At 46.3% G+C, this 72,089-nt stretch overlaps 1 protein-coding gene across 1 annotated transcript; it reads right to left on the bottom strand.

Moving 5' to 3' along the window:
• Positions 1-28,349: 28,349 nt before the first annotated feature.
• On the bottom strand, positions 28,350-55,695 carry LOC138364639 (peptidyl-prolyl cis-trans isomerase-like). Its single transcript, XM_069324608.1, has 2 exons — positions 52,434-55,695; positions 28,350-52,317 (listed from the first exon to the last, which is right to left on the bottom strand). The coding sequence occupies exons 1-2, from the start codon at positions 52,701-52,703 to the stop codon at positions 51,799-51,801; spliced, it is 789 nt and encodes a 262-aa protein (XP_069180709.1). The 5' UTR covers positions 52,704-55,695; the 3' UTR covers positions 28,350-51,798.
• Between the last annotated feature and the right edge of the window lie 16,394 nt (positions 55,696-72,089).

Here is a 72,089-nt window from a genome sequence, read left to right as displayed (position 1 = left end):
TGGGTCGAGGCCTTGTGTCACTACACACCTGTCAGGTGGTGGGTCAAGGACACCTGCTACAACAGTGGGACGAGGCCTTGTGTCACTACACACCTGTCAGGTGGTGGGTCAAGGACACCTTCTACAACAGTGGGTCGAGGCCTTGTGTCACTACACACCTGTCAGGTGGTGGGTCAAGGACACCTGCTACAACAGTGGGTCGAGGCCTTGTGTCACTACACACCTGTCAGGTGGTGGGTCAAGGTCACCTGCTACAACAGTGGGTCGAGGCCTTGTGTCACTACACACCTGTCAGGTGGTGGGTCAAGGTCACCTGCTACAACAGTGGGTCGAGGCCTTGTGTCACTACACACCTGTCAGGTGGTGGGTCAAGGTCACCTGCTACAACAGTGGGTCGAGGCCTTGTGTCACTACACACCTGTCAGGTGGTGGGTCAAGGTCACCTGCTACAACAGTGGGTCGAGGCCTTGTGTCACTACACACCTGTCAGGTGGTGGGTCAAGGACACCTGCTACAACAGTGGGTCGAGGCCTTGTGTCACTACACACCTGTCAGGTGGTGTGTCAAGGTCACCTGCTACAACAGTGGGTCGAGGCCTTGTGTCACTACACACCTGTCAGGTGGTGGGTCAAGGTCACCTGCTACAACAGTGGGTCGAGGCCTTGTGTCACTACACACCTGTCAGGTGGTGGGTCAAGGTCACCTGCTACAACAGTGGGTCGAGGCCTTGTGTCACTACACACCTGTCAGGTGGTGGGTCAAGGTCACCTGCTACAACAGTGGGTCGAGGCCTTGTGTCTGTATACACCTGTCAGGTGGTGGGTCAAGGACACCTGCTACAACAGTGGGTCGAGGCCTTGTGTCTGTATACATCTGTCAGGTGGTGGGTCAAGGTCACCTGCTACAACAGTGGGTCGAGGCCTTGTGTCACTACACACCTGTCAGGTGGTGGGTCAAGGTCACCTGCTACAACAGTGGGTCGAGGCCTTGTGTCACTACACACCTGTCAGGTGGTGGGTCAAGGACACCTGCTGCAACAGTGGGTCGAGGCCTTGTGTCTGTATACACCTGTCAGGTGGTGGGTCAAGGACACCTGCTACAACAGTGGGTCGAGGCCTAGTGTCACTACACACCTGTCAGGTGGTGGGTCAAGGACACCTGCTGCAACAGTGGGTCGAGGCCTTGTGTCACTACACACCTGTCAGGTGGTGGGTCAAGGACACCTGCTACAACAGTGGGTCGAGGCCTTGTGTCACTACACACCTGTCAGGTGGTGGGTCAAGGTCACCTGCTACAACAGTGGGTCGAGGCCTTGTGTCACTACACACCTGTCAGGTGGTGGGTCAAGGACACCTGCTACAACAGTGGGTCGAGGCCTTGTGTCACTACACACCTGTCAGGTGGTGGGTCAAGGTCACCTGCTACAACAGTGGGTCGAGGCCTTGTGTCACTACACACCTGTCAGGTGGTGGGTCAAGGACACCTGCTACAACAGTTGGTCGAGGCCTTGTGTCACTACACACCTGTCAGGTGGTGGGTCAAGGACACCTGCTACAACAGTGGGTCGAGGCCTTGTGTCACTACACATCTGTCAGGTGGTGGGTCAAGGACACCTGCTGTGGGGGGGGGTGTTAAATGATTGCTATATTGTTTTGACGTGCTATATTGAGGCTTAAATAGGGATCCAACTTGTACATACCGGGGCTCACATTAAGGCTGTTGTTACAATGTTTGATCAGAGCAGACTCGATCACGTTTCGTTCAACAAAATCCTTACTTTTAACAATACATTTTGCCCCTGCGAAGTCGATAGAATGATTACATAAACTGGAATGTAAATACAATGCACTGGATTGCTGGGCTGTACGAATAGCATATGAATGCTGTTTTAAACGCGAGGAAAGAGATTTACCTGTCTGGCCGATGTAAACACATGCACACTCATTACAAGGGATGGAATACACACAACCTGCTACAGACGAGGGCGAGTTCTTAATTAACATGGACTTAACTGTATTATCATTTTTGAACACTAGATTAATATTAAGGTTCTTCAGGGCTGGGGCAAGATTTACTAGACCCTCAGAATACGGTAATACCAACGGATTTTTCAGTTCTGGTTTAGACTTAGTAGTCTGTTTGTAGAAAGCCCTTTTTGCTTGACCAAACGCAAGATCCAAGATCGATTTTGGGTATTTTAACTTCTTCCCAATTTCAAATATATTTGCTATTTCTTCATCGAAAAATTCCGGACTGCAAACTCTCAGTGCTCTGAGAAACATACCAGAAAAAACTGCCCGCTTGACCTGAACATGATGATTTGAATAGAAATGTACATACGAGCACACATTGGTAGGTTTCCTATACACATTGAATTTGAAACTCCTACCAATTCTATGAATCATGATGTCTAAAAAAGGCAGAACACCATTCACTTCGTTCTCAATTGTGAATTTAATTGACGGAACCTGCGAATTAATTTGATTGAGAAAATCAGTTTCGTCATGATTAACCGGCCACAGGCATTAACTATCGTCAACGTACCTGTACCAAAGCAAATTTGAGGGTAAAATCCTGGGAAGGATATTTGTTTCCAAACATTCCATGTACAGATTGCTCAAAACAGGGGAGAGGGGATTACCCATCGCCATGCCAAATGTTTGTTTATTAAATGAATCATTAAACCTGAAATAATTATCTTTAGTGCACAATTTTATAAGTTCAATAATGGTGTTAGTAGGCAAAATTAAATTATACCTTGGGAGTAGATCCCGTAAGAATGACAACAGATCATCAACAGGAACCCTAGTGAACAGAGCCGTCACATCAAAACTCACAAGTTTAAAATCATAATTTAATTTCAAACTAGACAACTTGTTAACCAAGTCCAAGTCCAACAACTTGGATTATGTGGATTATTATCACATGTGGTTATTCTGCATACATACATATATATATATATATATATATATATATATATATATATATATATATATATATATATATATATATATATATATATATATATATATATATATTATTAAATATGACCGAAAAAGTAAGATTAATAATTCTAACACGAATTTTCTCAATCTTTCGTACATTACGCTTCACTGTTGGAGGTAAATCAAAAATCACTTCTCCAAAATTCATTTTTATTTCTAGTCTGACGCGACACGGGCGCGTTTCGTAAAACTTATTACATTTTCAAAGACTTCACAAATACACAACTGATTAGAACTTGCGTTTCCCTGATTTTATATCTACATTCGAGTGAGGTGGGAAGGGTGATGTGGCATTACATTTGAGTGAGGTGGGAAGGGTGATGTGGCATTACATTTGAGTGAGGTGGGAAGGGTGATGTGGCATTAACACAAGACAGAACACTTGGGGATATTAATAGGGTATTAAAAGTATCAACACAAGACAGAACAGAAACAATGGGTATTGAATAGAAGTGTTTGTAGAAAGCCTATTGGTCCATATTTCTTGATGCTTCTATATTGGAGCGGAGTCTTGAGGTGGGTAGAATATAGTTGTGCAATAATTGACTGTTGATTGCTGGTGTTGACTTCTTGATGTGTAGTGCCTCGCAAACGTCAAGCCGCCTGCTATCGCTGTATCTATCGATGATTTCTGTGTTGTTTACTAGGATTTCTCTGGCGATGGTTTGGTTATAGGAAGAGATTATATGTTCCTTAATGGAGCCCTGTTGTTTATGCATCGTTAAACGCCTAGAAAGAGATGTTGTTGTCTTGCCTATATACTGGGTTTTTTGGAGCTTACAGTCCCCAAGTGGGCATTTGAAGGCATAGACGACGTTAGTCTCTTTTAAAGCGTTCTGTTTTGTGTCTGGAGAGTTTCTCATGAGTAGGCTGGCCGTTTTTCTGGTTTTATAGTAAATCGTCAGTTGTATCCTCTGACTTTTGTCTGTAGGGATAACGTTTCTATTAACAATATCTTTCAGGACCCTTTCCTCTGTTTTATGAGCTGTGGAAAAGAAGTTCCTGTAAAATAGTCTAATAGGGGGTATAGGTGTTGTGTTAGTTGTCTCTTCGGAGGTTGCATGGCTTTTCACTTTCCTTCTTATGATGTCTTCGATGAAACCATTGGAGAAGCCGTTATTGACTAGGACCTGCCTTACCCTACAGAGTTCTTCGTCGACTTGCTTCCATTCTGAGCTGTGGCTGAGAGCACGGTCGACGTATGCGTTGACAACACTCCTCTTGTACCTGTCAGGGCAGTCGCTGTTGGCATTTAGGCACATTCCTATGTTTGTTTCCTTTGTGTAGACTGCAGTGTGGAAACCTCCGCCCTTTTCCATGACTGTTACATCTAGAAAAGGCAGCTTCCCATCCTTTTCCGTCTCGTAAGTGAAACGCAGCACGGAACTCTGCTCAAATGCCTCCTTCAGCTCCTGCAGATGTCTGACATCAGGTACCTGTGTAAAAATGTCGTCAACATACCTGCAGTATATGGCCGGTTTCAAGTTCATGTCGACTAAGATTTTTTGCTCGATGGTACCCATGTAGAAGTTTGCAAACAGGACACCTAGGGGAGAACCCATGGCGACCCCATCTACTTGCTTATACATGTGCCCATCCGGGGTCAAGAAGGGTGCCTCTTTAGTACAAGCTTGGAGTAGTTTCCTCAGAATACTTTCTGGCATGTCAAGAGGAGTACAGGCTGGATCACGATACACTCTGTCGGCTATCATTCCGATTGTCTCGTCCACAGGTACGTTGGTAAACAGCGATTCTACGTCCAACGAGGCTCTTATCCCTGTGGCCCGTGTGCCCCGCAGTAAGTCCACAAATTCCTTTGGAGACTTCAGGCTGAAGGCGCAAGGAACATAAGGAGTCAGCAGGCCGTTGAGTCGCTTCGCCAGTCTGTACGTGGGTGTGGGTATCTGGCTAATGATTGGCCGAAGTGGGTTTCCAGGCTTGTGCGTCTTGACATTTCCATACGCATATCCAGGTTTATATTCCCCAATGATCTTTGGCAGGTGGAGTCCGGATTTCTTGGCGTTCACAGTTTCGATCAGTTTGTTGACCTTTGCTTTTAATTCGGCTGTAGACCTCGAGACACAAAAGAAGGTCACTACCAAAGATACCTTACAAGCAGAACTTATTGCAGAAGGAGGAAAGAATCGAGGCAACTACAGAAGCACCATACTGTCCCCCGAGCTTAAAGCGGCAGCTAAAAGCCTTCGTGAGAACAAGGAGATAGTTGTCAGGAGAGGTGACAAGTCGCCAATATATGTCATTCTTAAAAAAGACGAATATCTGGCGAAAATGAACATCATACTCTCTGACCAAACTAAGTTCCAAAGGGTAACGAAGGACACTACAGCCGAATTAAAAGCAAAGGTCAACAAACTGATCGAAACTGTGAACGCCAAGAAATCCGGACTCCACCTGCCAAAGATCATTGGGGAATATAAACCTGGATATGCGTATGGAAATGTCAAGACGCACAAGCCTGGAAACCCACTTCGGCCAATCATTAGCCAGATACCCACACCCACGTACAGACTGGCGAAGCGACTCAACGGCCTGCTGACTCCTTATGTTCCTTGCGCCTTCAGCCTGAAGTCTCCAAAGGAATTTGTGGACTTACTGCGGGGCACACGGGCCACAGGGATAAGAGCCTCGTTGGACGTAGAATCGCTGTTTACCAACGTACCTGTGGACGAGACAATCGGAATGATAGCCGACAGAGTGTATCGTGATCCAGCCTGTACTCCTCTTGACATGCCAGAAAGTATTCTGAGGAAACTACTCCAAGCTTGTACTAAAGAGGCACCCTTCTTGAGCCCGGATGGGCACATGTATAAGCAAGTAGATGGGGTCGCCATGGGTTCTCCCCTAGGTGTCCTGTTTGCAAACTTCTACATGGGTACCATCGAGCAAAAAATCTTAGTCGACATGAACTTGAAACCGGCCATATACTGCAGGTATGTTGACGACATTTTTACACAGGTACCTGATGTCAGACATCTGCAGGAGCTGAAGGAGGCATTTGAGCAGAGTTCCGTGCTGCGTTTCACTTACGAGACGGAAAAGGATGGGAAGCTGCCTTTTCTAGATGTAACAGTCATGGAAAAGGGCGGAGGTTTCCACACTGCAGTCTACACAAAGGAAACAAACATAGGAATGTGCCTAAATGCCAACAGCGACTGCCCTGACAGGTACAAGAGGAGTGTTGTCAACGCATACGTCGACCGTGCTCTCAGCCACAGCTCAGAATGGAAGCAAGTCGACGAAGAACTCTGTAGGGTAAGGCAGGTCCTAGTCAATAACGGCTTCTCCAATGGTTTCATCGAAGACATCATAAGAAGGAAAGTGAAAAGCCATGCAACCTCCGAAGAGACAACTAACACAACACCTATACCCCCTATTAGACTATTTTACAGGAACTTCTTTTCCACAGCTCATAAAACAGAGGAAAGGGTCCTGAAAGATATTGTTAATAGAAACGTTATCCCTACAGACAAAAGTCAGAGGATACAACTGACGATTTACTATAAAACCAGAAAAACGGCCAGCCTACTCATGAGAAACTCTCCAGACACAAAACAGAACGCTTTAAAAGAGACTAACGTCGTCTATGCCTTCAAATGCCCACTTGGGGACTGTAAGCTCCAAAAAACCCAGTATATAGGCAAGACAACAACATCTCTTTCTAGGTGTTTAACGATGCATAAACAACAGGGCTCCATTAAGGAACATATAATCTCTTCCCATAACCAAACCATCGCCAGAGAAATCCTAGTAAACAACACAGAAATCATCGATAGATACAGCGATAGCAGGCGGCTTGACGTTTGCGAGGCACTACACATCAAGAAGTCAACACCAGCAATCAACAGTCAATTATTGCACAACTATATTCTACCCACCTCAAGACTCCGCTCCAATATAAAAGCATCAAGAAATATGGACCAATAGGCTTTCTACAAACACTTCTATTCAATACCCATTGTTTCTGTTCTGTCTTGTGTTGATACTTTTAATACCCTATTAATATCCCCAAGTGTTCTGTCTTGTGTTAATGCCACATCACCCTTCCCACCTCACTCAAATGTAATGCCACATCACCCTTCCCACCTCACTCAAATGTAATGCCACATCACCCTTCCCACCTCACTCGAATGTAGATATAAAATCAGGGAAACGCAAGTTCTAATCAGTTGTGTATTTGTGAAGTCTTTGAAAATGTAATAAGTTTTACGAAACGCGCCCGTGTCGCGTCAGACTAGAAATAAAAATGAATTTTGGAGAAGTGATTTTTGATTTACCTCCAACAGTGAAGCGTAATGTACGAAAGATTGAGAAAATTCGTGTTAGAATTATTAATCTTACTTTTTCGGTCATATTTAATAATATATGTCTACAGGAAAGACTGCTACCAAAATATACTAATATATATATATATATATATATATATATATATATATATATATATATATATATAACTGAAAACTCACACCCCAGAAGTGACTCGAACCCATACTCCCAGAAGCAACGCATCTGGTATGTACAAGACGCCTTAATCCACTTGACCATCACGACCGGACATAATGAGGTGATAGCCGAGGCTATTTGAACCACCCCACCGCCGGCACTCGGATAGTTATCTTGGGCATAGCATTTTACCAAATCACCTCATTCTTTGGGGCAACACGTGAGGAACACAAATGCGAACAAGCCTGAATGGTCCCCAGGACATATGCAACTGAAAACTCACACCCCAGAAGTGACTCGAACCCATACTCCCAGAAGCAACGCATCTGGTATGTACAAGACGCCTTAATCCACTTGACCATCACGACCGGACATCACCTCATTATGTCCGGTCGTGATGGTCAAGTGGATTAAGGCGTCTTGTACATACCAGATGCGTTGCTTCTGGGAGTATGGGTTCGAGTCACTTCTGGGGTGTGAGTTTTCAGTTGCATATGTCCTGGGGACCATTCAGGCTTGTTCGCATTTGTGTTCCTCACGTGTTGCCCCAAAGAATGAGGTGATTTGGTAAAATGCTATGCCCAAGATAACTATCCGAGTGCCGGCGGTGGGGTGGTTCAAATAGCCTCGGCTATCACCTCATTATGTCCGGTCGTGATGGTCAAGTGGATTAAGGCGTCTTGTACATACCAGATGCGTTGCTTCTGGGAGTATGGGTTCGAGTCACTTCTGGGGTGTGAGTTTTCAGTTGCATATGTCCTGGGGACCATTCAGGCTTGTTCGCATATATATATATATATATATATATATATATATATATACATATATATATATATATATGTATATATATATATATATATATATATATATATATATATATATATATATATATATATATATATATATATATGTATTAGTATATTTTGGTAGCAGTCTTTCCTGTAGACATATATTATTAAATATGACCGAAAAAGTAAGATTAATAATTCTAACACGAATTTTCTCAATCTTTCGTACATTACGCTTCACTGTTGGAGGTAAATCAAAAATTAATTCTCCAAAATTCATTTTTATTTCTAGTCTGACGCGACACAGGCGCGTTTCGTAAAACTTATTACATTTTCAAAGACTTTAGTTCACAAATACACAACTGAATAGAACTTACGTATCTCAGATTTTATATCTACATTTGAGTGAGGTGGGAGGGGTGATGTGGCATTAACACAAGACAGAACAAGAGGGGATATTAATAGGGTATTAAAAGTATCAACACAAGACAGAACACAAACAATGGGTATTGAATAGAAGTGTTTGTAGAAAGCCTATTGGTCCATATTTCTTGATGCTTCTATATTGGAGCGGAGTCTTGAGGTGGGTAGAATATAGTTGTGCAATAATTGGCTGTTGATTGCTGGTGTTGACTTCTTGATGTGTAGTGCCTCGCAAACGTTAAGCCGCCTGCTATCGCTGTATCTATCGATGATTTCTGTGTTGTTTACTAGGATTTCTCTGGCGATGGTTTAGTTGTGGGAAGAGATTATATGTTCCTTAATGGAGCCCTGTTGCTTATGCATCGTTAAACGCCTAGAAAGAGATGTTGTTGTCTTGCCTATATACTGGGTTTTTTGGAGCTTACAGTCCCCAAGTGGGCATTTGAAGGCATAGACGACGTTAGTCTCTTTTAAAGCGTTCTGTTTTGTGTCTGGAGAGTTTCTCATGAGTAGGCTGGCCGTTTTTCTGGTTTTATAGTAAATCGTCAGTTGTATCCTCTGATTTTTGTCTGTAGGGATAACGTTTCTATTAACAATATCTTTCAGGACCCTTTCCTCCGTTTTATGAGCTGTGGAAAAGAAGTTCCTGTAAAATAGTCTAATAGGGGGTATAGGTGTTGTGTTAGTTGTCTCTTCAGAGGTTGCATGGCTTTTCACTTTCCTTCTTATGATGTCTTCGACGAAACCATTGGAGAAGCCGTTATTGACTAGGACCTGCCTTACCCTACAGAGTTCTTCGTCGACTTGCTTCCATTCTGAGCTGTGGCTGAGAGCACGGTCGACATATGCGTTAACAACACTCCTCTTGTACCTGTCAGGGCAGTCGCTGCTGGCATTTAGGCACATTCCTATGTTTGTTTCCTTAGTGTAGACTGCAGTGTGGAAACCTCCGCCCTTTTCCATGACTGTTACATCTAGAAAGGGCAGCTTCCCATCCTTTTCCATCTCGTAAGTGAAACGCAGCACGGAACTCTGCTCAAATGCCTCCTTCAGCTCCTGCAGATGTCTGACATCAGGTACCTGTGTAAAAATGTCGTCAACATACCTGCAGTATATGGCCGGTTTCAAGTTCATGTCGACTAAGACTTTTTGCTCGATGGTACCCATATAGAAGTTTGCAAACAGGACACCTAGGGGAGAACCCATGGCGACCCCATCTACTTGCTTATACATGTGCCCATCCGGGCTCAAGAAGGGTGCCTCTTTAGTACAAGCTTGGAGTAGTTTCCTCAGAATATTTTCTGGTATGTCAAGAGGAGTACAGGCTGGATCACGATACACTCTGTCGGCTATCATTCCGATTGTCTCGTCCACAGGTACGTTGGTAAACAGCGATTCTACGTCCAACGAGGCTCTTATCCCTGTGACAAAAATCCCTTATCCCTTAGACAAAAATCAGAGGATACAACTGACGATTTACTATAAAACCAGAAAAACGGCCAGCCTACTCATGAGAAACCCTCCAGACACAAAACAGAACGCTTTAAAAGAGACTAACGTCGTCTATGCCTTCAAATGCCCACTTGGGGACTGTAAGCTCCAAAAAACCCAGTATATAGGCAAGACAACAACATCTCTTTCTAGGCGTTTAACGATGCATAAGCAACAGGGCTCCATTAAGGAACATATAATCTCTTCCCACAACCAAACCATCGCCAGAGAAATCCTAGTAAACAACACAGAAATCATCGATAGATACAGCGATAGCAGGCGGCTTGACGTTTGCGAGGCACTACACATCAAGAAGTCAACACCAGCAATCAACAGCCAATTATTGCACAACTATATTCTACCCACCTCAAGACTCCGCTCCAATATAGAAGCATCAAGAAATATGGACCAATAGGCTTTCTACAAACACTTCTATTCAATACCCATTGTTTGTGTTCTGTCTTGTGTTGATACTTTTAATACCCTATTAATATCCCCTCTTGTTCTGTCTTGTGTTAATGCCACATCACCCCTCCCACCTCACTCAAATGTAGATATAAAATCTGAGATACGTAAGTTCTATTCAGTTGTGTATTTGTGAACTAAAGTCTTTGAAAATGTAATAAGTTTTACGAAACGCGCCCGTGTCGCGTCAGACTAGAAATAAAAATGAATTTTGGAGAATTAATTTTTGATTTACCTCCAACAGTGAAGCGTAATGTACGAAAGATTGAGAAAATTCGTGTTAGAATTATTAATCTTACTTTTTCGGTCATATTTAATAGTATATATATGTATATATATATATATATATATATATATATATATATATATATATATATACATATATACATCTTCCAGTAGCTGCCATAACTAGTATGCTTTAACCCACTACACCATCAGACCCTACAAAAGAAGTAGCATGTCGTGATGGTCAAGTGGATTAAGGCGTCTTGTACATACCAGTTGCGTTGCTTCTGGGAGTATGGGTTCGAGTCACTTCTGGGGTGTGAGTTTTCAGTTGCATATGTCCTGGGGACCATTCAGGCTTGTTCGCATTTGTGTTCCTCACGTGTGCCCCAAAGAATGAGGTGATTTGGTAAAATGCTATGCCCAAGATAACTATCCGAGTGCCGGCGGTGGGGTGGTTCAAATAGCCTCGGCTATCACCTCATTATGTCCGGTCGTGATGGTCAAGTGGATTAAGGCGTCTTGTACATACCAGTTGCGTTGTTTCTGGGAGTATGGGTTCGAGTCACTTCTGGGGTGTGAGTTTTCAGTTGCATATGTCCTGGGGACCATTCAGGCTTGTTCGCATTTGTGTTCCTCACGTGTGCCCCAAAGAATGAGGTGATTTGGTAAAATGCTATGCCCAAGATAACTATCCGAGTGCCGGCGGTGGGGTGGTTCAAATAGCCTCGGCTATCACCTCATTATGTCCGGTCGTGATGGTCAAGTGGATTAAGGCGTCTTGTACATACCAGTTGCGTTGCTTCTGGGAGTATGGGTTCGAGTCACTTCTGGGGTGTGAGTTTTCAGTTGCATATGTCCTGGGGACCATTCAGGCTTGTTCGCATTTGTGTTCCTCACGTGTGCCCCAAAGAATGAGGTGATTTGGTAAAATGCTATGCCCAAGATAACTATCCGAGTGCCGGCGGTGGGGTGGTTCAAATAGCCTCGGCTATCACCTCATTATGTCCGGTCGTGATGGTCAAGTGGATTAAGGCGTCTTGTACATACCAGTTGCGTTGCTTCTGGGAGTATGGGTTCGAGTCACTTCTGGGGTGTGAGTTTTCAGTTGCATATGTCCTGGGGACCATTCAGGCTTGTTCGCATATATATATATATATATATATATATATATATATATATATATATATATATATATATATATATATATATATATATATATATATATATATATATATATATATATATATTAGTATATTTTGGTAGCAGTCTTTCCTGTAGACATATATTATTAAATATGACCGAAAAAGTAAGATTAATAATTCTAACACGAATTTTCTCAATCTTTCGTACATTTCTTTTCACTGTTGGTGGTAATTCAAAAATCGATGCAGACGTGAGATTATATAACATGTTTAATTCTCTCTCTCACCAACAGATAGACAGCATTCTAACAGATTCTGCCAATTCTTCTCCCGACAAGAAACATGATTTTTGAATTACCACCAACAGTGAAAAGAAATGTACGAAAGATTGAGAAAATTCGTGTTAGAATTATTAATCTTACTTTTTCGGTCATATTTAATAATATATATATATGTATATATATATATATATATATATATATATATATATATATATATATATATATATATATATATATATATATATATATATACATATATATATATATATATATATATATATATATATATATATATATATATACATATATATATATATATATTAGTTTTCCCCTCTCATTTATTTATTTATTTATTTATTTATTTATTTATTTATATATATACAAGAAGGTACATTGGGTTTGTGGGAATACATTGGATAGTACAGTATTTACATTCTTGTAAAGCCACTAGTACGCGCAGCGTTTCGGGCAGGTCCTTAATCTAGCAGATAATTTTAAGTAGGTAATTTCAATCAGAATTGATAAATGATAAAGATACATTACAAGAGAAAAATGAGATGAGAGAGATAAGTAAGTATATTAAAGCACATTGTTATATTAAAGCTCTGATTAATTACATTGACAGCTTGATTAGTAATTTAAACAAGATTAATAGACACCATACAGCAGATTGACAGCACATATAAGACAGCAATGATCACAATGGTAAACATGTTCAGATTGGGTACATAAAGATTGGGAGACTGGGTAGCAAAAGATACAGATAAACAAGATTTATAAACACCATACAACAGATTGGCAGCACATATAAGAAAACAGCAATGATCACAATGGTAAAGATGTTTAAATTGGGAACATAAAGGTTGGGAGATTGGGTAGCAATTGATACAGTGCAATTTTAAGGCAAAAAGTGAAAAACTATGAAGATGAAATTAGGTACTTTTTAGTATTGATTTTGAATGATGTAAAAGTTGGACAGCTTTTCAAATCAGTAGGGAGTGAGTTCCATAAACTGGGTCCCTTTATTTGCATAGAGTGTTTACACAGATTAAGTTTAACTCTGGGGATATCAAAGAGATATTTATTTCTGGTGTGGTGATAATGGGTCCTATTACATCTGTCCAGGAAGAGTTTCAGACAAGGATTTGCATTTAAGAACAGGGTTTTGTAAATGTAGTTGACACAAGAGAATTTGTGGAGTGAGATTATGTTTAGCATGTTTAGGGAGTTAAACAAGGGGGCTGTGTGTTGTATGAAAGCAGAATTTGATATTATTCTGATAGCAGATTTTTGCTGGGTGATGATGGACTTGAGGTGGTTTGAACCCCATGCACAGATACCATAATTGAGATAGGGATAGATTAGTGCATAATATAGAGAGATGAGAGCAGAGTTAGGAACATAATATCTGATTTTGGAGAGTATACCAACTGTTTTAGAGACTTTCTTAGTTATGTGTTGTATGTGGGTACTGAAGTTGAGTCTCTTGTCTAGGAATATGCCAAGAAACTTTCCATCATTTTTATTGCTAATGTTTACATTGTCAATCTGAAGCTGAATTGCATTTGCTTCCAAATAGGATGTAGTAGGTCTTTTCTATGTTAAGTGTTAGTTTGTTGGTTGACAAACCTGGAATCTCATTGGAGAGGGAAAACCACTGCGGTTTTCATACTTCTCCTGTAATACGGGATCTTAGGCGGTTGATCTCGCCTCTCTTCTTTCGGATTGCTCATTCCACATCTGGCCTCCCAGCATGGTGCCTGGGTGTGTCCACATCTGGCCTCCCAGCATGGTGCCTGGGGTGTGTCAACATCTGGCCTCCCAGCGTGGTGCCTGGGTGTGTCCACATCTGGCCTCCCAGCATGGTGCCTGGGTGTGTCCACATCTGGCCTCCCAGCATGGTGCCTGGGGTGTGTCCACATCTGGCCTCCCAGCATGGTGCCTGGGTTTGTCCACATCTGGCCTCCCTGCATGGTGCCTGGGTGTGTCCACATCTGGCCTCCCAGCATGGTGCCTGGGGTGTGTCCACATCTGGCCTCCCAGCATGGTGCCTGGGTGTGTCCACATCTGGCCTCCCAGCATGGTGCCTGGGTGTGTCCACATCTGGCCTCCCAGCATGGTGCCTGGGTGTGTCCACATCTGGCCTCCCAGCATGGAGCCTGGGTGTGTCCACATCTGGCCTCCCAGCATGGTGCCTGGGTGTGTCCACATCTGGCCTCCCAGCATGGTGCCTGGGTGTGTCCACATCTGGCCTCCGAGCATGGTGCCTGGGGTGTGTCCACATCTGGCCTCCCAGCATGGTGCCTGGGTGTGTCCACATCTGGCCTCCCTGCATGGTGCCTGGGTGTGTCCACATCTGGCCTCCCAGCATGGTGCCTGGGTGTGTCCACATCTGGCCTCCCTGCATGGTGCCTGGGTGTGTCCACATCTGGCCTCCCAGCATGGTGCCTGGGTGTGTCCACATCTGGCCTCCCAGCATGGTGCCTGGGGTGTGTCCACATCTGGCCTCCCAGCATGGTGCCTGGGTGTGTCCACATCTGGCCTCCCAGCATGGTGCCTGGGGTGTGTCCACATCTGGCCTCCCAGCATGGTGCCTGGGTGTGTCCACATCTGGCCTCCCAGCATGGTGCCTGGGTGTGTCCACATCTGGCCTCCCAGCATGGTGCCTGGGTGTGTTAACATCTGGCCTCCCAGCATGGTGCCTGGGTGTGTCCACATTGTCGGAAAATCCGACACCATTTAATAATCAGACAGATAATAATTGCTGCTGTATTACCAACAAGTAACCTATAGAAAACGTAACTTGTAGTGGAATTACCGTCTAAAGAAAATGGGATATCATCACCACATACTATTATAATTCACCAGCTATTCTGCTGGGAATTATTCTTAAATACATTAGTCTTTGGACTTTACCATCATAAAACATCTCATATAAATTAACTTAATTATCAATATTAAAGTAGAGTAAATGTGACCCTTCTATCACTTTCTGTCATGTGGACAATGTAAGCCAGGCGTCAGGGTGAGGAAGGGGCAGCCATTGTTGATACTAGACCAGAGGCGCAGGGAGCAATTCGGCTCCTGTTAATTTTACTTGGACGAAGTGTTATGGAAACCAAAGGTGTACCATTATCACACGCTGTCAACAAATTCAAGTTAAGTGTCTTTCCGAAACCCGTTTATCTATCATTAGTGGCCATTAATGTCATTGGGTAGGGTGAGCCGTTTTTTTTTTTTTTTTTTTTTTTGAGATATATACAAGAGTTGTTACATTCTTGTACAGCCACTAGTACGCGTAGCGTTTCGGGCAAGTCCTTAATCCTATGGTCCCTGGAATACGATCCCCTGCCGCGAAGAATCGTTTTTTTTCATCCAAGTACACATTTTACTGTTGCGTTAAACAGAGGCTACAGTTAAGGAATGCGCCCAGTAAATCCTCCCCGGCCAGGATACGAACCCATGACATAGCGCTCGCGGAACGCCAGGCGAGTGTCTTACCACTACACCACGGAGACTGTTAGATCACGAAATCACCTCATACTAAAGGTAATTAAGCCAGGTCTTTATTGTTTCATGTATAGTGTTTTCTCTGATATACTTGTCATATATAGGATTCTGGCTTTACAGCTAGCGCCCTTTTAACAGGTCAAGACGAGGAAGGCTTTGTGCATCAGTTACTGGGTGATGGAAGCTACCTCAAAGAGGATAATTTGGTGTCTACACCCTAGTTATACCTGGTGGACTAACCTGCTGTACTATAAGATAAGGAACCTTTTCAATGTATGTAGTTAATACTGTAGTTTGATTGGCTGCATATATATTTAATTAATATAAACCCCCCTAATGTGTAGAGGATCGATTTGTGAGATTAAGAGATTATTGCAGAAATACAGTCCACTTATCATTATACAAATTGCTATCGAAGTATATAAATTAACGTAAATATAAATTCATATAAATTAAATAAATATAAATCTCACAGGTCGGTTCCCACATTATTTGGACCTTCGGAACCGGAATATTCGGTCCTTTGAACCCACATTTGGTCATCTTCGAACCGGATGACGGATTATTTGATTCTTTGAACCCACATTTGGTCATCTTAGTACCGGATGAACCAGTTAACCAGTGGATTCATTAAATATACTAGTGCAGTGTTATTTAAACAAGGCCAGCCAGTCAAAGACGGCGGCGTTACCTCGTGAGAGTTCACGAGCCCCGCTCAGTTCAGATCAGCTTCGTCAGCGGTTTCATGTACACCCACAGATTTGGTGGCGTGTTATTCTGTGAAATGACAGCCCTAATATTGAAGCCAGCCAAATTAGTGGCTGTGTCCTCGCGAAATTGTTCACGGATTTCGTGGTGTTAAATTTCGCGAGAGATTATCTACGAATTTTGTGGAGTTTATTTCGCGAGGTCACTAATAATATTTAATACTTCTAGATAATATTAGAAGTTTCATAGAGGTAATTAAGAGGCTATTATCAATAATTGTGTATATTATTTCTCCAAAATAGAGAATCATTTAATATATACTGCACTAGTGTTCTCAATATAATATTTACTAATTGCCAACCCACAACAGGGTAGGATATTACCACTGACTAGATGAACTATTATCGTTTATCCTAGTCCCATTATTACCATAGTCAGTTGTACTATATTGAACAACCTAACACCATTAATGAATGGTCCAGACCCTATTTTGGGTGTAATTTTTATCAACTCGAGTTGAGTTGTATATATAATAATTTACTTATGATCATTACACCTTTGAGTGATTAATTAGTGTCTCTACCATCCTAGGGTGATATAGAAGAGCTAACCTAAAGGTACTTCCAGTGACACTGGTTTATCACTCAAATCATTAGTGTGTATGATTGTATATATATAATGTGTATTAATTTTAAGTGCTAACCTCTAGTAGAGGTAGGATTATTGCCTAGTGAGTGCATTTTACCCTAGGCTACCATTAGAGCTTGTTCAGTATTATGAGCGACCCAAATACAAGTCCCACAAGGCTTCTCCAACTAGCCAGTATGGATAATGCAGGGAGAATGAAAAGAACCCTTGCAGGTCTTAAAGGCCACTTAACAAGACAGATCAAGAAATGTGAAGATTTGTCACAACAATCTCAAGTTGATTATGCTGACCTGGAAAGCTATTATCAAGCAGCTGCAGGTAAATTTGAGCAAATCAAATGCCAAATAGCAACATATGTGGCTGAACTTGCCAACACCAATTTATCAGAAACAGAAATAGACGACATTATGGTTGATCTTGCGAATTATGAAGATCACACTCTGGCCACGTTACAGCCTTATGTCAAATTAATTGCCCAGAACAAGGCAACAGCAACAACAACAACAGTTGCATCTAATACGAGTCAAGCAGAAGCTCGACTCCCTCCAATTAATTTACCCACTTTCTCAGGAAAAGATGAGGAAGATTGGGACGAATTTTGGAACAAATTCGTTGACCTTGTAGACTCAAAACAATCTTTACCAAAGAGTAGTAAATTCTCTTATTTGCAAGGCCAATTATCAGGTGAGGCTAAAACAGTAGTATCCCATCTGAGATTAACTAATGACGGCTATGATCTGGCAGTAAAACTCCTCAAGGATAATTATGCTGATCCAGAAGTAAGAACATCACATTTAGTTCATGAGCTGTTGCATTTACCCCCACCGGAGGCTTCAGCTGATTCACTCCAAGTCTTCAAGCTGGAGGTAGAATCATTGATCAATGCCCTCAGCCTGACAGCAGATACAAACGGGGCTGAGTGGGTCTTGAAAATAATTATCCAGGAGAAAATACCTAGGGACATATTGAGACAAATGAGTGCTCATTACAATAAAAGTATCTTATCCATGAATGAAATATCTGAAGGTTTAAAGTCAGTAGTTCATCAATTACGAACACATGACAAATTAAAACCACCAAGTAAACCCTCAGAAACTAATAATAGTAAACCACAGAGTACCAAAGGTACTCCAAATCAATCTAGACAATATAATTCAACACCAAAGTGGAACAGTGGCAGTGTGGGCGTATATGCACTGGGACCCTCCAAGCCTATAGTTACTGTGTCACCCAAGAACGTGACACCAAAGGGTACTGGAAGCTATAGAACATGTTTGTTCTGCAATGAGAAACATTCAATGTACCACTGCTCTAATTATCCTGATAGTGACGCCCGTGTTGAGCGACTCAAAGATTTGCAACATTGCACGAGGTGCCTCAGGAAACATAACATCAAGGATTGTGATACCCAATTACACCCTTGTAATAGGTGTAACAAAGGTCAGCACCATGCAGCATTGTGCAGAGACACCAAAACAACGTCTCCAAACCCCAAGGTGGAAGATAGCATTCCCACCACAGTACAGTACTGCAAGGTGCAACAAACAAAGAGTGTCCAATCAGCAAAGTCTAAAGGTAATACGACTTTGCCTACTGCCCAAATTACCATCCTGAATAAGAGGGCCAAGGTCCATACCCGTGGGTTGTTTGACCAAGGATCCCAGAGAACATATATCACTAAAAAGTTGGCAGATGAACTACAATTAAGGCCTGTAGCCCAGATGTCATTCAACATCTCAGGGTTTGTAACAGATGCAGGACCTCAAGTCTACCAGGTGGTACAACCATCAGTACGCTTAGGCAGGTACGTCTGTCGAGTACAAGCCATTGTGGTGGACAAAATACCAGTAGATCTACAAGTTCAAGGTCTGAGAGCAACAGCCAAATTCCTGAGAAATAGAGGAATAAAATTGGCAGATAATATTAAGTCTGATCACCTCACCGACTTCGGTCTCCTTGTAGGGACAGACTATTGTCATCGATTCATCGGTAGCCCTACTAAATATCAGGGTATAACCATGTTAAACTCTGCAGGAGGTAAATTACTCTCAGGCCCAGTATCAAGCCTGAGGAGACCTATGACTGCAGATAAACAATACCAGTAGAAATCTAAATTTGTCAGCTGATTATATTTCTCCAGTAGCATTATACTAAGGAGATTACAGCTGACTATAGTAACAGAAGTTGATGTTAGTATCATCATTTAAAGCTGAAGATGAGTTCATGAGGCCTCAGTGGCAAATCAGTGAACAGTAGCCTAAAACAGCTACAAGTCACTGCGACCAATGTCACTGAACCCACTGCAGTCTCAGAACCATACTTTACTTTAATGATGAGCTATTCAATCTTCTGAATCAATTAACTAAATTAAACCCCAATAAATCTGATGACTGATTTGATACATTTATTATTTAATCAAGATGTATTCCATGGGCCTCAGTGTTTATATATCAGTGACCAGTTACCTGAACAAACTTCAAGTTATATCTAATGTCACTGATCTCACTGCAGTCCCTGAATCATACTTGACTGTAGTACTTGATCACATTCAGTCTTCTGGGTTAAATAATATGTAATTAGGCTTGAATATTAGCCTTTCAAGAGTTGACAGGGAAATGAAATCGCATTAGACTTCTAACCCCTGCAACTCTAGTACGGGACATCCGTCCTTTACGAACAGACGCACAAATGTGTGATTACTAACTACTAACATCAAATTTATCAAATAATTCGAAGGAGGAGTATCGGTGTTCGTCTGTTCTAAATAGGACTTCGACCCGTGAGCAGCCCCTGGGGAATTATGTCGGAAAATCCAACACCATTTAATAATCAGACAGATAATAATTGCTGCTGTATTACCAACAAGTAACCTATAGAAAACGTAACTTGTAGTGGAATTACCGTCTAAAGAAAATGGGATATCATCACCACATACTATTATAATTCACCAGCTATTCTGCTGGGAATTATTCTTAAATACATTAGTCTTTGGACTTTACCATCATAAAACATCTCATATAAATTAACTTAATTATCAATATTAAAGTAGAGTAAATGTGACCCTTCTATCACTTTCTGTCATGTGGACAATGTAAGCCAGGCGTCAGGGTGAGGAAGGGGCAGCCATTGTTGATACTAGACCAGAGGCGCAGGGAGCAATTCGGCTCCTGTTAATTTTACTTGGACGAAGTGTTATGGAAACCAAAGGTGTACCATTATCACACGCTGTCAACAAATTCAAGTTAAGTGTCTTTCCGAAACCCGTTTATCTATCATTAGTGGCCATTAATGTCATTGGGTAGGGTGACCCAGTTAGATCACGAAATCGCCTCATACGAAAGGTAATTAAGCCAGGTCTTTATTGTTCCATGTATAGTGTTTTCTCTGATATACTTGCCATATATAGGATTCTGGCTTTACAGCTAGCGCCCTTTTAACAGGTCAAGACGAGGAAGGCTTTGTGCATCAGTTACTGGGTGATGGAAGCTACCTCAAAGAGGATAATTTGGTGTCTACACCCTAGTTATACCTGGTGGACTAACCTGCTGTACTATAAGATAAGGAACCTTTTCAATGTATGTAGTTAATACTGTAGTTTGATTGGCTGCATATATATTTAATTAATATAAACCCCCCTAATGTGTAGAGGATCGATTTGTGAGATTAAGAGATTATTGCAGAAATACAGTCCACTTATCATTATACAAATTGCTATCGAAGTATATAAATTAACGTAAATATAAATTCATATAAATTAAATAAATATAAATCTCACAGGTCGGTTCCCACACACATCAAGCCTCCCAGCATGGTGCCTGGGTGTGTCCACATCTGGCCTCCCAGCATGGTGCCTGGGTGTGTCCACATCTGGCCTCCCTGCATGGTGCCTGGGTGTGTCCACATCTGGCCTCCCAGCATGGTGCCTGGGTGTGTCCACATCTGGCCTCCCAGCATGGTGCCTGGGTGTGTCCACATCTGGCCTCCCAGCATGGAGCCTGGGGTGTGTCCACATCTGGCCTCCCAGCATGGTGCCTGGGTGTGTCCACATCTGGCCTCCCAGCATGGTGCCTGGGTGTGTCAACATCTGACCTCCCAGCATGGTGCCTGGGGTGTGTCCACATCTGGCCTCCCTGCATGGTGCCTGGGTGTGTCAACATCTGACCTCCCAGCATGGTGCCTGGGGTGTGTCCACATCTGACCTCCCAGCATGGTGCCTGGGGTGTGTCCACATCTGGCCTCCCAGCATGGTGCCTGGGGTGTGTCCACATCTGACCTCCCAGCATGGTGCCTGGGGTGTGTCCACATCTGGCCTCCCAGCATGGTGCCTGGGTGTGTCCACATCTGGCCTCCCAGCATGGTGCGCTGGGATGTGTCCACATCTGGCCTCCCAGCATGGTGCCTGGGTGTGTCCACATCTGGCCTCCCAGCATGGTGCCTGGGATGTGTCCACATCTGGCCTCCCAGCATGGTGCCTGGGGTGTGTCCACATCTGGCCTCCCTGCATGGTGCCTGGGTGTGTCCACATCTGGCTTCCACCACCACCACCCCAACTTCTCAGTAGTGGAGAGGTGGTGGTGGTGGTGGTGGGAGGGGGGGGGTGAGAGAGGTTGTATATAAAGGATTATTGATAAAGTTTGTGTAAGGTTGCTCGTGTTTTTGTCAGAGTTGTATGAATTTCTGGGAAAATAAATGAAAAATTTATGTTTCAGAGAGAATAAGATGATTCTTAGGTTAAGTTACATTATGTAGGAGAAAGTTAGGTTAGGTAAGCAAAGTTGTGTAAGTTATGTTAATTAAGGTAGGCTAAGTTCAGTTAAGTTGGCTAAGTTATGTAAGTTGGGTACTGTCAGGATAGGTAAGTTTAACTAAGTTACATTAGAATAGACTAGTATAGGTAAGTCAAGTTACATTAGGATATGTAAGTAAAGTTAAGTTAGTAAGGTTAGGTTAGGATAGGTTACATTATGTAAGTGAGTAAGGTTAGGAAAGTTAACCTTATGACTTACTACTTAAGTTAGTAAGGTTAGGTAGGTTAGGTTAGGTTAGGTAAGTTAAGTTAGTATTTATAAGGGGAAGTGCTTGAATGGTTATTGGCATGTCAAGACATGTTCCCAGCTTGGACTCGTCGAGGATGGGGGAGTACCCTACACTGTTGGAGGGCGCGGTGTGTCTGGGAAGAAGTACATGAAGGAACATTGAGGTTGGAGAAGAAGTTAATGGAGGAACTTGGAGGCTGGAGAAGAAGTGTGTGCTGAACTCTGTGGTAGAGCAGAACTCCATAGTGAGGAGTGCAGCAGATTGGGAGAACTGCACAAGTGCCTTTCCTGATATTTTGGAGGATCCAGATATAGGCAATGATTAAGGAGCTTCTAGGAGCAGAACAGAGGTTCATTGTGGACACATGATTGTATAAGGGGAAGTGCTTGAATGGTTATTGACATGTAAGACGCAGTGTAAAGTGAGAGATTAATATATTCTTTTGTTGTGGGATACTTATGTAGATGTTTGAGGTATCTCAGCTCCAAGCAGTGAAAGAGTAGTAAGTGGTAAGCCAAGAGTTGTGCAGCCACTTGATATGGACAGTTGGTGAAGCCAGGATATGATAGTGGAGAGCTACCGGCTTGTAGCAGTTTAGTGTTGTATGGTCATATTGCTGATCATATGTTTGTATTATGTAATTCCCGAGGTATAACACGGGGTATACCTCGTGCAACACGGGGTATACCACGTGCAACACGAGGTATACCATGTGCAACACGGGGTATACCACGTGCAACACAGGGAATACCACATGCAACACGGGGTATACCACGTGCAACACAGGGAATACCACATGCAACACGGGGTATACCACGTGTAACACGAGGTATACCACCTGCAACACGGGGTATACCTCGTGCAACACGAGGTATACCATGTGCAACACGGGGTATACCACATGCAACACGAGGTATACCACGTGCAACACGAGGTATACCACGTGTTGCACCTGGTATACCTCGTGTTGTATACTTATAACATATTTAGTATAGCAACACATGCTATACTAAATATGTTACGACTTCATTTCAATGTTTTTGATTCCATTGAAAAATTGAATTTTCATAGATTTAATTTAATTATTTTGTGTGACATTGTGTTGGAATATATCTGTATTGTTTACCAAAATGTTCATTTCATGAGCATAGTTTTTTTCATTTTTTTCATTTCGTTTTTTAATTTTTTTTTTTATATTTCAGTGATGGGAATATCAGATCATTTGGGAATGCATCGGACGAGGGAATGGGGAATGGTGGGGAGGACGAAGGGACGGGAGTGGGGGATGGTGGGGGGGACGAGGGGACAGGGCAGAGGGGGTAATGGTGGGGAAGACGAGGGGGACAGGGAAAGGGGGAGGGTGGACTAGGGAACGGGGAGAGTGGGAGCTGGTGGGGAGGACGAGCGGATGAGGGAGTGGGGAATGGTTGGATTGATGAGGGGACAGTACAGTGAGAAATGGTTGGGAGGACGAGGAGACGGGGGAGTGGGGGATGGTGGGGAGGACTGGGAGACAGGGAAAGGATGCTGTGGCTCAGCAACACACATGTGTTGCTGAGCCACAGCAACGCGTGGCCAGATACAGCTAGTCTATACAAATAACAATGTAAAAGTTCGTTTGTTCAAAATTGCTAATATGCGAAAGTTCTTCAGTGATTGCTTTGAAATTTTCACATACCTTTCTGTTCGCATCCGAGTGGGTTTTTATATACATACTATATAGATGTCACTTTTGTGACAGGAAAAAACATGTTTTTTTTTGAAAAACTGTGTTTTTTATGTGAGGTAAATCTTCGAAACCTTTTAACCGATTGCTTTGAAAATTTGACACAACGTTGCATTCGAATAGGCCTTTTATATATTTACTATATACATGCCTAACCTTTGACAGGAAAAAACATGCTTTTTTTGAAAAACAGCACCATCTGTTGGAGGTAAGAGCAACACACACTGTAATCTCAGAACGTTCTTCACCAATTGTTTTGAAATTTGACACAATGTTCCATTTGAATACGCTAGTGTTTTTATATACCTACTATATAGATGCCACACCTGTGACAGGTAAAAACATGTTTTTTTTTTTAAACAGTGCCATCTGTTGCACACAATAGCAACACACACTATATTAAATATGTTACGATTCCATTTAAATGTTTCTGATTGCATTGATAAATTGAATTTTCATAGATTTTGATTTATTTTAATTTTGTTATAATTATTTTGTGTGACATTGCATTGAAATTGAGCTGTGTTGTTTACCATACCATTCATTTCGTGAGTATAGTTTATTTTATATTTTTTTCAATGTTTTTCATTTTGTTGTTTAAATGTTTATCTTATATTTCAGGGATGGGAACATCAGATCATTTGATGTTTCCAATTTTCTGATGGGAACATCAGATCATTTGGGAATGCATCGGATGAGGGAGTGGGGAATGGTGGGGAGGACGAGGGGACAGTAGTGGGGGATGGTTGGTGGGGAGGACGAGGGAACAAGGGAGGGGGTAATGGTGGAGAAGATGAGGGGACGTGAGAGTTGGGGATGGAGACGAAGGGATAGGGGGAATGGAAAGTGGTTGGGAAGACAAGGGAACAGGTGAGGGTGAGGAGGACGAGTGGACAGGGAGTGGGAGGACGAGGGGACGGTGGAGTGGCGAATGGTTAGGAGGACGAAGGGACAGGGGAGTGGGGGATGGTTAGGAGGACGAGAGAATGGGGGAGGGGGAGAATGGTGGGGAGGACTAGGAGACAGGGGTAGGTTGCTGTGGCTCAGCGACGCACATGTGTTGCTGAGCCACAGCAATGCGTGGCCGGGTACAGCTGGTTATTAAATAAACTCCCAGGTGATGAGGGAAGCTCCTAGCTTTTCTTCTTGATGTTATCTTGACATGATTTTGGGACTTAGCGTCCCTGTGGCCCGGACCTCGACCAGGCCTCCTTTTTGTTACACACCCCCAAGAAGCAGCTGTCCAACTCCAAGGTACCTATTTACTGCTAGGTGAACAGGGGCATCAGGGTGAAAGCAACTCTGCCCATTTGTTTCCGCCTACACCGGGATCGAACATGGAACCTTAGGACTACAAATCCCAAGCGCTGTCCACTCAGCCGTCAGGCCACTAGCAGGACAACTTTTGAGTCATACAGTCCACTAATGTATCATAGTCTGCTTAATTTCTTTGATGAATTAAGGTGACTTAGAGAATAACTTTGATGACTTTGAGATGTATTAGAGAACAACTTTGATGAACGAAGGTGTGTTAGAGAATAACTGTGATTAACAAAGATGTTTAGAGAATGCCTTTGAGGCACTTGAGTCTTTGAGCTTGTTACTGATGTCTCAAAGAATGTCTTTGACTATTTTTCTTACTCCATGAAGTATATTGTTAGTTACAAAAGTGTTTAAAGAAGTCACATTTGACTATTTTTCTTACTCCATGAAGTATATTGTTAGTTACAAAAGTGTTTAAAGAAGTCACATTTGACTATTTTTCTTACTCCATGAAGTATATTGTTAGTTACAAAAGTGTTTAAAGAAGTCACATTTGACTATTTTTCTTACTCCATGAAGTATATTGTTTGTTACAAAAGTGTTTCGAGAAGTTACATTGACTATTTTTCTTACTCCATGAAGTATATTGTTAGTTACAAAAATGTTTAAAGAAGTTACATTTGACTATTTTTCTTACTCCATGAAGTATATTGTTAGTTACAAAAGTGTTTAAAGAAGTCACATTTGACTATTTTTCTTACTCCATGAAGTATATTGTTAGTTACAAAAGTGTTTAAAGAAGTTACATTTGAATATTTTTACTTAAGGGGAAGAATTATTTTAGTTAAGGATGTAAAGATGACGTATTTGTCTATTTTTAGTTGATTGACGAATAATTTTAGTTAAGAAATGATGAACGTGGCTATTGTTAGTTGAATGACTATGGATAAAGTAGGTTATGATCAGTGTTGGAAAGTTTCTTTTGACTATTTTTAGCTAAGAGAAAGGTTTATTTTAGTTAAGAACAGTGTTGAACGAAGCTAATATTGACTATTTTTAGTTGATTGACGAATGAGTTTAGTTAAGAAAAGATGACGAATGTGATTATTTTTTTGTTGACAAAAACTTTTGAGTTAAAAAGAACAAGTTTATCTTGGTAAATTTGTTACTGTATAAAGTGAAGATTTGTTTACAAACAGTGCTGGTAACAAATAATAAATTGTTAAGCAAAAATACATGGACATAGTTTTTGAAAATAAAGGTGATGAGTTACTACAAAGTTACTTTGTATTAACTTGTTAAGAATTAGTAATGCTGCTGTTGATAATATTTGACAAAGAACTAGTTACTGAATGGAAGAAATAATTGTACATTTGACTTTAAATATCATGTACGAGAATGCGGTGGACACAGTGAACATACGGGGAACATGAGAAAGTACACAGAGAACATGAATGAGAATGACATGAACCCAGTGAAGAACTTGCTGAGAACATTGAGAATATGACAAAGAACATAGAAAACATGAAAGAGAATGCAAAAATATGATTTGAACTGGCAGAGAACATGCTGTGAACATTGGTAGAAAATGGAAAATATGGAGAAACAGGTGAAAAATATGGAATGGACATTTGGGAGGATATTTTAAGAACATGGAGAGAACATACAAATACAGGTTTGGATAACCTAAAGGTTATCCAAACCTGTATTTGTATGACCAGTATGGTAATATCACAACACACCATGGTCCAGTATGGTAATATAACAACACACCATAGACCAGTACGGTAATATCACAACACACCATGATCCAGTATGGTAATATCACAACACACCATGGACCAGTATGGTAATATCACAACACACCATGGACCAGTATGGTAATATCACAACACACCATGGTCCAGTATGGTAATATAACAACACACCATGGACCAGTATGGTAATATAACAACACACCATGTACCAGTATGGTAATATCACAACACACCATGGACCAGTATGGTAATATCACAACACACCATGGACCAGTATGGTAATATCACAACACACCATGGACCAGTATGGCAATATCACAACACACTATGGACCAGTATGGTAATATCACAACACACCATGGACCAGTATGGTAATATCACAACACACCATGGACCAGTATAGTAATATCGCAACACACTATGGTCCAGTATGGTAATATAACAACACACCATGGACCAGTATGGTAATATCACAACACACCATGGACCAGTATGGTAATATAACAACACACCATGGACCAGTATGGTAATATCACAACACACTATGGTCCAGTATGGTAATATCACAACACACCATAGACCAGTATGGCAATATTACAACACACCATGGACCAGTATGGTAATATAGCAACACACCATGGACCAGTATGGTAATATCACAACACACCATGGACCAGTATGGTAATATAACAACACACCATGGACCAGTATGGTAATATAACAACACACCATGGTCCAGTATGGTAATATCACAACACACCATGGACCAGTATGGTAATATCACAACACACCATGGACCAGTATGGTAATATCACAACACACCATGGACCAGTATGGTAATATCACAACACACTATGGACCAGTATGGTAATATCACAACACACCATGGACCAGTATGGTAATATCACAACACACCATGGACCAGTATGGTAATATCACAACACACTATGGACCAGTATGGTAATATAACAACACACCATGGACCAGTATGGTAATATCACAACACACTATGGACCAGTATGGTAATATAACAACACACCATGGACCAGTATGGTAATATCACAACACACCATGGACCAGTATGGTAATATAACAACACACCATGGACCAGTATGGTAATATCACAACACACCATGAACCAGTATGGTAATATAACAACACACCATGGTCTAGTATGGTAATATCACAACACACCATGGACCAGTATGGTAATATCACAACACACCATGGACCAGTATGGTAATATCACAACACACCATGGACCAGTATGGTAATATCACAACACCATGGACCAGTATGGTAACAGTCAGTGGAAACTGTTAAACAGTTACAAAACATAATTGCCATAACTATTACAATTAACATAATTATTAGTAGTGACAGTGTCAGACCACGAAGGAAGAATTGAAACAGGAATTTCCTTAAGAACATTCGTATTTAATAATACATCTTCAGAAGGGTGAGTTACATGTACATAGATTTGGACACATATAGGCAGGAGAGAGGTGAAGTGAAGTGAGGTACAATGATAAACGTATGACTGGGAATGGGTGGATGTAAATAGGGGGCTGCATCCTATGGGCCAATAGGCCCATACATTGATATTAATAAAATAGTGGATATTAACATGGTATTAGTGAGACAAATGTGTATCAATGATCCTACTAAAAATGCCCTTTAACTGATCAATCAAAAATGGATCTAAATTATACAAACCACTGCTAATGTTCAAGTTACATAATTTTGTAATCTGTATTAAAACAGATTCAGTTATGTTCCTATTGAAAGTGCTTTTACAATTCGTTAATGAAGAAGCCATCTCCCAATCAATTAGGTGGGAATTTTCTGACAAATGAACAAACAACGCATTAGACAATTGGCCATGTCTTACAGAGTATTTATGTTGTGACATTCTACATTTCAAATCTTAAGATGTTTGCCCAACATAGAACCTATTATAATCTTTACAAGGTATTTTATATATGATACAATTATCACTACGAGGACTGTTTCTAGCTAATAGTTTTCTAACTGTATTTTCGTAATTAAACAATACATGTATATCAAAAAGTTTCAAGGCCTTGACAATATTTTCAAACCCAGAAAAATATGGTAAACACAACACATTCTTTGGGGGAATTTTCTCACTGCATATATTATTATAATATGTACGACGTGCTTTGCTACGGCAAACTTCCAAAAAACTCAGTGGATAACAAAGCTTGAGACCAATAGAATCAATATTCTTAAACTCTTCATCAAAGAATTCTGGACTAACAACCCGAAGAGCTCTTGAGATACATAGAGGAAAAAATAGATTTTTTCACATTGTATCTGTCCTGAGAAATAATGAATAAGATAAATTATTCGTAGACTTCCTGTAAAAACTAAACTTTAGTGAACAATCTTCCCTATGAATAAGTATATCTAAGAATGGCAAACATTTACCAATTTCAGTCTCCATACTAAATTTTCTAGAGGTGACTTGATCATTAAGTTTAGCTACAAATTCGTCTGTGTTTACATCTGTAGGCCATATACACAAAATATCATCAACATATCTAAACCATGGAATGATTCCAGGGGTAATTATTGAAACAAATTTTTCATCATGAGTAAATTTTCGTGATTTAAACACATAATTATTAGTAGTGTTTAGCAGTAATATTATTTACAGACTAACAAGCACCGACCAATTTACAACTGTAGAGTAACACTATGGATAATGAAATAATATATATTATATTACATTGTTATATTCTGGTGTAAAATATATACATGGCAGCTTATCCACAGCTAAGTTTTGTTACTTAGCTTAGTGTTTGACCCCATGTGTGGGACCTGAGTGATAGTGAGGTGATGGTGATGTACAAGTGATGGTGATATACCAGTGATGGTGATATAGCAGTGATAGTGAGGTGATGGTGATATAGCAGATGATGGTGATATAGCAGGTGATGGTGATATAGCAGGTGATGGTGATATAGCAAGTGATAGTGAGGTGATGGTGATATAGCAAGTGATAGTGAAGTGATGGTGATATAGCAAGTGATGGTGATATATTAGTGATAGTGAGGTGATGGTGATATAGCAGCGATAGTGAGGTGATGGTGATATATTAGTGATAGTGAGGTGATGGTGATATAGCAGTGATAGTGAGGTGATGGTGATATAGCAGTGATAGTGAGGTGATGGTGATCTAGCAGTGATAGTGATATATTAGTGATAGTGAGGTGATGGTGATATATTAGTGATAGTGCAGTGATGGTGATATAGCAGTGATAGTGAGGTGGTGATATAGCAGTGATAGTGAGGTGATGGTGATATAGAAGTGATAGTGATATAACAGTGATAGTGAGGTGATGTGATATATCAGTGATAGTGATATAGCAGTGATAGTGTGATGTGGTGATATAGCAGTGATAGTGAGGTGAAGGAAATATAGCAGTGATGGTGCAGTAGTGGTGATGTAGCAATGATAGTGATATATTAGTGAAAGTAAGGAGGAAATATATCAGTGTGAGGTGATAAAGCAGTGAAAGTGAGATGATGTTGAAGCAGTGAAAGTGATAGTGAGCTGTTGGTGATATAACAGTGACAACAGCTGTCATATAGTGACACCAACAATCAGTTACTCAACATGGTCAGTACATTATCCCAGGTGTGGGACCTGAGGTGATGGTGATATAGATGTTATAGTGTGGTGATAGTGATATAGCAATGATAGGTGACAGTACTGTGAAAGAGCAAATGATGGTGATACAGCAGTGATAGTCACGTATGATAGTTAAACACCAAAGATAGTGAAGTTATGGTAATATAGTGATAAAGGTTGTACTTGAATTACATTGGCATCAAAACCCACAGTCCATAGTGATGCAGGAGTGATGGTGATGGGTTATGGTACAGTGAACTAGAGTGGCAGCACAACACCACAGTAGTGATGGTGATGGTACAGTGAACTAGAGTGGCAGCACAACACCACAGTAGTGATGGTGATGGTACAGGGAACCAGAGTGGCAGCACAACACCACAGTAGTGATGGTACAGTGAACTATAGTGGCAGCACAACACCACAGTAGTGATGGTACAGTGAACTAGAGTGGCAGAACAACACCACAGTAGTGATGGTGGTGGTACAGTGAACTAGAGTGGCAGCACAACACCACAGTAGTGATGGTGATGGTACAGTGAACTAGAGTGACAGCACAACACCATAGTAGTGATAGTGATGGTACAGTGAACTAGAATGGCAGCACAACACCATAGTAGTGATGGTGATGGTACAGTGAACTAGAGTGACAGCACAACACCATAGTAGTGATAGTGATGGTACAGTGAACTGGAGTGGCAGCACAACACCACAGTAGTGATGGTGATGGTACAGTGAACTAGAGGGACAGCACAACACCATAGTAGTGATAGTGATGGTACAGTGAACTAGAGTGGCAGCACAACACCACAGTAGTGATGGTACAGTGAACTATAGTGGCAGTACAACACCACAGTAGTAATAGTGATGGTACAGTGAACTAGAGTGGCAGCACAACACCATAGTAGTGATAGTGATGGTACAGTGAACTAGAGTGGCAGCACAACACTACAGCAGTGATGGTGATGGTACAGTGAACTATAGTGGTAGCACAACACCACAGCAGTGATGGTGATGGTACAGTGAACTAGAGTGGCAGCACAACACCACAGTGATGGTACAGTGAACTAGAGTGGCAGCACAACACCACAGTAGTGATGGTGGTGGTACAGTGAACTAAAGTGGCAGCACAACACCACAGTAGTGATGGTGGTGGTACAGTGAACTAGATTGGCAGCACAACACCACAGTAGTGATGGTGGTGGTACAGTGAACTAGAGTGGCAGCACAACACCACAGTAGTGATGGTACAGTGAACTAGAGTGGCAGCACAACACCACAGTAGTGGAGGTACAGTGAACTATAGTGGCAGCACAACACCACAGTAGTGATGGTACAGTGTACTAGAGTGGCAGCACAACACCACAGTAGTGATGGTACAGTGAACTAGAGTGGCAGCACAACACCACAGTAGTGATGGTACAGTGAACTATAGTGGCAGCACAACACCACAGTAGTGGTGGTGATGGTACAATGAACTATAGTGGCAGCACAACACCACAGTAGTGATGGTACAGTGAACTAAAGTGGCAGCACAACACCACAGTAGTGATGGTACAGTGAACTAGAGTGGCAGCACAACACCACAGTAGTGATGGTGGTGGTACAGTGAACTAGAGTGGCAGCACAACACCACAGTAGTGATGGTGATGGTACAGTGAACTAGAGTGGCAGCACAACACCACAGTAGTGATGGTGGTGGTACAGTGAACTAGAGTGGCAGCACAACACTACAGTAGTGATGGTACAGTGAACTAGAGTGGCAGCACAACACCACAGTAGTGGAGGTACAGTGAACTATAGCGGCAGCACAACACCACAGTAGTGATGGTACAGTGAACTAGAGTGGCAGCACAATACCACAGTAGTGATGGTACAGTGAACTAGAGTGGCAGCACAACACCACAGTAGTGATGGTGATGGTACAGTGAACTAGAGTGGCAGCACAATACCACAGTAGTGATGGTACAGTGAACTAGAGTGGCAGCACAACACCACAGTAGTGATGGTACAGTGAACTAGAGTGGCAGCACAACACCACAGTAGTGACGGTGATGGCACAGTGAACTAGAGTGGCAGCACAATACCACAGTAGTGATGGTACAGTGAACTAGAGTGGCAGCACAACACCACAGTAGTGATGGTACAGTGAACTATAGTGGCAGCACAACACCACAGTAGTGGTGGTGATGGTACAGTGAACTAGAGTGGCAGCACAACACCACAGTAGTGATGGTACAGTGAACTAGAGTGGCAGCACAACACCACAGTAGTGATGGTACAGTGAACTAGAGTGGCAGCACAACACCACAGTAGTGATGGTACAGTGAACTATAGTGGCAGCACAACACCTCAGTAGTGATGGTACAGTGAACTAGAGTGGCAGCACAACACCACAGTAGTGATGGTGGTGGTACAGTGAACTAGAGTGGCAGCACAACACCACAGTAGTGATGGTGATGGTACAGTGAACTAGAGTGACAGCACAACACCATAGTAGTGATAGTGATGGTACAGTGAACTAGAGTGACAGCACAACACCATAGTAGTGATAGTGATGGTACAGTGAACTGGAGTAGCAGCACAACACCACAGTAGTGATGGTGATGGTACAGTGAACTAGAGTGACAGCACAACACCATAGTAGTGATAGTGATGGTACAGTGAACTAGAGTGGCAGCACAACACCACAGCAGTGATGGTGATGGTACAGTGAACTAGAATGGCAGCACAACACCACAGTAGTGATGGTACAGTGAACTATACTGGCAGTACAACACCACAGTAGTAATAGTGATGGTACAGTGAACTAGAGTGGCAGCACAACACCATAGTAGTGATAGTGATGGTACAGTGAAATAGAGTGGCAGCACAACACCACAGCAGTGATGGTGATGGTACAGTGAACTATAGTGGTAGCACAACACCACAGGAGTGATGGTGATGGTACAGTGAACTAGAGTGGCAGCACAACACCACAGTAGTGATGGTACAGTGAACTAGAGTGGCAGCACAACACCACAGTAGTGATGGTGGTGGTACAGTGAACTAAAGTGGCAGCACAACACCACAGTAGTGATGGTGGTGGTACAGTGAACTAGACTGGCAGCACAACACCACAGTAGTGATGGTGGTGGTACAGTGAACTAGAGTGGCAGCACAACACCACAGTAGTGATGGTACAGCACAACACCACAGTAGTGATGGTGATGGTACAGTGAACTAGAGTGGCAGCACAACACCACAGTAGTGATGGTACAGTGAACTAGAGTGGCAGCAACCCACAACAGTAGTGATGGTGGTGGTACAGTGAACTAGAGTGGCAGCACATCACAGTAGTGATGGTACAGAGAACTAGAGTGGAAGCACAACACCACAGTAGTGGAGGTACAGTGAACTATAGTGGCAGCACAACACCATAGTAGTGATGGTACAGTGAACTAGAGTGGCAGCACAACACCACAGTAGTGATGGTACAGTGAACTAGAGTGGCAGCACAACACCACAGTAGTGATGGTACAGTGAACTATAGTGGCAGCACAACACCACAGTAGTGGTGGTGATGGTACAATGAACTAGAGTGGCAGCACAACACCACAGTAGTGATGGTACAGTGAACTAGACTGGCAGCACAACACCACAGTAGTGATGGTGGTGGTACAGTGAACTAGAGTGGCAGCAACCCACAACAGAAGTGATAATGGTGGTACAGTGAACTAGAGTGGCAGCACCTCACAGTAGTGATGGTACAGAGAACTAGAGTGGAAGCACAACACCACAGTAGTGGAGGTACAGTGAACTATAGTGGCAGCATAACACCACAGTAGTGATGGTACAGTGAACTAGAGTGGCAGCATAACACCACAGTAGTGATGGTACAGTGAACTAGAGTGGCAGCACAACACCACAGTAGTGATGGTACAGTGAACTATAGTGGCAGCACAACACCACAGTAGTGGTGGTGATGGTACAATGAACTAGAGTGGCAACACACCACAGTAGTGATGGTACAGTGAACTAGACTGGCAGCACAACACCACAGTAGTGATGGTGGTGGTACAGTGAACTAGAGTGGCAGCACAACACCACAGTAGTGATGGTGGTGGTACAGTGAACTAGAGTGGCAGCACAACACCACAGTAGTGATGGTGATGGTACAGTGAACTAGAGTGGCAGCACAACACCACAGTAGTGATGGTACAGTGAACTAGAGTGGCAGCACAACACCACAGTAGTGATGGTACAGTGAACTAGAGTGGCAGCACAACAGCACAGTAGTGGAGGTACAGTGAACTATAGTGGCAGCACAACACCACAGTAGTGATGGTACAGTGAACTAGAGTGGCAGCACAACACCACAGTAGTGATGGTACAGTGAACTAGAGTGGCAGCACAACACCACAGTAGTGGAGGTACAGTGAACTATAGTGGCAGCACAACACCACAGTAGTGATGGTACAGTGAACTAGAGTGGCAGCACAACACCACAGTAGTGATGGTGGTGGTACAGTGAACTAGAGTGGCAGCACAACACCACAGTAGTGATGGTACAGTGAACTAGAGTTGCAGCACAACACCACAGTAGTGATGGTACAGTGAACTAGAGTGGCAGCACAACACCACAGTAGTGATAGTGATAGTACAGTGAACTAGAGTGGCAGCACAACACCACAGTAGTGATGGTGGAGGTAGAGTGAACTAGAGTGGCAGCACAACACCACAGTAGTGGTGGTGATGGTACAGTGAACTAGAGTGACAGCACAACACCACAGTAGTGAAGGTACAGTGAACTAGAGTGGCAGCACAACACCACAGTAGTGATGGTGATGGTACAGTGAATTAGAGTGGCAGCACAACACCACAGTAGTGATAGTGATGGTACAGTGAACTAGAGTGGCAGCATAACACCACAGTAGTGATGGTGGTGGTACAGTGAACTAGAGTGGCAGCACAACACCACAGTAGTGATGGTACAGTGAACTAGATAGGCAGCACATCACCACAGTAGTGATGGTACAGTGAACTAGAGTGGCAGCACAACACCACAGTAGTGATGGTGATGGTACAGTGAACAAGAGTGGCAGCACAACACCACAGTAGTGATGGTGGTGGTACAGTGAACTAGAGTGGCAGCACAACACCACAGTAGTGATGGTGATGGTACAGTGAAATGGAGTGGCAGCACATCACAGTAGTGATGGTACAGTGAACTAGAGTGGCAGCACAACACCACAGTAGTGATGGTTGTGGTACAGTGAACTAGAGTGGCAGCATAACACCACAGTAGTGGTGGTACAGTGAACTAGAGTGGCAGCACAACAACACAGTAGTGATGGTGGGGGTACAGTGAACTAGAGTGGCAGCACAACACCACAGTAGTGATAATTGTGGTACAGTGAACTAGAGTGGCAGCACAACACCACAGTAGTGATGGTACAGTGAACTAGAGTGGCAGCACAACACCACAGTAGTGATGGTGATGGTACAGTGAACTAGAATGGCAGCACAACACTACAGTAGTGATGGTGGTGGTACAGTGAACTAGAGTGGCAGCACAACACCACATTAGTGATGGTGGTGGTACAGTGAACTAGAGTGGCAGCACAACACCATAGTAGTGATAGTGATGGTACAGTGAACTAGAGTGGCAGCACAACACCACAGCAGTGATGGTGATGGTACAGTGAACTATAGTGGCAGCACAACACCACAGCAGTGATGGTGATGGTACAGTGAACTAGAGTGGCAGCACAACACCACAGTAGTGATAGTGATAATACAGTGAACTAGAGTGGCAGCACAACACCACAGTAGTGATGGTGGTGGTACAGTGAACTAGAGTGGCAGCACAACACCACAGTAGTGATGGTGGTGGTACAGTGAACTAGAGTGGCAGCACAACACCACAGTAGTGATGGTGATGGTACAGTGAACTAGAGTGGCTGCACAACACCACAGTAGTGATGGTGGAGGTACAGTGAACTAGAGTGGCAGCACAACACCACAGTAGTGGTGGTGATGGTAGAGTGACAGCACAACACCACAGTAGTGGTGATGGTACAGTGAACTAGAGTGGCAGTACAACACCACAGTAGTGATGGTGATGGTACAGTGAACTAGAGTGGCAGCACAACACCACAGTAGTGATAGTGATGGTACAGTGAACTAGAGTGGCAGGACAACACCACAGTAGTGATAGTGGTGGTACAGTGAACTAGAGTGGCAGCACAACACCACAGTAGTGATGGTGATGGTACAGTGAACTAGAAAGGCAGCACAACACCACAGTAGTGATGGTACAGTGAACTAGAGTGGCAGCAACCCACCACAGTAGTGATGGTGTTGGTACAGTGAACTAGAGTGGCAGCACAACACCACAGTAGTGATGGTGATGGTACAGTGAACTAGAGTGACAGCACAACACCATAGTAGTGATAGTGATGGTACAGTGAACTAGAGTGACAGCACAACACCATAGTAGTCATAGTGATGGTACAGTGAACTGGAGTGGCAGCACAACACCACAGTAGTGATGGTGATGGTACAGTGAACTAGAGTGACAGCACAGCACCACAGTAGTGGTGATGGTACAGTGAACTAGAGTGGCAGTACAACACCACAGTAGTGATGGTGATGGTACAGTGAACTAGAGTGACAGCACAACACCATAGTAGTGATAGTGATGGTACAGTGAACTAGAGTGACAGCACAACACCATAGTAGTGATAGTGATGGTACAGTGAACTGGAGTGGCAGCACAACACCACAGTAGTGATGGTGATGGTACAGTGAACTAGAGTGACAGCACAACACCATAGTAGTGATAGTGATGGTACAGTGAACTAGAGTGGCAGCACAACACCACAGCAGTGATGGTGATGGTACAGTGAACTAGAATGGCAGCACAACACGACAGTAGTGATGGTACAGTGAACTATAGTGGCAGTACAACACCACAGTAGTAATAGTGATGGTACAGTGAACTAGAGTGGCAGCACAACACCATAGTAGTGATAGTGATGGTACTGTGAACTAGAGTGGCAGCACAACACCACAGCAGTGATGGTGATGGTACAGTGAACTATAGTGGTAGCACAACACCACAGCAGTGATGGTGATGGTACAGTGAACTAGAGTGGCAGCACAACACCACAGTAGTGATGGTACAGTGAACTAGAGTGGCAGCACATCACAGTAGTGATGGTACAGAGAACTAGAGTGGAAGCACAACACCACAGTAGTGGAGGTACAGTGAACTATAGTGGCAGCACAACACCACAGTAGTGATGGTACAGTGAACTAGAGTGGCAGCACAACACCACAGTAGTGATGGTACAGTGAACTAGAGTGGCAGCACAACACCACAGTAGTGATGGTGGTGGTACAGTGAACTAAAGTGGCAGCACAACACCACAGTAGTGATGGTGGTGGTACAGTGAACTAGACTGGCAGCACAACACCACAGTAGTGATGGTGGTGGTACAGTGAACTAGAGTGGCAGCACAACACCACAGTAGTGATGGTACAGCACAACACCACAGTAGTGATGGTGATGGTACAGTGAACTAGTGGCAGCACAACACCACAGTAGTGATGGTACAGTGAACTAGAGTGGCAGCACATCACAGTAGTGATGGTACAGAGAACTAGAGTGGAAGCACAACACCACAGTAGTGGAGGTACAGTGAACTATAGTGGCAGCACAACACCACAGTAGTGATGGTACAGTGAACTAGAGTGGCAGCACAACACCACAGTAGTGATGGTACAGTGAACTAGAGTGGCAGCACAACACCACACTAGTGATGGTACAGTGAACTATAGTGGCAGCACAACACCACAGTAGTGGTGGTGATGGTACAATGAACTAGAGTGGCAGCACAACACCACAGTAGTGATGGTACAGTGAACTAGACTGGCAGCACAACACCACAGTAGTGATGGTGGTGGTACAGTGAACTAGAGTGGCAGCACAATACCACAGTAGTGATGGTACAGTGAACTAGAGTGGCAGCACAACACCACAGTAGTGATGGTACAGTGAACTATAGTGGCAGCACAACACCACAGTAGTGGTGGTGATGGTACAGTGAACTAGAGTGGCAGCACAACACCACAGTAGTGATGGTGATGGTACAGTGAACAAGAGTGGCAGCACAACACCACAGTAGTGATGGTGGTGGTACAGTGAACTAGAGTGGCAGCACAACACCACAGTAGTGATGGTGATGGTACAGTGAAATGGAGTGGCAGCACATCATAGTAGTGATGGTACAGTGAACTAGAGTGGCAGCACAACACCACAGTAGTGATGGTGGTGGTACAGTGAACTAGAGTGGCATCACAACACCACAGTAATGATGGTACAGTGAACTGGAGTGGCAGCACAACACCACAGTAGTGATGGTGATGGTACAGTGAACTAGAGTGGCAGCACAACACTACAGTAGTGATGGTGGTGGTACAGTGAACTAGAGTGGCAGCACAACACCACAGTAGTGATGGTTGTGGTACAGTGAACTAGAGTGGCAGCATAACACCACAGTAGTGGTGGTACAGTGAACTAGAGTGGCAGCACAACAACACAGTAGTGATGGTGGGGGTACAGTGAACTAGAGTGGCAGCACAACACCACAGTAGTGATAATTGTGGTACAGTGAACTAGAGTGGCAGCACAACACCACAGTAGTGATGGTACAGTGAACTAGAGTGGCAGCACAACACCACAGTAGTGATGGTGATGGTACAGTGAACTAGAGTGGCAGCACAACACTACAGTAGTGATGGTGGTGGTACAGTGAACTAGAGTGGCAGCACAACACCACATTAGTGATGGTTATGGTACAGTGAACTAGAGTGGCAGCACAACACCATAGTAGTGATAGTGATGGTACAGTGAACTAGAGTGGCAGCACAACACCACAGCAGTGATGGTGATGGTACAGTGAACTAGAGTGGCAGCACAACACCACAGCAGTGATGGTGATGGTACAGTGAACTAGAGTGGCAGCACAACACCACAGTAGTGATAGTGATAATACAGTGAACTAGAGTGGCAGCACAACACCACAGTAGTGATGGTGGTGGTACAGTGAACTAGAGTGGCAGCACAACACCACAGTAGTGATGGTGGTGGTACAGTGAACTAGAGTGGCAGCACAACACCACAGTAGTGATGGTGATGGTACAGTGAACTAGAGTGGCTGCACAACACCACAGTAGTGATGGTGGAGGTACAGTGAACTAGAGTGGCAGCACAACACCACAGTAGTGGTGGTGATGGTAGAGTGACAGCACAACACCACAGTAGTGGTGATGGTACAGTGAACTAGAGTGGCAGTACAACACCACAGTAGTGATGGTGATGGTACAGTGAACTAGAGTGGCAGCACAACACCACAGTAGTGATAGTGATAGTACAGTGAACTAGAGTGGCAGGACAACACCACAGTAGTGATGGTGGTGGTACAGTGAACTAGAGTGGCAGCACAACACCACAGTAGTGATGGTGATGGTACAGTGAACTAGAAAGGCAGCACAACACCACAGTAGTGATGGTACAGTGAACTAGAGTGGCAGCAACCCACCACAGTAGTGATGGTGTTGGTACAGTGAACTAGAGTGGCAGCACAACACCACAGTAGTGATGGTGATGGTACAGTGAACTAGAGTGACAGCACAACACCATAGTAGTGATAGTGATGGTACAGTGAACTAGAGTGACAGCACAACACCATAGTAGTGATAGTGATGGTACAGTGAACTGGAGTGGCAGCACAACACCACAGTAGTGATGGTGATGGTAGAGTGAACTAGAGTGACAGCACAGCACCACAGTAGTGGTGATGGTACAGTGAACTAGAGTGGCAGTACAACACCACAGTAGTGATGGTGATGGTACAGTGAACTAGAGTGACAGCACAACACCATAGTAGTGATAGTGATGGTACAGTGAACTAGAGTGGCAGCACAACACCACAGCAGTGATGGTGATGGTACAGTGAACTAGAATGGCAGCACAACACGACAGTAGTGATGGTACAGTGAACTATAGTGGCAGTACAACACCACAGTAGTAATAGTGATGGTACAGTGAACTAGAGTGGCAGCACAACACCATAGTAGTGATAGTGATGGTACAGTGAACTAGAGTGGCAGCACAACACCACAGCAGTGATGGTGATGGTACAGTGAACTATAGTGGTAGCACAACACCACAGCAGTGATGGTGATGGTACAGTGAACTAGAGTGGCAGCACAACACCACAGTAGTGATGGTACAGTGAACTAGAGTGGCAGCACAACACCACAGTAGTGATGGTGGTGGTACAGTGAACTAAAGTGGCAGCACAACACCACAGTAGTGATGGTGGTGGTACAGTGAACTAGACTGGCAGCACAATACCACAGTAGTGATGGTGGTGGTACAGTGAACTAGAGTGGCAGCACAACACCACAGTAGTGATGGTACAGCACAACACCACAGTAGTAATGGTGATGGTACAGTGAACTAGTGGCAGCACAACACCACAGTAGTGATGGTACAGTGAACTAGAGTGGCAGCACATCACAGTAGTGATGGTACAGAGAACTAGAGTGGAAGCACAACACCACAGTAGTGGAGGTACAGTGAACTATAGTGGCAGCACAACACCACAGTAGTGATGGTACAGTGAACTAGAGTGGCAGCACAACACCACAGTAGTGATGGTACAGTGAACTAGAGTGGCAGCACAACACCACAGTAGTGATGGTACAGTGAACTATAGTGGCAGCACAACACCACAGTAGTGGTGGTGATGGTACAATGAACTAGAGTGGCAGCACAACACCACAGTAGTGATGGTACAGTGAACTAGACTGGCAGCACAACACCACAGTAGTGATGGTGGTGGTACAGTGAACTAGAGTGGCAGCACAACACCACAGCAGTGATGGTGATGGTACAGTGAACTATAGTGGTAGCACAACACCACAGCAGTGATGGTGATGGTACAGTGAACTAGAGTGGCAGCACAACACCACAGTGATGGTACAGTGAACTAGAGTGGCAGCACAACACCACAGTAGTGATGGTGGTGGTACAGTGAACTAAAGTGGCAGCACAACACCACAGAAGTGATGGTGGTGGTACAGTGAACTAGATTGGCAGCACAACACCACAGTAGTGATGGTGGTGGTACAGTGAACTAGAGTGGCAGCACAACACCACAGTAGTGATGGTACAGTGAACTAGAGTGGCAGCCAACACCACAGTAGTGGAGGTACAGTGAACTATAGTGGCAGCACAACACCACAGTAGTGATGGTACAGTGAACTAGAGTGGCAGCACAACACCACAGTAGTTATGGTACAGTGAACTAGAGTGGCAGCACAACACCACAGTAGTGATGGTACAGTGAACTATAGTGGCAGCACAACACCACAGTAGTGGTGGTGATGGTACAATGAACTAGAGTGGCAGCACAACACCACAGTAGTGATGGTACAGTGAACTAGAGTGGCAGCACAACACCACAGTAGTGATGGTACAGTGAACTAGAGTGGCAGCACAACACCACAGTAGTGATAGTGGTGGTACAGTGAACTAGAGTGGCAGCACAACACCACAGTAGTGATGGTGGTGGTACAGTGAACTAGAGTGGCAGCACAACACCACAGTAGTGATGGTGATGGTACAGTGAACTAGAGTGGCAGCACAATACCACAGTAGTGATGGTACAGTGAACTATAGTGGCAGCACAACACCACAGTAGTGGTGGTGATGGTACAGTGAACTAGAGTGGCAGCACAACACCACAGTAGTGATGGTACAGTGAACTAGAGTGGCAGCACAACACCACAGTAGTGATGGTACAGTGAACTAGAGTGGCAGCACAACACCACAGTAGTGATGGTACAGTGAACTATAGTGGCAGCACAACACCACAGTAGTGATGGTACAGTGAACTATAGTGGCAGCACAACACCTCAGTAGTGATGGTACAGTGAACTAGAGTGGCAGCACAACACCACAGTAGTGATGGTGGTGGTACAGTGAACTAGAGTGGCAGCACAACACCACAGTAGTGATGGTGATGGTACAGTGAAGTAGAGTGACAGCACAACACCATAGTAGTGATAATGATGGTACAGTGAACTAGAGTGACAGCACAACACCATAGTAGTGATAGTGATGGTACAGTGAATTGGAGTGGCAGCACAACACCACAGTAGTGATGGTGATGGTACAGTGAACTAGAGTGACAGCACAACACCATAGTAGTGAGTGATGGTACAGTGAACTAGAGTGGCAGCACAACACCACAGCAGTGATGGTGATGGTACAGTGAACTAGAATGGCAGCACAACACCACAGTAGTGATGGTACAGTGAGCTATAGTGGCAGTACAACACCACAGTAGTAATAGTGATGGTACAGTGAACTAGAGTGGCAGCACAACACCATAGTAGTGATAGTGATGGTACAGTGAAATAGAGTGGCAGCACAACACCACAGCAGTGATGGTGATGGTACAGTGAACTATAGTGGTAGCACAATACCACAGGAGTGATGGTGATGGTACAGTGAACTAGAGTGGCAGCACAACACCACAGTAGTGATGGTACAGTGAACTAGAGTGGCAGCACAACACCACAGTAGTGATGGTGGTGGTACAGTGAACTAAAGTGGCAGCACAACACCACAGTAGTGATGGTGGTGGTACAGTGAACTAGACTGGCAGCACAACACCACAGTAGTGATGGTGGTGGTACAGTGAACTAGAGTGGCAGCACAACACCACAGTAGTGATGGTACAGCACAACACCACAGTAGTGATGGTCATGGTACAGTGAACTAGAGTGGCAGCACAACACCACAGTAGTGATGGTACAGTGAACTAGAGTGGCAGCAACCCACAACAGTAGTGATGGTGGTGGTACAGTGAACTAGAGTGGCAGCACATCACAGTAGTGATGGTACAGAGAACTAGAGTGGAAGCACAACACCACAGTAGTGGAGGTACAGTGAACTATAGTGGCAGCACAACACCATAGTAGTGATGGTACAGTGAACTAGAGTGGCAGCACAACACCACAGTAGTGATGGTACAGGGAACTAGAGTGGCAGCACAACACCACAGTAGTGATGGTACAGTGAACTATAGTGGCAGCACAACACCAAAGTAGTGGTGGTGATGGTACAATGAACTAGAGTGGCAGCACAACACCACAGTAGTGATGGTACAGTGAACTAGACTGGCAGCACAACACCACAGTAGTGATGGTGGTGGTACAGTGAACTAGAGTGGCAGCAACCCACAACAGTAGTGATGGTGGTGGTACAGTGAACTAGAGTGGCAGCACATCACAGTAGTGATGGTACAGAGAACTAGAGTGGAAGCACAACACCACAGTAGTGGAGGTACAGTGAACGATAGTGGCAGCACAACACCACAGTAGTGATGGTACAGTGAACTAGAGTGGCAGCACAACACCACAGTAGTGATGGTACAGTGAACTAGAGTGGCAGCACAACACCACAGTAGTGATGGTACAGTGAACTATAGTGGCAGCACAACACCACAGTAGTGGTGGTGATGGTACAATGAACTAGAGTGGCAGCACAACACCACAGTAGTGATGGTACAGTGAACTAGACTGGCAGCACAACACCACAGTAGTGATGGTGGTGGTACAGTGAACTAGAGTGGCAGCACAACACCACAGTAGTAATGGTGGTGGTACAGTGAACTAGAGTGGCAGCACAACACCACAGTAGTGATGGTGATGGTACAGTGAACTAGAGTGGCAGCACAACACCACAGTAGTGATGGTGGTGGTACAGTGAACTAGAGTGGCAGCACAACACCACAGTAGTGATGGTGGTGGTACAGTGAACTAGAGTGGCAGCACAACACCACAGTAGTGATGGTGATGGTACAGTGAACAAGAGTGGCAGCACAACACCACAGTAGTGATGGTACAGTGAACTAGAGTGGCAGCACAACACCACAGTAGTGATGGTGGTGGTACAGTGAACTAGAGTGGAGCACAACACCACAGTAGTGATGGTACAGTGAACTAGAGTGGCAGCACAACACCACAGTAGTGACAGTGATAGTACAGTGAACTAGAGTGGCAGCACAACACCACAGTAGTGATGGTGGAGGTAGAGTGAACTAGAGTGGCAGCACAACACCACAGTAGTGGTGGTGATGGTACAGTGAACTAGAGTGACAGCACAACACCACAGTAGTGATGGTACAGTGAACTAGAGTGACAGCACAACACCACAGTAGTGATGGTACAGTGAACTAGAGTGGCAGCACAACACCACAGTAGTGATGGTGATGGTACAGTGAATTAGAGTGGCAGCACAACACCACAGTAGTGATAGTGATGGTACAGTGAACTAGAGTGGCAGCATAACACCACAGTAGTGATTGTGGTGGTACAGTGAACTAGAGTGGCAGCACAACACCACAGTAGTGATGGTACAGTGAACTAGAGTGGCAGCACAACACCACAATAGTGATGGTGATGGCACAGTGAACTAGAGTGGCAGCACAACACCACAGTAGTGATGGTGGAGGTACAGTGAACTAGAGTGGCAGCACAACACCACAGTAGTGATGGTGATGGTACAGTGAACTAGAGTGGCAGCACATCACAGTAGTGATGGTACAGTGAACTAGAGTGGCAGCACAACACCACAGTAGTGATGGTGGTGGTACAGTGAACTAGAGTGGCATCACAACACCACAGTAATGATGGTACAGTGAACTAGAGTGGCAGCACAACACCACAGTAGTGATGGTGATGGTACAGTGAACTAGAGTGGCAGCACAACACTACAGTAGTGATGGTGGTGGTACAGTGAACTAGAGTGGCAGCACAACACCACAGTAGTGATGGTAGTGGTACAGTGAACTAGAGTGGCAGCACAACACCACAGTAGTGGTGGTACAGTGAACTAGAGTGGCAGCACAACACCACAGTAGTGATGGTGGGGGTTCAGTGAACTAGAGTGGCAGCACAACACCACAGTAGTGATAATTGTGGTACAGTGAACTAGAGTGGCAGCACAACACCACAGTAGTGATGGTACAGTGAACTAGAGTGGCAGCACAACACCACAGTAGTGATGGTGATGGTACAGTGAACTAGAGTGGCAGCACAACACCACAGTAGTGATGGTACAGTGAACTAGAGTGGCAGCACAACACCACAGTAGTGGAGGTACAGTGAACTATAGTGGCAGCACAACACCACAGTAGTGATGGTACAGTGAACTAAAGTGGCAGCACAACACCACAGTAGTGATGGTACAGTGAACTAGAGTTGCAGCACAACACCACAGTAGTGATGGTACAGTGAACTAGAGTGGCAGCACAACACCACAGTAGTGATAGTGATAGTACAGTGAACTAGAGTGGCAGCACAACACCACAGTAGTGATGGTGGAGGTACAGTGAACTAGAGTGGCAGCACAACACCACAGTAGTGGTGGTGATGGTACAGTGAACTAGAGTGACAGCACAACACCACAGTAGTGATGGTACAGTGAACTAGAGTGGCAGCACAACACCACAGTAGTGATGGTGATGGTACAGTGAATTAGAGTGGCAGCACAACACCACAGTAGTGATAGTGATGGTACAGTGAACTAGAGTGGCAGCATAACACCACAGTAGTGATGGTACAGTGAACTAGAGTGGCAGCACAACACCGCAGTAGTGATGGTTCAGTGAACTAGAGTGGCAGCACAACACCACAGTAGTGATGGTACAGTGAACTAGATAGGCAGCACATCACCACAGTAGTGATGGTACAGTGAACTAGAGTGGCAGCACAACACCACAGTAGTGATGGTGATGGTACAGTGAACTAGAGTGGCAGCACAACACCACAGTAGTGATGGTGGTGGTACAGTGAACTAGAGTGGCAGCACAACACCACAGTAGTGATGGTGATGGTACAGTGAACTAGAGTGGCAGCACATCACAGTAGTGATGGTACAGTGAACTAGAGTGGCAGCACAACACCACAGTAGTGATGGTGGTGGTACAGTGAACTAGAGTGGCAGCACAACACCACAGTAGTGGTGGTACAGTGAACTAGAGTGGCAGCACAACACCACAGTAGTGATGGTGGGGGGTACAGTGAACTAGAGTGGCAGCACAACACCACAGTAGTGATAATTGTGGTACAGTGAACTAGAGTGGCAGCACAACACCACAGTAGTGATGGTACAGTGAACTAGAGTGGCAGCACAACACCACAGTAGTGATGGTGATGGTACAGTGAACTAGAGTGGCAGCACAACACTACAGTAGTGATGGTGGTGGTACAGTGAACTAGAGTGGCAGCACAACACCATAGTAGTGATAGTGATGGTACAGTGAACTAGAGTGGCAGCACAACACCACAGCAGTGATGGTGATGGTACAGTGAACTATAGTGGCAGCACAACACCACAGCAGTGATGGTGATGGTACAGTGAACTAGAGTGGCAGCACAACACCACAGTAGTGATAGTGATAGTACAGTGAACTAGAGTGGCAGCACAACACCACAGTAGTGATGGTGGTGGTACAGTGAACTAAAGTGGCAGCACAACACCACAGTAGTGATGGTGGTGGTACAGTGAACTAGACTGGCAGCACAACACCACAGTAGTGATGGTGGTGGTACAGTGAACTAGAGTGGCAGCACAACACCACAGTAGTGATGGTACAGCACAACACCACAGTAGTGATGGTGATGGTACAGTGAACTAGAGTGGCAGCACAACACCACAGTAGTGATGGTACAGTGAACTAGAGTGGCAGCAACCCACAACAGTAGTGATGGTGGTGGTACAGTGAACTAGAGTGGCAGTACATCACAGTAGTGATGGTACAGAGAACTAGAGTGGAAGCACAACACCACAGTAGTGGAGGTGCAGTGAACTATAGTGGCAGCACAACACCATAGTAGTGATGGTACAGTGAACTAGAGTGGCAGCACAACACCACAGTAGTGATGGTACAGGGAACTAGAGTGGCAGCACAACACCACAGTAGTGATGGTACAGTGAACTATAGTGGCAGCACAACACTACAGTAGTGGTGGTGATGGTACAATGAACTAGAGTGGCAGCACAACACCACAGTAGTGATGGTACAGTGAACTAGACTGGCAGCACAACACCACAGTAGTGATGGTGGTGGTACAGTGAACTAGAGTGGCAGCACAACACCACAGTAGTGATGGTGGTGGTACAGTGAACTAGAGTGGCAGCACAACACCACAGTAGTGATGGTGATGGTACAGTGAACTAGAGTGGCAGCACAACACCACAGTAGTGATGGTGGTGGTACAGTGAACTAGAGTGGCAGCACAACACCACAGTAGTGATGGTGGTGGTACAGTGAACTAGAGTGGCAGCACAACACCACAGTAGTGATGGTGATGGTACAGTGAACTAGAGTGGCAGCACAACACCACAGTAGTGATGGTACAGTGAACTAGAGTGGCAGCACAACACCACAGTAGTGATGGTACAGTGAACTAGAGTGGCAGCACAACACCACAGTAGTGATGGTGGTGGTACAGTGAACTAGAGTGGAGCACAACACCACAGTAGTGATGGTACAGTGAACTAGAGTGGCAGCACAACACCACAGTAGTGACAGTGATAGTACAGTGAACTAGAGTGGCAGCACAACACCACAGTAGTGATGGTGGAGGTAGAGTGAACTAGAGTGGCAGCACAACACCACAGTAGTGGTGGTGATGGTACAGTGAACTAGAGTGACAGCACAACGCCACAGTAGTGATGGTACAGTGAACTAGAGTGACAGCACAACACCACAGTAGTGATGGTACAGTGAACTAGAGTGGCAGCACAACACCACAGTAGTGATGGTGATGGTACAGTGAACTAGAGTGGCAGCACATCACAGTAGTGATGGTACAGTGAACTAGAGTGGCAGCACAACACCACAGTAGTGATAGTGATGGTACAATGAACTAGAGTGGCAGCACAACACCACAGTAGTGATGGTACAGTGAACTAGACTGGCAGCACAACACCACAGTAGTGATGGTGGTGGTACAGTGAACTAGAGTGGCAGCACAACACCACAGTAGTGATGGTGATGGTACAGTGAACTAGAGTGGCAGCACAACACCACAGTAGTGATGGTGGTGGTACAGTGAACTAGAGTGGCAGCACAACACCACAGTAGTGATGGTGGTGGTACAGTGAACTAGAGTGGCAGCACAACACCACAGTAGTGATGGTGATGGTACAGTGAACTAGAGTGGCAGCACAACACCACAGTAGTGATGGTGGTGGTACAGTGAACTAGAGTGGCAGCACAACACCACAGTAGTGATGGTGGTGGTACAGTGAACTAGAGTGGAGCACAACACCACAGTAGTGATGGTACAGTGAACTAGAGTGGAGCACAACACCACAGTAGTGATGGTACAGTGAACTAGAGTGGCAGCACAACACCACAGTAGTGACAGTGATAGTACAGTGAACTAGAGTGGCAGCACAACACCACAGTAGTGATGGTGGAGGTAGAGTGAACTAGAGTGGCAGCACAACACCACAGTAGTGGTGGTGATGGTACAGTGAACTAGAGTGACAGCACAACGCCACAGTAGTGATGGTACAGTGAACTAGAGTGACAGCACAACACCACAGTAGTGATGGTACAGTGAACTAGAGTGGCAGCACAACACCACAGTAGTGATGGTGATGGTACAGTGAACTAGAGTGGCAGCACATCACAGTAGTGATGGTACAGTGAACTAGAGTGGCAGCACAACACCACAGTAGTGATAGTGATGGTACAGTGAACTTGAGTGGCAGCATAACACCACAGTAGTGATGGTGGTGGTACAGTGAACTAGAGTGGCAGCACAACACCACAGTAGTGATGGTACAGTGAACTAGAGTGGCAGCACAACACCACAATAGTGATGGTGATGGCACAGTGAACTAGAGTGGCAGCACAACACCACAGTAGTGATGGTGGAGGTACAGTGAACTAGAGTGGCAGCACAACACCACAGTAGTGATGGTGATGGTACAGTGAACTAGAGTGGCAGCACATCACAGTAGTGATGGTACAGTGAACTAGAGTGGCAGCACAACACCACAGTAGTGATGGTGGTGGTACAATGAACTAGAGTGGCATCACAACACCACAGTAATGATGGTACAGTGAACTAGAGTGGCAGCACAACACCACAGTAGTGATGGTGATGGTACAGTGAACTAGAGTGGCAGCACAACACCACAGTAATGATGGTACAGTGAACTAGAGTGGCAGCACAACACTACAGTAGTGATGGTGGTGGTACAGTGAACTAGAGTGGCAGCACAACACCACAGTAGTGATGGTAGTGGTACAGTGAACTAGAGTGGCAGCACAACACCACAGTAGTGGTGGTACAGTGAACTAGAGTGGCAGCACAACACCACAGTAGTGATGGTGGGGGTACAGTGAACTAGAGTGGCAGCACAAAACCACAGTAGTGATAATTGTGGTACAGTGAACTAGAGTGGCAGCACAACACCACAGTAGTGATGGTACAGTGAACTAGAGTGGCAGCACAACACCACAGTAGTGATGGTGATGGTACAGTGAACTAGAGTGGCAGCACAACACTACAGTAGTGATGGTGGTGGTACAGTGAACTAGAAAGGCAGCACAACACCACATTAGTGATGGTGGTGGTACAGTGAACTAGAGTGGCAGCACAACACCATAGTAGTGATAGTGATGGTACAGTGAACTAGAGTGGCAGCACAACACCACAGCAGTGATGGTGATGGTACAGTGAACTATAGTGGCAGCACAACACCACAGCAGTGATGGTGATGGTACAGTGAACTATAGTGGTAGCACAACACCAGAGCAGTGATGGTGATGGTACAGTGAACTAGAGTGGCAGCACAACACCACAGTAGTGATAGTGATAGTACAGTGAACTAGAGTGGCAGCACAACACCACAGTAGTGATGGTGGTGGTACAGTGAACTAGAGTGGCAGCACAACACCACAGTAGTGATGGTGGTGGTACAGTGAACTAGAGTGGCAGCACAACACCACAGTAGTGATGGTGATGATACAGTGAACTAGAGTGGCTGCACAACACCACAGTAGTGATGGTGGTGGTATAGTGAACTAGAGTGGCAGCACAACACCACAGTAGGGATGGTGGTGGCACAGTGAACTAGAGTGGCAGCACAACACCACAGTAGGGATGGTGGTGGCACAGTGAACTAGAGTGGCAGCACAACACCACAGTAGTGATAGTGATGGTACAGTGAACTAGAGTGGCAGCACAACACCACAGTAGTGATGGTGATGGTACAGTGAACTAGAGTGGCAGCACAACACCACAGTAGTGATGGTGGAGGTACAGTGAACTAGAGTGGCAGGACAACACCACAGTAGTGGTGGTGATGGTACAGTGAACTAGAGTGACAGCACAACACCACAGTAGTGGTGATGGTTCAGTGAACTAGAGTGGCAGTACAACACCACAGTAGTGATGGTGATGGTACAGTGAACTAGAGTGGCAGCACAACACCACAGTAGTGATAGTGATGGTACAGTGAACTAGAGTGGCAGGACAACACCACAGTAGTGATGGTGATGGTACAGTGAACTAGAAAGGCAGCACAACACCACAGTAGTGATGGTACAGTGAACTAGAGTGGCAGCAACCCACCACAGTAGTGATGGTGGTGGTACAGTGAACTAGAGTGGCAGCACAACACCACAGTAGTGATGGTACAGTGAACTAGAGTGACAGCACAACACCATAGTAGTGATAGTGATGGTACAGTGAACTAGAGTGACAGCACAACACCATAGTAGTGATAGTGATGGTACAGTGAACTGGAGTGGCAGCACAACACCACAGTAGTGATGGTGATGGTACAGTGAACTAGAGTGAAAGCACAGCACCACAGTAGTGGTGATGGTACAGTGATCTAGAGTGGCAGTACAACACCACAGTAGTGATTGTGATGGTACAGTGAACTAGAGTGGCAGCACAACACCACAGTAGTGGTGGTACAGTGAACTAGAGTGGCAGCACAACACCACAGTAGTGGTGGTACAGTGATCTAGTGTGGCAGCACAACACCACAGTAGTGATGGTGGTGGTACAGTGAACTATAGTGGCAGCACAACACCACAGTAGTGATGGTACAGTGAACTAGAGTGGCAGCACAACACCACAGTCCACCACAGTCACCTCCGTAATGTCACTGTGGTTGACTGCTGCCCTCACCACATCCAGGCCGCTCACCACATCACCGAAGACACCTGGCCACTGTTGACCAGCCTGGAGGTCCCTGGTGATGATGACGAACTGGGCACTCCTGAGACCCTCCCCCAGCGGCCAGCACCCGGACCTCACAGCTCCTGCCTGGCCTGACTGCCGGTACTGCCCCTGGAGGTCAGGCAACAGTGGGGCTCCTCCCTTACCATCATTACTCTCGTAGTCTCCGCCCACCACATGCTCCCCCGGGTGACCCTTGTACACCACCCCCAACAGTTTAGTGTTGCGGTAGGTGTGGCCCCGCTGGCCCGTACACAACAACACAAACTGTCTGGCCAGCGGAGTGTCAGGGGTCAGCCGGATGGTGACCCGCCCTCTTGTTGACCCCGCCCACCCGAGGTCAAGGAACGCCAGGGTGCAGGAGGGGTCCAGCACGCCCACAACATCACTCTCCTGCACAAGATGATATAAATCATGCTGGTAACTGTATAACAAAATGTTATCATATTAGTTATCACAACTCAGTAAGTCAGTAATGTTAGTAAGACTAGTGGGTGTAATAAAGTAACCTGGATGGTGTGGGCGTGGGCGGGCGTGGGCTGACGCAGGAGTGGGTGGAGGTACAGCTGTCCGTCTTGTAGAGTTATCCTGGCGGAGCGGCGGCCATCTTGGTCTTCCTGGACGGCCACCACCCGGCCAGCCTCCACCAGCCTCTTGACGGCCACCACCCGGCCAGCCTCCACCAGGCTCTTGACGGCCACCACCCGGCCAGCCTCCACCAGGCTCTTGACGGCCACCACCCGGCCAGCCTCCACCAGGCTCCTGACGGGCTCCCTCATCCTGCGGAGGTCCTCAACCTGTGGACAGTGTCAGCCCCATTATCACCTGCGGACAGTGTCAGCCCCATTATCACCTGCGGACAGTGTCAGCCCCATTATCACCTGTGGTCAGTGTCAGCCCCATTATCACCTGCGGAGTGTCAGCCCCATTATCACCTGTGGTCAGTGTCAGCCCCATTATCACCTGTGGACAGTGTCAGCCCCATTATCACCTGTGGTCAGTGTCAGTCCCATTATCACCTGCAGACAGTGTCAGCCCCATTATCACCTGTGGTCAGTGTCAGCCCCATTATCACCTGTGGACAGTGTCAGCCCCATTATCACCTGTGGTCAGTGTCAGCCCCATTATCACCTGTGGTCAGTGTCAGCCCCATTGTTACCTGTGATCAATGTGAACTCCATTATCACCTGTGGTCAGTGTCAGCCCCATTATCACCTTTGGTCAGAGTCAGCCCCATTGTCACCTGGGGACAGTGTCAGCCCCATTATCACCTGTAGACAGTTTCAGCACCATTATCACCTGTGGACAGTGTCAGCCCCATTATCACCTGTGGTCAGTGTCAGCACCATTATCACCTGTGGAGTGTCAGCACCATTATCACCTGTGGACAGTGTCAGCCCCATTATCACCTGTGGTCAGTGTCAGGCCCATTATCACCTGTGGACACTGTCAGCACCATTATCACCTGTGGTCAGTGTCAGCCCCATTATCATCTGTGAACAGTGTCAGCCCCATTATTACCTGTGATCAATGTGAACTCCATTATCACCTGTGGACACTGTCAGCACCATTATCACCTGTGGTCAGTGTCAACCCCATTATCATCTGTGGACAGTGTCAGCCCCATTATTACCTGTGATCAATGTGAACTCCATTATCACCTGTGGACAGTGTCAGCCCCATTATCACCTGTGGACAGTGTCAGCCCCATTATCACCCGTGGACAGTGTCAGCTCCATTATCACCTGTGGTCAGTGTCAGCCCCATTATCACCTGTGGTCAGTGTCAACCCCATTAACACCTGTGGACAGTGCCAGCCCCATTATCACCTGTGGACAGTGTCAGCCCCATTATCACCTGTGGAAAGAGTCAGCACCATTATCACCTGTGGACAGTGTCAGCCCCATTATCACCTGTGGTCAGAGTCAGCCCCATTATCACCTGTGGACAGTGTCAGCTCCATTATCACCTGTGGTCAGTGTCAGCACCATTATCACCTGTGATCAGTGTCAGCACCATTATCACATGTGCACAGTGCCAGCCCCATTATCACCTGTGGACAGTGTCAGCCCCATTATCACATGTGCACAATGTCAGCACCATTATCATCTGAGGACAGTGTCAGCCCCATTATCACCTGTGGACAGTGTCAGCACCATTATCACCTGTGGACAATGTCAGCCCTATTATCATCTGTGGACAGTGTCAGCACCATTATCACCTGTGGACAGTGTCAGCCCCATTATCACCTGTGGACAGAGACAGCCCCATTATCACCTGTGGACAGTGTCAGCTCCATTATCACCTGTGGTCAGTGTCAGCACCATTATCACCTGTGATCAGTGTCAGCACCATTATCACATGTGCACAGTGCCAGCCCCATTATCACCTGTGGACAGTGTCAGCCCCATTATCACCTGTGGACAGTGTCAGCACCATTATCATCTGTGGACAGTGTCAGCCCCATTATCACCTGTGGACAGTGTCAGCACCATTATCACCTGTGGACAATGTCAGCCCTATTATCATCTGTGGACAGTGTCCGCTCAATTATCACCTGTGGACAGTGTCAGCCCCATTATCACCTGTGGACAGTGTCAGCACCATTTATCACCTGTGGACAGTGTCAGCACCATTATCACCTGTGGACAATGTCAGCCCCATTATCACATGTGCACAATGTCAGCACCATTATCACCTGTGGACAGTGTCAGCACCATTATCACCTGTGGACAGTGTCAGCCCCATTATCATCTGTGGACAGTGTCAGCTCAATTATCACCTGTGGACAGTGTCAGCCCTGTTATCAGATGTGGACAGTGTCAGCCCCATTATCACCTGTGGACAGTGTCAATCCCATTATCACCTGTGGACAGTGTCAGCCCCATTATCACCTGTGGACAGTGTCAGCCCCATTATCAGCTGTGGTCAGTGTCAGCCCCATTATCACCTGTGGACAGTGTCAGTCCCATTATCACCTGTGGACAGTGTCAGCCCCATTATCACCTGTGGTGAGTGTCAACTCCACTATCACCTGTGGTCAGTGTCAGCCCCATTATCACCTGTGGACAGTGTCAGCCCCATTATCACCTGTGGACAGTGTCAGCTCCATTATAACATGTGTAAATTGTCAGCTCCATTATAAACCAGTGGTCTGTCTCAGTCCCATTATCACCTGTGGACAGTGTCATTCCCATTATCACCTGTGGTCAGTGTCAGCTCCATTATCACCTGTGGTCAGTGTCAGCCCCATTATCACCTGTGGACAGTGTCAGCTCCATTATCACCTGTGGACAGTGTCAGCCCCATTATCACCTGTGGACAGTGTCAGCACCATTATCACCTGTGGTCAGTGTCAGCCCCATTATCACCTGTGGACAGTGTCAGCCCCATTATCAGCTGTGGTCAGTGTCAGCCCCATTATCAGCTGTGGTCAGTGTCAGCCCCATTATCACATGTGGACAGTGTCAGGCCCATTATCACCTGTTGTCAGTGTAACCCCCATTATAACCTGTGGTCAGTGTCAGCCCCATTATCACATATGGACAGTGTCTGCACCATTATCACCTGTGGACAGTGTCAGCACCATTATCACCTGTGGACAGTGTCAGCACCATTATCACCTGTGGACAGTGTCAGCCCCATTATCACCTGTGGACAGTGTCAGCACCATTATCACCTGTGGTCAGTGTCAGCCCCATTATCACATGTGGACAGTGTCAGGCCCATTATCACCTGTTGTCAGTGTAACCCCCATTATAACCTGTGGTCAGTGTCAGCCCCATTATCACATATGGACAGTGTCTGCACCATTATCACCTGTGGACAGTGTCAGCACCATTATCACCTGTGGACAGTGTCAGCACCATTATCACCTGTGGACAGTGTCAGCCCCATTATCACCTGTGGACAGTGTCAGCACCATTATCACCTGTGGACAGTGTCAGCACCATTATCACCTGTGGACAGTGTCAGCACCATTATCACCTGTGGACAGTGTCAGCACCATTATCTCCTGTGGACAGTGTCAGCACCATTATCACCTGTGGACATTGTCAGCACCATTATCACCTGTGGACAGTGTCAGCACCATTATCACCTGTGGTCAGTGTCAACCCCATTATCACCTGTGGTCAGTGTCAACCCCATTATTACCTGTGGTCAGTGTCAGCACCATTATCACCTGTGGACAGTGTCAGCACCATTATCACCTGTGGACAGTGTCAGCACCATTATCACCTGTGGACAGTGTCAGCACCATTATCACCTGTGGACAGTGTCAGCACCATTATCACCTGTGGACAGTGTCAGCACCATTATCACCTGTGGTCAGTGTCAACCCCATTATCACCTGTGGTCAGTGTCAACCCCATTATCACCTGTGGACAGTATCAGCACCATTATCACCTGTGGACAGTGTCAGCACCATTATCACCTGTGGTCAGTGTCAGGCCCATTATCACCTGTGGACAGTGTCAGCACCATTATCACCTGTGGACAGTGTCAGCACCATTATCACCTGTGGTCAGTGTCAGGCCCATTATCACCTGTGGACAGTGTCAGCACCATTATCACCTGTGGACAGTGTCAGCACCATTATCACCTGTGGACAGTGTCAGCACCATTATCACCTGTGGACAGTGTCAGCACCATTATCACCTGTGGACAGTGTCAGCACCATTATCACCTGTGGACAGTGTCAGCACCATTATCACCTGTGGACAGTGTCAGCACCATTATCACCTGTGGACAGTGTCAGCACCATTATCACCTGTGGACAGTGTCAGCACCATTATCACCTGTGGACAGTGTCAGCACCATTATCACCTGTGGTCAGTGTCAACCCCATTATCACCTGTGGTCAGTGTCAACCCCATTATCACCTGTGGACAGTATCAGCACCATTATCACCTGTGGACAGTGTCAGCACCATTATCACCTGTGGTCAGTGTCAGGCCCATTATCACCTGTGGACAGTGTCAGCACCATTATCACCTGTGGACAGTGTCAGCACCATTATCACCTGTGGACAGTGTCAGCACCATTATCACCTGTGGACAGTGTCAGCACCATTATCACCTGTGGACAGTGTCAGCACCATTATCACTTGTGGACAGTGTCAGCACCATTATCACCTGTGGACAGTGTCAGCACCATTATCACCTGTGGACAGTGTCAGCACCATTATCACCTGTGGACAGTGTCAGCACCATTATCACCTGTGGACAGTGTCAGCACCATTATCACCTGTGGTCAGTGTCAACCCCATTATCACCTGTGGTCAGTGTCAACCCCATTATCACCTGTGGACAGTATCAGCACCATTATCACCTGTGGACAGTGTCAGCACCATTATCACCTGTGGACAGTGTCAGCACCATTATCACCTGTGGACAGTGTCAGCACCATTATCAGTCACCACTCCCACAACCAGCACATCACACTACCCATAAGAGACTAACACATTAACTAGAGAAGCAAGCAGCAGTGACAGGGAAGGTACTCCAGTGGATAAAGGAGTACCTAGTCAACAGAAGACAGCGAGTCACTGTGAGTGTCGGAAAATCCGACACCATTTAATATATCATACAGATAATAGCTGTGTTGTATAAACAAGTTACCCATAGAAAACGTAACTTGTAGTGGAATTACCGTCTATAGAAAACGGGATATCATCACCACATACTATTTTAAATTCTTCACCTATTATGGTGGGAATTATTCTTAAATACATTAGTCTTTGAACTTTACCATCATAAAAACATCTCATATAAATTAACTTAATTATCAATATTAAAGTAGAGTAAATGTGACCCTTCTATCACTTTCTGTCATGTGGACAATGTAAGCCAGGCGTCAGAGGAGGAAGGGGCAGCCATTGTTGATACTAGACCAGAGGCACACGGGAGCAAATACGGCTCCTGTTAATTTTACTTGGACGTAGTGTTATGGAAACCAAAGGTGTACCATTTTCAACACGCTGTCTACAAATTCAAGTTAAGTGTCTATCCGAAACCCGTTTATCATTCATTTATGGCCATTAATGTCAGGATATAGGGTGACCCGGTTAGAGCACGTGGAAGCCTCAAACTAAAGGTAATTAAGCCAGGTCTTTAAGGTTCCATGTATAGTGTTTTCTCTGACATAGCTTGTCATATATAGGTATCTGGCTTTACAGCTAGCGCCCTTTTGACAGGTCAAGACGAGGAAGCATATGCTTTGTGCATCAGTTACTGGGTGATGGAAGCTACCTCAAAGAGGATAATTTGGTGTCTACACCCTAGTTATACCTGGTGGACTAACCTGCTGTACTATAAGATAAGGAACCTCTTCAATGTATGTAGTCTATTACTGTAGTTTGATTGGCTGCATATATATTAATTTAATAACCCCCCCCCTAATGTGTAGAGGATCGATTTGTGAGATTAAGAGATTATTGCAGAAATACAGTCCACTTATCATTATACAAATCGCTATCGAAGTATATAAATTAACGTAAATATAAATTCTATATATCATATAAATTAAATAAATATAAATCTCACAGGTCGGTTCCCACAGTGAGGGGTGAGATGTCAAAGTGGTGAGATGTCACCTGTGGAGTCCCACAAGGATCACTTTTTGAACCTATCCTGTTTCTCATATATGTAAAGGATCTTCCAGAGGGATTAGACTCATTCCTCTTAATGTTTGCTGATGATGCGACAATTATGAGCAGGATTAAGACAGAGGAAGACAGCAAAATGCTCCAAGATGACCTGGACAAACTGGAAGTATGGTCCAACAAATGGCTACTAGAGTTTAGCTCAAGTAAATGTAAAGTAATGAAGCTAGGTGTAGGGAGCAGGAGGCCAGACTCACGTTAACAAATAGGAGATGAAATCCTCCAAGAAACGGACAGAGAGAAGGATCTGGGAGATGATGTTACACCGAACCTGTCACCTGAAGCCCACATCAAAAGGTTATCATCAGTGGCATATGCAAGACTGTCTAATATCTGAACTGCCTTTATAAATTTGTGTAAGGAATCGTTTAAAACCTTGTATACCACATATGTCATACCAATCCTGGAGTATGCAGGTCCAGCATGGAGTCCATACCTAGTCAAGCACAAGTCGAAGTTTGAGAAGGTTCAAAGGTATATTGTACCACCAGACTAGTTCCAGTACTACGAGGTATGAGTTACAAGCAAAGGCTACATGAATTAAACCCCCATCTTGTTGGAAGACAGAAGAGTTGGGGGAGACATGATTACAACATACAAAATTCTACGAGGAATTAATAACGACAGACAGCCTAACACGGGTGGTGTTCAAACAAGGGGACACAGGAGGAAACATTGTACCCAAATGAGCCACAGAGACATTAGAAAGAATTTTTCATCATCAGAATAGTTGGTGTATGGAATACATTAGGAAGTGATGTGGTGGAGGCTGACTCCATCCACAGTTTATAATGTAGATATGACAGTGCCCAATAGGCTCAGGAACCTGTACATCAGTTGATTAAAAGCTGTGAGGTGGGAACAATGAGCCGGAGCTCAAGCCCCGGAAGTACAATTAGGTGAGTACACACACCACAACCTCTACTTCAACCACACTCACAACCACCACACACACAACCACCACACACACACAACCACCACACACACACAACCACCACACACACACAACCACCACACACACAACCACCACACACACAACCACCACACACACACAACCACCACACTCACAACCACCACACACACAACCACCACACTCACAACCACCACACACACAACCACCACACTCACAACCACCACACACACAACCACCACACTCACAACCACCACACTTACAACCACCACACTCACAACCACCACACACACACAACCACCACACTCACAACCACAACACTCACAACCACCACACTTACAACCACCACACTCACAACCACCACACACACACAACCACCACACTCACAACCACCACACACACAACCACCACACTCACAACCACCACACTCACAACCACCACACTCACAACCACCACACACAACCACCACACTTACAACCACCACACTTACAACCACCACACTTACAACCACCACACTCACAACCACCACACACACAACCACCACACTCACAACCACCACACACACAACCACCACACTCACAACCACCACACACACAACCACCACACACAACCACCACACTTACAACCACCACACTCACAACCACCACACTCACAACCACCACACACACAACCACCACACTCACAACCACAACACTCACAACCACCATACTCACAACCACTACACTCACAACCACCACACTCACAACCACCACACACACAACCACCACACTTAAAACCACCACACATACAACCACCACACTCACAACCACCACACACACAACCACCACACACACAACCACCACACTCACAACCACCACACTCACAACCACCACACCCACCACACACACAACCACCACACACAACCACCACACACACACAACCACCACACTCACAACCACCACACTCACAACCACCACACCCACCACACACACAACCACCACTCACACAACCACCACACACACAACCACCACACACACACAACCACCACACACACAACCACCACACCCACCACACACACAACCACCACACACAACCACCACACACACAACCACCACACACACACAACCACCACACACACACAACCACCACACACACAACCATCTCACAACCACCACACACACAACCACCACACACAACCATCTCACAACCACCACACACACAACCACCACACTCACAACCACCACACTCACAAACACCACACACACAACCACCACACCCACCACACACACAACCACCACACACAACCACCACACACACACAACCACCACACACACACAACCACCACACACACAACCACCACACACACAACCACCACACTCACAACCACCACACTCACACAACCAACACACACACACAACCACCACACTCACAACCACCACACTCACAACCACCACACTCACAACCACCACACGCACAACCACCACACACACAACCACCACACACACAACCACCACACACACAACCACCACACACAACCGTCTCACAACCACCACACACACAACCACCACACTCACAACCACCACACACACAACCACCACACACACAACCACCACACACACAACCACCACACTCACCACCACCACACACACAACCACCACACTCACCACCACCACACTCACAACCACCACACTCACCACCACCACACACACACAATCACCACACACACACAACCACCACGCTCACCACCACCACGCTCACCACCACCAAACACACACAACCACCACACACACCACCACCACACACACACAACCACCACACACACACAACCATCACACACACACAACCACCACACTCACACAAGCACCACACACACACACAACCACCACACTCACCACCACCACACTCACCACCACCACACACACCACCACCACACTCACCACCACCACACACACCACCACCACACACAACCATCTCACTCACAACCACCACACACGCAACCACCACACACGCCACCACCACACTCACCACCACCACCACACACACAACCACCACACACACCACCACCACACTCACCACCACCACACTCACCACCACCACACGCACCACCACCACACTCACAACCACCACACACACCACCACCACACTCACCACCACCACACACACCACCACCACACTCACCACCACCACACACACCACCACACACAACCATCTCATTCACAACCACCACACACACAACCACCACACACAACCATCTCACTCACAACCACCACACACACAACCACCACACACACCACCACCACACACACCACCACCACACTCACAACCCCCACACACACAACCACCACACACACAACCACCACACTCACAACCACCACACTCACAACCACCACACTCACAACCACCACACACACAACCACCACACACAACCATCTCACAACCACCACACTCACAACCACCACACACACAACCACCACACTCACAACCACCACACACAACCACCACACTCACAACCAACACACTCACAACCACCACACACAACCACCACACTCACAACCAACACACAACCACCACAAACAACCATCTCACTCACAACCACCACACACACAACCACCACACTCACAACCACCACACACACAACCACCACACACACAACCACCACACTCACAACCACCACACACATCCACCACACACACACAACCACCACCACCACACACACAACCACCACACCCACACAACCACCACCATCACACACACAACCACCACACTCACCACCCCCACACACACAACCACCACACACACACTACAACCACCACACACTCACAACCACACAACACACAACCACCACACACAACCACCACACTCACAACCACCACACACACAACCACCACACACACAACTACCACGCACACAACCACCACACACACACAACCATCACACACAACCACCACATTCACAACCACCACACACACAACCACCACACACAACCACCACACACAACCATCTCACACAGAACCACCACACACACAACCACCACTCAACCATCTCACACACAACCATCTCACTCACAACCACCGCGCACAAAACCACCACACTCACAACCACCACACACACAAACACCACACACACAACCACCACACCCACCACACACACAACCACCACACACAACCACCACACACACAACCACCACACACACACAACCACCACACACACACAACCACCACACTCACAACCACCACACTCAAAACCACCACACACACACAACCACCACACTCACAACCACCACACTCACACAACCACCACACTCACACAACCACCACACACACACAACCACCACACACACACAACCACCACACACACAACCACCACACACACAACCACCACACTCACAACCACCACACACAACCATCTCACAACCACCACACACAACCACCACACTCACAACCACCACACTCACCACCACCACACACACAACCACCACACTCACCACCACCACACTCACCACCACCACACACACACACAATCACCACACACACACAACCACCACACTCACAACCACCACACTCACACAACCACCACACACACACACAACCACCACACACACACACAACCACCACACACACAACCACCACACACACAACCACCACACTCACCACCACCACCACACTCACAACCACCACACACACAACCACCACACTCACCACCACCACACACACCACCACCACTCACCACCACCACACTCACCACCACCACACACACCACCACCACACACAACCATCTCACTCACAACCACCACACACACAACCACCACACACAAGCATCTCACTCACAACCACCACACACACAACCACCACACACACCACCACCACACTCACTACCACCACCACACACACAACCACCACACTCACCACCACCACACACACCACGACCACAATCACCACCACCACACTCACCACCACCACACTCACCACCACCACACACACCACCAATACACACACACCACCACCACACTCACCACCACCACACTCACCACCACCACACTCACCACCACCACTCTCACCACCACCACACACACCACCTCCACACTCACCACCACCACACTCACCACCACCACAATCACCACCACCACACACACCACCATAACGCTCACCACCACCACACTCACCACCACCACACACACCACCTCCACCACACACCACCACCACACACACAACCACCACACACACAATCACCACACACACACAACCACCACACTCACACAATCATCACACACACACAACCATCACACACAACCACCACACTCACAAACACCACACACACACAACCATCTCACTCACAACCAACACACTCACAACCACCACACACACAACCACCACACACAACCACCACACACAACCATCTCACACAGAACCACCACACACACAACCATCTCACACACAACCATCTCACTCACAACCACCACACACACACAAACACCACACACACAACCACCACACCCACCACACACACAACCACCACACACAACCACCACACGCACAACCACCACACACACACAACCACCACACACACAACCACCACACTCACATCCACCACACTCACAACCACCACACTCAAAACCACCACACACACAACCACCACACACAACCACCACACTCACAACCACCACACTCACACAACCACCACACACACACAACCACCACACACACAACCACCACACACAACCACCACACACAACCAACACACACACACAAGCACCACACTCACAACCACCACACACACAACCACCACACACACAACCATCTCACAACTACCACACACAACCACCACACACACAACCACCACACATACAACCACCACACTCACAACCACCACACACACAACCACCACACACACAACCACCACACTCACAACCACCACACTCACACCCACCACACACACAACCACCACACACAACCACCACACACACACAACCACCACACACACAACCACCACACTCACAACCACCACACTCACAACCACCACACCCACCACACACACAACCACCACTCACACAACCACCACACACACAACCACCACACACACACAACCACCACACACACAACCACCACACCCACCACACACACAACCACCACACACAACCACCACACACACAACCACCACACACACACAACCACCACACACACACAACCACCACACACACACAACCACCACACACACAACCATCTCACAACCACCACACACACAACCACCACACACAACCATCTCACAACCACCACACACACAACCACCACACTCACAACCACCACACTCACAAACACCACACACACAACCACCACACCCACCACACACACAACCACCACACACACACAACCACCACACACACAACCACCACACTCACAACCACCACACTCACAACCACCACACTCACACAACCAACACACACACACAACCACCACACTCACAACCACCACACTCACAACCACCACACTCACAACCACCACACGCACAACCACCACACACACAACCACCACACTCACAACCACCACACGCACAACCACCACACACACAACCACCACACACACAACCACCACACACAACCGTCTCACAACCACCACACACACAACCACCACACTCACAACCACCACACACACAACCACCACACACACAACCACCACACACACAACCACCACACTCACCACCACCACACACACAACCACCACACTCACCACCACCACACTCACAACCACCACACTCACCACCACCACACACACACAATCACCACACACACACAACCACCACACTCACAACCACCACGCTCACCACCACCAAACACACACAACCACCACACACACCACCACCACACACACACAACCACCACACACACACAACCATCACACACACACAACCACCACACTCACACAAGCACCACACACACACACAACCACCACACTCACCACCACCACACTCACCACCACCACACACACCACCACCACACTTACCACCACCACACACACCACCACCACACACAACCATCTCACTCACAACCACCACACACGCAACCACCACACACGCCACCACCACACTCACCACCACCACCACACACACAACCACCACACACACAACCACCACACACACCACCACCACACTCACCACCACCACACTCACCACCACCACACGCACCACCACCACACTCACCACCACCACACACACCACCACCACACTCACCACCACCACACACACCACCACCACACTCACCACCACCACACACACCACCACACACAACCATCTCACTCACAACCACCACACACACAACCACCACACACAACCATCTCACTCACAACCACCACACACACAACCACCACACACACCACCACCACACACACCACCACCACACTCACAACCACCACACACACAACCACCACACACACAACCACCACACTCACAACCACCACACTCACAACCACCACACTCACAACCACCACACACACAACCACCACACACAACCATCTCACAACCACCACACTCACAACCACCACACACACAACCACCACACTCACAACCACCACCCACAACCACCACACTCACAACCAACACACTCACAACCACCACACACACAACCACCACACTCACAACCACCACACACAACCACCACACTCACAACCAACACACACACAACCACCACACACAACCATCTCACAACCACCACACTCACAACCACCACACACACAACCACCACACTCACAACCACCACACTCACAACCACCACACTCACAACCACCACACACAACCACCACACTTACAACCACCACACTTACAACCACCACACTTACAACCACCACACTCACAACCACCACACACACAACCACCACACTCACAACCACCACACACACAACCACCACACACACAACCACCACACACACAACCACCACACTCACAACCACCACACTCACAACCACCACACACATCCACCACACACACACAACCACCACCACCACACACACAACCACCACACCCACACAACCACCACACACAACCACCACCATCACACACACAACTACCACACTCACCACCCCCACACACACAACCACCACACACACTACAACCACCACACACTCACAACCACACAACACACAACCACCACACACAACCACCACACTGACAACCACCACACACACAACCACCACACACACAACTACCACGCACACAACCACCACACACACACAACCATCACACACAACCACCACATTCACAACCACCACACACACAACCACCACACACAACCACCACACACAACCATCTCACACAGAACCACCACACACACAACCACCACTCAACCATCTCACACACAACCATCTCACTCACAACCACCGCGCACAAAACCACCACACTCAGAACCACCACACACACAAACACCACACACACAACCACCACACCCACCACACACACAACCACCACACACACAACCACCACACACACACAACCACCACACACACACAACCACCACACTCACAACCACCACACTCAAAACCACCACACACACACAACCACCACACTCACAACCACCACACTCACACAACCACCACACTCACACAACCACCACACACACACAACCACCACACACACAACCACCACACACACAACCACCACACTCACAACCACCACACTCACAACCATCTCACAACCACCACACACAACCACCACACTCACAACCACCACACTCACCACCACCACACACACAACCACCACACTCACCACCACCACACACACACAACCACCACACACACACACAACCACCACACACACACACAACCACCACACACACAACCACCACACACACAACCACCACACTCACCACCACCACCACACTCACAACCACCACACACACAACCACCACACTCACCACCACCACACACACCACCACCACTCACCACCACCACACTCACCACCACCACACACACCACCACCACACACAACCATCTCACTCACAACCACCACACACACAACCACCACACACAAGCATCTCACTCACAACCACCACACACACAACCACCACACACACCACCACCACACTCACTACCACCACCACACACACAACCACCACACACACCACCACCACACTCACCACCACCACACTCACCACCACCACACACACCACCACCACACACACACCACCACCACACTCACCACCACCACACTCACCACCACCACACTCACCACCACCACTCTCACCACCACCACACACACCACCTCCACACTCACCACCACCACACTCACCACCACCACAATCACCACCACCACACACACCACCATAACGCTCACCACCACCACACTCACCACCACCACACACACCACCTCCACCACACACCACCACCACACACACAACCACCACACACACAACCACCACACACACACAACCACCACACTCACACAATCATCACACACACACAACCATCACACACAACCACCACACTCACAAACACCAAACACACACAACCATCTCACTCACAACCAACACACTCACAACCACCACACACACAACCACCACACACAACCACCACACACAACCATCTCACACAGAACCACCACACACACAACCATCTCACACACAACCATCTCACTCACAACCACCACACACACACAAACACCACACACACAACCACCACACCCACCACACACACAACCACCACACACAACCACCACACGCACAACCACCACACACACACAACCACCACACACACAACCACCACACTCACATCCAGCACACTCACAACCACCACACTCAAAACCACCACACACACAACCACCACACACAACCACCACACTCACAACCACCACACTCACACAACCACCACACACACACAACCACCACACACACAACCACCACACACAACCACCACACACAACCAACACACACACACAAGCACCACAATCACAACCACCACACACACAACCACCACACACACAACCATCTCACAACTACCACACACAACCACCACACACACAACCACCACACTCACAACCACCACACTCACAACCACCACACACCCAACCACCACACTCACCACCACCACACACACAACCACCACACACAACCATCTCACAACCACCACACACACAACCACCACACTCACAACCACCACACACTCAACCACCACACACACAACCACCACACACACAACCACCACACTCACAACCACCACACTCACCACCACACACACACACAATCACCACACACACACAACCACCACACTCACAACCACCACACTCACAACCACCACACTCACCACCACCACACACACCACCACCAAACACACACAACCACCACACACACCACCACCACACACACACAACCACCACACACACACAACCACCACACACACACACAACCACCACACTCACACAAGCACCACAGACACACACAACCACCACACACACAACCATCTCACTCACAACCACCACACACACAACCACCACACACACCACCACCACACTCACCACCACCACCACACTCACAACCACCACACACACAACCACCACACTCACCACCAACACACTCACCACCACCACACTCACCACCACCACACACACCACCACCACACACACTACCACCACACACAACCATCTCACTCACAACCACCACACTCACAACCACCACCACACACAACCATCTCACTCACAACCACCACACTCACAACCACTACTCACAACCACCACACACACAACCACCACACTCACAACCACCACACACACAACCACCACACTCACAACCACCACACACACAACCACCACACTCACAACCACCACACACACAACCACCACACTCACAACCACCACACTTACAACCACCACACTCACAACCACCACACACACAACCACCACACTCACAACCACAACACTCACAACCACAACACAACCACCACACTCACAACCACCACACACACAACCACCACACACACAACCACCACACTCACAACCACCACACACACAACCACCACACTCACAACCACCACACTCACAACCACCACACTCACAACCACCACACTCACAACCACCACACACAACCACCACACTTACAACCACCACACTTACAACCACCACACTCACAACCACCACACACACAACCACCACACTCACAACCACCACACACACAACCACCACACTCACAACCACCACACACACAACCACCACACTTACAACCACCACACTTACAACCACCACACTCACAACCACCACACTCACAACCACCACACTCACAACCACAACACTCACAACTACCATACTCACAACCACTACACTCACAACCACCACACTCACAACCACCACACACACAACCACCACACTTACAACCACCACACTCACAACCACCACACACACAACCACCACACACACAACCACCACACTCACAACCACCACACACACAACCACCACACACACACAACCACCACACTCACAACCACCACACTCACAACCACCACACCCACCACACACACAACCACCACTCACACAACCACCACACACAACCACCACACACACAACCACCACACACACACAACCACCACACACACAACCACCACACACACAACCACCACACCCACCACACACACAACCACCACACACAACCACCACACACACAACCACCACACACACACAACCACCACACACACACAACCACCACACACACACAACCACCACACACACACAACCACCACACACACAACCATCTCACAACCACCACACACACAACCACCTCACACAACCATCTCACAACCACCACACACACAACCACCACACTCACAACCACCACACTCACAACCACCTCACACAACCATCTCACAACCACCACACACACAACCACCACACTCACAACCACCACACACACAACCACCTCACACAACCATCTCACAACCACCACACACACAACCACCACACTCACAACCACCACACTCACAACCACCACACTCACAACCACCACACACACAACCACCACACTCACAACCACCACACACACAACCACCACACACATCCACCACACACACACAACCACCACCACCACACACACAACCACCACACCCACACAACCACCACACACAACCACCACCATCACACACACAACCACCACACTCACCACCACCACACACACAACCACCACACACACACTACAACCACCACACACTCACAACCACACAACACACAACCACCACACACAACCACCACACTCACAACCACCACACACACAACCACCACACACACAACTACCACGCACACAACCACCACACACACACACAACCATCACACACAACCACCACACTCACAACCACCACACACACAACCACCACACACAACCACCACACACAACCATCTCACACAGAACCACCACACACACAACCACCACTCAACCATCTCACACACAACCATCTCACTCACAACCACCGCGCACAAAACCACCACACTCACAACCACCACACACACAAACACCACACACACAACCACCACACCCACCACACACACAACCACCACACACAACCACCACACACACACAACCACCACACTCACAACCACCACACTCAAAACCACCACACACACACAACCACCACACACACAACCACCACACTCACAACCACCACACTCACACAACCACCACACACACACAACCACCACACACACAACCACCACACACACAACCACCACACTCACAACCACCACACACAACCATCTCACAACCACCACACACAACCACCACACTCACAACCACCACACTCACCACCACCACACACACAACCACCATACTCACCACCACCACACTCACCACCACCACACACACACACAATCACCACACACACACAACCACCACACTCACAACCACCACACTCACACAACCACCACACACACACACAACCACCACACACACAACCACCACACTCACCACCACCACCACACTCACAACCACCACACACACAACCACCACACTCACCACCACCACACACACCACCACCACTCACCACCACCACACTCACCACCACCATACACACCACCACACTCACCACCACCACACACACCACCACCACACACAACCATCTCACTCACAACCACCACACACACAACCACCACACACAAGCATCTCACTCACAACCACCACACACACAACCACCACACACACCACCACCACACTCACTACCACCACCACACACACAACCACCACACTCACCACCACCACACACACCACGACCACAATCACCACCACCACACTCACCACTACCACACTCACCACCACCACACACACCACCACCACACACACACCACTACCACACCCACCACCACCACACTCACCACCACCACACTCACCACCACCACCACTCTCACCACCACCACCACACACACCACCTCCACACTCACCACCACCACACTCACCACCACCACAATCACCACCACCACACACACCACCACACACACCACCACCACGCTCACCACCACCACACTCACCACCACCACACACACCACCTCCACCATACACCACCACCACACACACACAACCACCACACACACACAACCACCACACTCACACAATCATCACACACACACAACCATCACACACAACCACCACACTCACAAACACCA

Source organism: Procambarus clarkii, chromosome 14 (genome assembly GCF_040958095.1).
Source record: "Procambarus clarkii isolate CNS0578487 chromosome 14, FALCON_Pclarkii_2.0, whole genome shotgun sequence".
Taxonomy (NCBI): domain Eukaryota; kingdom Metazoa; phylum Arthropoda; class Malacostraca; order Decapoda; family Cambaridae; genus Procambarus; species Procambarus clarkii.
The sequence above is the reverse complement of the archived record's forward strand: the minus strand, read 5'-3'. Positions and strand labels throughout refer to the sequence as shown.

Bases quoted from the DNA above. Each gene is read 5' to 3' on its own strand.
- LOC138364639 (XM_069324608.1), bottom strand. From the start codon at position 52,703: ATGAGGGAGCCCGTCAGGAGCCTGGTGGAGGCTGGCCGGGTGGTGGCC. The intron at 52,318-52,433 runs GTTACTTTATTA...CATCTTGTGCAG, and splicing joins CCCACGCCCACACCATCCAG to GAGAGTGATGTTGTGGGCGT.